At 40.0% G+C, this 72,089-nt stretch overlaps 2 protein-coding genes across 2 annotated transcripts; one reads left to right on the top strand and one right to left on the bottom strand.

The window, feature by feature from the left end:
- Positions 1–910: 910 nt before the first annotated feature.
- On the bottom strand, positions 911–8,889 carry PFDN4 (prefoldin subunit 4). Its single transcript, XM_060772083.2, has 4 exons — positions 8,790–8,889; positions 4,853–4,960; positions 1,275–1,415; positions 911–1,059 (listed from the first exon to the last, which is right to left on the bottom strand). The coding sequence occupies exons 1-4, from the start codon at positions 8,811–8,813 to the stop codon at positions 928–930; spliced, it is 405 nt and encodes a 134-aa protein (XP_060628066.1). The 5' UTR covers positions 8,814–8,889; the 3' UTR covers positions 911–927.
- A 22,440-nt stretch (positions 8,890–31,329) lies between these two features.
- On the top strand, positions 31,330–52,150 carry CYP24A1 (cytochrome P450 family 24 subfamily A member 1). Its single transcript, XM_060772085.2, has 12 exons — positions 31,330–31,865; positions 33,396–33,586; positions 35,135–35,228; positions 38,258–38,354; positions 39,648–39,739; positions 40,857–40,968; positions 41,642–41,787; positions 43,881–44,047; positions 45,079–45,157; positions 46,572–46,763; positions 48,372–48,483; positions 49,776–52,150. The coding sequence occupies exons 1-11, from the start codon at positions 31,569–31,571 to the stop codon at positions 48,480–48,482; spliced, it is 1,578 nt and encodes a 525-aa protein (XP_060628068.2). The 5' UTR covers positions 31,330–31,568; the 3' UTR covers position 48,483; positions 49,776–52,150.
- The last annotated feature ends 19,939 nt before the right edge of the window (positions 52,151–72,089 follow it).

Genomic DNA, 72,089 nt, shown 5'->3' with positions numbered 1-72,089 from the left:
GTCCATCCCCTGTTTGGTTATCAGCCAGCACACCAATGCCTTAAATCAAGAAATAGTTTTCTAAAATATACAGATATTTGCAGGAACACCTCAGCAAGCGAGAGTCCAAAAGTGGCAGGCTAAAACCTCAAGCCATAGCTGATACTAAATGAGAGACGCCCTCCTGGGCACACAAAAGACTGAGTAACTTGGAAGGTGCTGAACAGACTTTGCTCTGGCATGAGATGCAGAGCCAACATTAAGAAATGGGGCCACAAAATGGAGTCCACAACGTGCAAGTGTGGAGAAGAGTAAACCACAGATCACCTATTACAATGCAGTCTGATTCCTGCCACATGCACAATGGAGGAACTTCTTACAACCACACCAGAGGCACTCCAAGTGGCCAGCTACTGGTCAAAGGGCATTTAATAAAATGCCAAGTATTTAAACTCTGAGGTTGTTGTTTTTTTTTTAAAAAAAATTACAACTGTACATTCACTTTGGATATGATAAATAAATAAATTGCTAAATTGATTCACTGTGACATTAAAAATGTTTCTTTCAGCTAATGTAAAATTACTCTTATTTTTATTTTTTTCCATACCTGAAAAGCACTTTTGAGTGACATTTTTACTGTGTAAAATGATGTCTAGCTTGTGTTCTTTCATTTTTTATTTTACAGAACTGTCTTGGTACTCATATCAGAACAATACTAGAAAAAACACAGTATGTTTGTTTGATTTTTACTATTATTTCTGCAAACCTTTATACACTCCCCATTTGATTATGCACCAGATGAATGTGAATCTTCTTACTTAAAACATATAAATAATCACAGGTGTGCAAAATAATTATTTTGTTAAATACATGAAGCAGAGAAATGAATGTATAAAAAATACATCAGGGTTAAGAAGAGAGAAAACCAAAATGCTATTTCTATGGAATTTAATTGTCATCTGCCTCGAGATTTATATTGTTGCCAAACTTTGCATAAAGCTGGACTTTAAGGTCTGATAATACTCTCTGGATCGATTCTACTCGAGACTCCAAAGCTCCAATTTCTTCCTGCAAATTTTGCTGCAAAAGAAAAAGAAAGTTTATGACCAGAAGAAAAGGCATTGTTCTAAAACTTTCAAATAGTGTTATCAGAAGAATCAATGGGTTTAATAGATTCAAGGATAGTAAATGAACTCAATTAGAGTTTCATTTATTGACTGGTCCCCAACCCCACTGCCATTGTGTTGTTTTTTTTAAAAAAGCCGGGGAGGGGAAAAAGAGACATAATTCCTCACTTTTGCTTCCTCCAACATCTCTTGCGTCTCATCTTGGGAGTGGCTAATGAAGACGTCTCCAATTTGATAAGGTATGAATAGCGAGTCGTCATCAAGCATCATGATGTCATCACATGCATCTTGCAAGTTCTGAAGCTGTTTCTGTGATCAAGAAATCAATCAGTCCCCATGCAACATGATACAAACCGGCAGATAACACTGTAGCTTCTGACATATTCTTCTGACCTATAGAATGTTTATGGCCATATAGGAAAGACAATTTGAGGTCACAGTTCAATGTTCTATGGAAGCATTAAATCTCAAGAGTTGCAGTACTAAAAAGGGAGAAAATGCAAATTGTCTGCAAGGAGCTTTTTGGAAAGGCACTGAAAATGTTCTTACAATTTTCTCATCATTGTGTATAACTGAATATTAGGATTCCACAGATTTAAAAGACAGCAGCTAAGAAGTAAATGAGCAACGATGGTGAACCATCTCAGGATAAGGCGGTCACACTGGAGCTCTATCCAACTCACAAGGGGATTTTTTAAAAAATGTTATGCCCCCAAATCATAGTAGCAAAAAAGCTTCAATCTTCTTTAAACAACAAAAAGCTTACTGCCTCCTGTTTTTTAAATTTTTAAAAACCAAAAGGGGTGTTGTTGTTGTGTTTGTTGCTATATTTGCTACCACAATTTTGATAGAATTCATAAAAAGATATGGGTAATTATTTAGCGCATTGATACATACAATGTTCTGACTAATTAAATTTCAGTTTTCCTTTTAGATTATGGCTATTAGATTATGGATACTACTATGCATTAGTATCTATTAAATTTATACTTGTGCTGTATCTACTTATTGCTGACATTGACTATTATTGCATTCATTTTCTGTGCCAATAAAATTTATTTCTTTATTTAATGCATTTATATACCGCTTTCTTCACCCCTGGGGGGACTCAAATCAATTCACATCAAATAAATGGCAAAAATTCAATGCCTCACATAAAATAAAAAACAGTGTATCACACATCTAAAACAGTAACATATAACCATAAATTAAACCATTAAAAACTATAAACCATCAAACATAAACATGAAACATTTTGATATTGAACTGATACCAACGTTATCATCTATATGCTACATTATTGTTGTCACTCACCGAACGCTTGTTTACATAACCAAGTTTTTAGTTGTTTTCTAAACACCAGGAAGAAGGGGACCAATCTAATCTCGCTAGGGAGGGAGTTCCACAGCTGAGGAGCCACCACTGAGAATGCCCTGTCTCTCGTCCCCACCAATCGCACCTGCGATGGCGGCAAGACCTCCCCAGCTGCTCTTAATGTTCTAACTGGATCATAAATGGAAATTTATGGAACAATGCTTTTTTAAAACATTGCAGAAAAATACAGTACTGATAAATTTTACCATGACTCTGGTCCCTCCTTGATATGCAACTGCAAAAGGTGATGTGTAGAGATGTATGTACTACACTGTGGCTATAAGCCGCAGTGTTTCTTGGGGTGGTGTTTTGTCCTCTATGCTATGTAACATACGTGCATAACTCACTTATCAAAGTTTCCAACAAAGTTCTTTTTTATAAAATATTTTGATGCTCATCCAGTTTATTCTGTCTAGCTGAAAATTACCTAATAATATTGTTATAGGAAAGATAGTGAAGAGGGAATGGAGAAACAGACTTTCAGTGATATGTGGCAATAGTATGTCATCAATACAGCTGAAAAAGAATGGTATACTACTCTAACTTATCCTACAGCAGTCATGTGTGCCTACCTACAAAGAGGAAAGCAGATAAACCTGATTCACCAGTTATCCCTAGAACTTTAAAAACAGATTTATAAATTTAGTCGCCAAGTTATAGTTATTATGGACATTGTTAGAAAGGTGGTAGCTGGTGAAATAAAAGTTTAACCTTAGATGCACTGCAGAACAAGTCATCAAGTGGTCGCTATTAGGTTTTAAATGCTTTTGTTTAATTATGTAAGGCTTACCTTGTTGTCTCACTTCACATGCACATACTTGTTAGTTTTTAATAAAAAGTCAGCTGAAACATGCTGAACAACCTCTGTTCTATTACGGAAACAATCCCCTGGTAAACACCTTTTTCATTAACCGGGGCATACAATTTGAGGTTCTGATGCTACCAGTAAGCTGTGTACACAACACTTTCTTTTCCTTCAAACTGAATCAAAGAAGGCTGTTCTAGTCCTAAATCAGCATCCTATATTGGTAGTGGGATGGACAGAGGCAAACAAGAATTATTTCTGACAACACAGGTCCTCTGGATTCATTTAAAGGCAAATTAAATAAGAGGCATTCAACTTATGTTGGCTAAAATGGCCCAAGTGGGCTAAGGGAAGTTTCACAATTTGAAAATGTACTTGAATTCTCCCAAAATGTAAACACCAAGTTTCCAGCATTATCTACCAGTGTTTCCAAAAACAATTTTATTCAGTAGTGTGACATTCAAAAGTATTTTTGATGTTTTAAATTTTGTTTTCAACTGACAAATATGTATGTTTTAACTATTCTGTTTTATCTGTACTTAATAATAATAAAAGTACCAGATTCCATCTGATCTTGGAAGCTAAGCGGGTCAATTCTGGTTAGTATTTGGATGGCATGCTGTCAACTAAGAACAATTCAAGGTGCAGGTGATTACCTACAAAGCCCTAAACGGTTCAGGACCTGCCTATCTTCGCGACTGTATCTTCCCCTATAAACCAACATGAGCCCTAAGATCATCCGGGGAGGCCCTCCTCTCGCTTCCGCCTCCATCTCGGTGCGGTTGGTGGAGGCGAGGGTGAGGGCCTTCTCGGTGGTCCCACGGCTCTGGAACTCTTTTCCTAGGAAGATCAGACTGTCACCTATCCTGTCCTCCTTCTGCAAGAACCTAAAAATATGGATGCTCAGCTGTGTCTTTGATTGGGCGGTTCCAAAGAATTGGCCTTTTAATACCTAAGTTCCAGAACTTTAGCATGGCCCTCCAATCTACAATCCTGACATTATAAAACCCAAGGACATCTCCCATCCCTGCCACTGAATTTTGAACTTTTCCTTAGCTCTATATAGGAATTTTGCACAAACTTGGAGCCCTCTGAACTCAGTATTTTTATTGCTCCCATGGCATTGTTTTCATGATGTTATGTTTTATTGTGATATGTTTCTATTTGGTTTTGTTTTGTTTAAATTTTATTGCATTACGTTTTAACTCTGTGCTCTCTGGGCTTGTCCCTTTGTAAGCTGCCCTAAGTCCCTTCGGGGAGTTGGAGGCAGGATATAAAAATAAAATAATAATTATTATTATAAGCGCCATAAACTATATTTCAAGAGGAAGGCAATGGCAAAACCATTTGAGTATCCTTTGTGTAAGAAAGCCCTGTGAAATTCATGGAGTTGCCATAAGCTATCAAGCAATTTGAAAGTACATAAAAACACTATTACTGTTTTGTATTATTGCTATTTTAGATAGAAAGAAGGGATGGAAATACTAAATAAATAAATGGGAGCATAATTTCCACACAAGTGAATAGAACAATTATGAACAAGTTAGACACATTATGTTGGGGATACCTTTTTATCCTCTATTTCTTCTTTCAATTCTGTTATTCTACTGGTGTTTCTTGCAAACTTGTTGATTTTCTGTTGATCTTCAAAGGTAACATTGACATCTTCAGCTGCCTACACAAAACCAACACAAAAAGAGAAAGCTCATACATGTACTTCAAGAAACAATAATCTGCTCTTTCAATGAACCTAGGATATACTATCTCACCATTCAGTTCAAGCTGAAATCAATTTATCAACATTTCATCAGTGTGGTTTCTCAAAAGATTCCAAAGCAGAGAGTTGTCATAAACTCCGTAAAGACAAGGGAACAAAGTGAAGATCAAGATAACCAAGTCGCATGAGGATAGATCCAGGAAAAAAATCCATAAAGTATCTGCATACCCAAGATACCCAAGAGTTACCATAGAGAATTCTGAGATCACAAAGGACTCAATGTTTATTTTTTAAAAGGTGAGGTGGGGCTTTTTTTTTCTCCTTCAGGACCCTCAGAATAAGCATTAATACAGTGTGTCCTGTAAAACAAGAAGTGGTGCAGTTGCCTATCACAATGGAGTGAAAACAATGAGCAGTGTTTTCCAAACTTAAATGTGAGAGCAAGTCATTAGCAATTATGTTACTGCCTTAGCAAGATATTATTCAATGTTATAGTTCAACATATTTTCTGTTCTACTGTTTGACAGCTTCAGAAACTCTTAAACTTTCAAAGTGCCTAGGATACCCTAGCTTGGACATGAATTATAAAGAAACATATTTTAAAGTTACCTTTTACATGTCTCCAAATGGAACATATTATTGATAGAATAAATGTTATTGACAGATTTAAAAAAACCTTGTGATCTTAACACAGTCAAAGATATCAGCATGTAAGTTTCATACCACCTGATTCCAGAAGGTAAGTAGACCTGATTATTACCTGAATGGAAGTCCATGAAAAAAAAATCCTCAAAGATCTCCATAAAGAATAAGAAAATAATCATGCCATACCATTGCTGCCATTCAAGAGTTGATTATGTTGGCCTACATGGATCAAAACAGTTTCTTGTGTTTTCACATAAATTATATACCTTAGTACATTTTTCATCGACTTTAATAGGAGCCGTGGTGACGCAATAGGTTAAACCAGGGGTCCTCAAACTTTTTAAACAGAGGGCCACGTCACAGTCCCTCAAACTGTTGGAGGGCCGGATTATGATTTGGAAAAAAACATGAATGAATTCCTATGCTCACTGCACATATCTTATTTGTAGTGCAAAAAACTACTTAAAAACAATACAATAATTAAAATGAAGAACAATTTTAACAAATATAAATGTTGTTAATAAACTTTAGTATTTCAATGGGAAGTGTGGGCCTGCTTTTGGCTGATGAGATAGGATTGTTGTTGTTGTTGTATGCTTTCAAGACTTAGGTTGACCTGAAGCAAGGGCCGGGTAAAAGACCTTGGAGGACTGTATCTGGCCCTCGGGCCTTAGTTTGAGGACCCCTGGGTTAAACCCTTGTGCCGGCTGAAGTGCTGACCTGAAGTTTGGCAGCTCGAATTTGCAAGACGGGGTGAGCTACCGTCTGTCAGATTTCCTTGCGGGGACATGAGAGAAGCCTTCCACAGGATGGTAAAACATCCAGGCGTCCCTGCAGATGGCCAATTCTCTTACACCAAAAGCGATTTGAAGTTCTCAAATCGCTTCTGACACTTGAGATTTCTTTGAATGAGTTTTTTTCTGCTTTTTTGACAGGGGGTTGGACTGGATAACCCATGAGGTCTCTACAAACTCACTGATTCTATGACACAATACAGAAAACCCTACTTTAATCCAGAATTACAACTTGAGCAAAAGAGAGCATAAACAGAGCTTCCCACTTATCCCCCAACAGTCTATATGACAGTAGACTTTTAAAAAAATCAAGAAGACACCTGCTGAATCAAAGAACTGATCCTGCTATGCTAACTGCAGATAGATAAAATACTTCTTTTGCTCCTTTGGCCACACTAAAATACAGCATTAAAGTTTCTTGGTAATAAATTAGACTGAGAAGGAGGCCATGGTCCTGAGTTTGCAAGACATGAGCAGAGCCTCTTGATGTCTCTCATCCATAGATGTGCCATAAATTGAAGGCAACTTAATAGCAAACATTCAATGCCGTGAGACAAACAAAAAAAATCATATAAAGCACAATAACATCCAGAAATATGATATAAATAAAAATAAGCATTAAAAACATTTAAAATTAATTACAATTATTGTGGGGACTCATCAATTAAATATTGTATTTTGCTAAGCTCAGGGCAAATCAACCTTGTTGTCATTAGCAATTGAATTCAATCATCAAAAGCGGGCTTGAACAGGTAGGTCTTCAGCTGATTTTTGAAAGATAACAGGGAAGGGCCAGTTTTAATCTCAATGGGGAGGGAGTTCCAATATCATATATTATATTAGTATCATATATTGTACTATATTATATATTGATATATATCAGTGGTTCTCAACCTGTGGGTCCCCAGGTGTTTTGGCCTTCAACTCCCAGAAATCCTAACAGTTGGTAAACTGGATGGGGTTTCTGGGAGTTGAAGGCCAAAACATCTGGGGACCCACAGGTTGAGAAACACTGATATATATAGTATAAAAGGATGAACATTAAGCACAGGCATGTCCAACTCTGGGGGTTGGTGCTCATCTCCATTTCTAAGCCAAAGAGCTGGCGTTGTCTGTAGACACCTCCAAGGTCATGTGGCCAGCATGGCTGCATGGAGTGTCATTACCTTCCCGCAGAAGCGGTACCTATTGATCTACTTACATTTGCATGTTTTCAAACTGCTAGGTTGGCAGAAGCTGGGCCTAACAGCAGGTGCTCACCCCACTCCTGGGATTTGAACTGCCAACCTTTCAGTCAGAAAGTTCAGCAGCTCAGCGGTTTAACCCACTGCCCATATAATACCCTACCAGTATATTAGTAAAAATAATTATTATTATTTATATTCTGCTTTTCTCCCAGTTTAATCCGCTGTGCCGCCTGAGGGCCCATATATATAGTGTGTGTGTGTGTATATATATAGGTATAGGTTGTCCCCTGACATTAAGTCCAGTCATGTCTGATTCTGGGGTGTGGTGCTCATCTCCATTTCTAAGCCGAAGAGCCAGCGTTGTACATAGACACCTCCAAGGTCATGTGGCCAGCGTGACCGCATGGAGCGCCATTACCTTCCCGCCGGAGCGGTACCTATTGATCTACTCACATTTGCATGTTTTCGAACTGCTAGGTTGGTAGAAGCTAGGGCTGACAGCGGAAGCTCAGGCCACTCCCTGGAATCAAACCTGCGACCTTTTGGTCAACAAGCTCAGCAGCTCAGTGCTTTAACCTACTGCGCCACCGGGGGGCCCGTGTGTGTATATTATATATTGTATAGACTACAACTTTTATATATATGGTGTATATGTATGTGTGTGTATATATACCCTATATATACCATATATATATATATATAATATATATATATATATACCATATATACCATATATACCATATATACCATATATATATATATATATATATATATATATATATCAGTTGTAGTCTATACAATATATAATATATTATATTACAACATTATTAATATTGCTTATTTTATTTACTTATTTATGCGGAGCACAACATATAGACGGCACTGCTGGGACATAAATAGACTACACACATACATAAACATTAAAATCTTTTACCTCGACATTAAAAACCACTGTAAAAAAATTACATAAAATACAGTAGCACTAATACATTGCAATGCTATTATTCCTATATATTATTATACATAAATATTAGGGGAAGGCATCCCTCGCCACCCCCACTTCCTCCCCGTCCTCTCAAATACAAGAAGATCCACCAAGCCGAGAGAGAGAAGCCTGGGCCCTGGGCAAGCCACTCTCCCGCCTTTGCTGAGACCACTCACCGCTTTCTTCATGGTGGCCGCCATCTTGGGGACTGAACTATTTCCCCTCCTCGGCGGGGAGGTTTCTTCCCCACCTTCTTGTCTTTCCCACCGACTTCGCCTTTTCTTTGTGTCTTTCTTAGAGGCATTTTAAAAACACACTGCAATTTAATTATTTTAAATTTATTTTTGGCGGAACTATCACTCTGCCGTCTACTCTGGTAATTTTAGCCTCCCCACAGCGGGAGTTGGTACGGTCCTCAGTCTAGCATTGAAAGGGACAAGGAAGGCTCATCGCCAGCCTGAAAGAACGAGGCGGGGAGGCAGAGCTGCAATACGAGCTGATCAACACAAGGTGGCGCAGTGGGCCTTCTGATGCAGCGGAAGCAAAGAATGAATGAGAGGCAAGTTTAGGGTTTTATTTCTTTATTTATGTTTATATCCCACTTTATGTCTCCATACGGAGACTCAAAGCAGCTCACCATTACAACTTCAAATATACAAATATAAAATAATAAAATAGTTTAGCATTACATATTATATATTATGAGTTGTATTATGTGTAATATATTATATTACAGTATTGTATATTATTATATTGTGTTGGTATATTGTATTAGAATCACACAATATTAAAATTAAATATGTTGTACTATACTGCAATGTTATTAGTAATATTGCATGTAATATATAATATACAATTGTTGTTGTTGTTGTTCATTCGTTCAGTCGTCTCCGACTCTTCGTGACCTCATGGACCAGCCCACGCCAGAGCTCCCTGTCGGCCGTCACCACCCCCAGCTCCTTCAAGGTCAGTCCAGTCACTTCAAGATTGCCATCCATCCATCTTGCCCTTGGTCGGCCCCTCTTCCTTTTACCTTCCACTTTCCCCAGCATAATTGTCTTCTCTAGGCTTTGCTGTCTCTTCATGATGTGGCCAAAGTACTTCAACTTTGTCTCTAGTATCTTTCCCTCCAGTGAGCAGTCAGGCTTTATTTCCTGGAGGATGGACTGGTTGGATCTTCTCGCAGTCCAAGGCACTCTCAGCACTTTCCTCCAACACCACAGCTCAAAAGCATCGATCTTCCTTCGCTCAGCCTTCCCTAAGGTCCAGCTCTCACATCCGTTGGTGACTACAGGAAATACCATGGCTTTGACTAGGCGGATCTTTGTTGCCACTGTGATGTCTCTACTCTTTACTATTTTATCGAGACTGGACATTGCTCTCCTCCCAAGAAGTAAGCGTCTTCTGATTTCCTGGCCACAGTCTGCATCTGCAGTAATCTTTGCACCTAGAAATACAAAGTCTGTCACGGCCTCCACATTTTCTCCCTCTATTTTCCAGTTGTCAATCATTCTTGTTGCCATGATCTTGGTTTTTTTTATGTTTAGCTGCGACCCAGCTTTTGTGCTTTCTTCTTTCACCTTGATTAGAAGGCTCCTCAGCTCCTCCTCGCTTTCGGCCATCAGAGTGGTGTCATCTGCATATCTGAGGTTGTTAATGTTTCTTCCAGCAATTTTCACCCCAGCTTTGCATTCATCCAGCCCCGCACATCCTCGCATGATGTGTTCTGCATACAAGTTAAAAAGGTTGGGTGAGAGTATGCAGCCTTGCCGTATGCCTTTCCCAATCTTGAACCATTCTGTTGTTCCGTGGTCAGACTCTAACAAATTGATATAATTATATAGTTAACATCTTAAATGTGGAAATAACAAATTGTAAATTGAACAATATAGATAAAATAGAAAACGTTGTAGTAATTCAGAGTATGGGGGATCCAATTAGAAATTGGAGGGCCCTTCCACACAGCCCAATATACCAGAATACCAAGGCAGAAAATCCCACAATATCTGCTTTGAACTGGGTTATCTGAATCCACACTCAGATAATGTGGGATTTTCTGCCATGATATTCTGGAATATAGGGCTGTGTGGAAGGGCCCTTAGAGAATATATTAAGTGGAAAAATTGATATTAAGAAGACTGATATTTCAAATGTAATTTCTGTAGCTTAATGTGGAAAGAGTATATCCAAGGGGGAAGGGTGGAGGGTGGAAGTGGGGTAAAACCACACAATAAATAATAATTAGTTAAAATCTATTATCCAAAATGCTTGGGATGAGAAATGTTTAGGATTCCCTTTTTCCACTTATATTTTGGAATATTTGCATTTAAATAATAAGATATCTTGAAGATGCTACCCAAGTCTAAATACAGCATCATTCATAAATCCCTTATACACGTAACCTAGTGGTAATTTTTATACATTTTTTTTAATTTGTGCATATTTTGACCCATTAGAAAGCAACATGTGGCACCAACAAGTCTCAACAGATGGGATTGCATTGTGAGGTTTAGCTGTACACAATGAATTTTGTGGTGTGTTCTAAATAGAAACTGAGAACAACCTGGTGACCTCCGTACCACAAAATCCATTGTCTGTAGCTAAGCTCCGTGAAACACCCATATTTATTCTGACTCATGGGGCAGAACCTCACAACCTACCGACCAGATGTTTCTTGTAATCTGAGAAACTGAGGTTTAGGTCCATAAAGCCAGGATATTATCTCAGCCGGGACATACTCTGACCTCTTCCACACAGGTGAATACGATCCCACATTATCTGCTTTGAACTGGAATATATGGCAGTGTGGACTCTGGTAACCCAGTTCAAAGCAGATATTGTGGTATTTTCCGCCTTGATATTCTGGGTTATATGGCTGTGTGGAAGGGCCCATAGAGAATATATATAAAAAACCAAAGTATGTATGTATGTATGTATGGTATTGGTTTGTTCCACAAATGCTCCTTGATGGAGCTGGACCATAATTGGCACACATACCCTTCATCGTCCAACATAAAATAATGGAGGGATTCAAACTTTTTTAAAAAAAAAAACCTTTCAAGCTTAGAGCAGAAGGAAAAATAAGGACAATGCTGATTGCTAGGTGAAGTGGCCCTCTGTGATGTCACTAAGAAAGAAATGGAGTAAAGCAGCTTGGCTGCTGCTATGTGATATCTATTGAGAGGGAGGGAGGAAAGGATAGTGGGGAAAGGATAGGGGGGAAAGGGAGGGAGAAAGAAGTGAGAGAAGGGAGAAGAAAGAAAAAAGGGAATAGAAAGGAAGAGAAAGGAAAGAAAGGGGGAAGATGTATTAGAGAAAGCAAGGGAGGGAGGAAGGAAGGAAAGGATGGGGGGAAGGAAGGGAGAAGGAAGGGAGGAAAGGGAGAAGAAAGAAAAAAGGAATAGAAAGGAAGGAAGAGAAAGGAAAGAAAGGGGGAAGGTGTATGAGAGAAAGCAAGGGAGGGACAGAGGGAGGGAGGGAGGGAGGGAGGGAGGGAGGAAGGAAGGAAGGAAGGAAGGAAGGAAGGAAGGAAGGAAGGAAGGAAGGAAAAGAGAGATGGAGGGGGTATATAGGGGAACAGAGGAGGAAACGAAAGAGCCACAAAGAGAGCTTGCCCACCTTTGCCAGAGCTGTCATAGAAACATGATAAGGCAGGCCTTCTCAAACCTGGAGCTTTATCAGACTAGCACTTTCTTGGCATTTTCTGACTTCTGCAGAATTCTAGGAAATGTAGTTTAGAGCACAACCTTTAGAATTCTCAGATAGAGAGGTCCTCACCTTTCCAAACTACATTTTCCAGAGTTTTGCAGGAAAACAGGGATGTTCACTTGTTTGATAAAGCCCCTGGAGAAGGGAGAAAGCAGGCAGGCAGTGGCCCTTCCGACACCTGGGCAACACCAGGTATGTAGACGAGTAGGAATAAATAGCACTACGTCTTTTCACAGATAGCTGTCACTTGAAATCCTTCCAATGTGTCATTAATCCATTATGATCCATCCTAGACAATTGTATGCTCTTCTCAATGGTGTTAAACATCAGGCCTGAACTTGATACAGATAACTTCCCAGCCTTAAACAACTACTTGCCAGCAAAAAATAGGCCACACCAACCCCCCCCAAAAAAACCCCCACCAAAAAACAAAAAACCAACGTAAACACAGAAATCAGAACCTGTTAGCAATCCTATCTCCTTACTCATAGAATCATAGAATCAAAGAGTTGGAAGAGACCTCATGGGCCATCCAGTCCAACCCCCTGCCAAGAAGCAGGAATATTGCATACTCCAATATCACTGTTACTTTAGCTATTAATCTCATCACAACACCAGGGTTGCATTTCATTGAAATATCATGCCCCAAACCAGAGACCAAACTGCAAATATTTGTGATGTCATAGAGTTGGGTCCTTGTGACGTCACAGAAGCAGGGCACACTAAGAGTTAAGAAGCAGATTCAAATTACTTAGGCATCAACTGTTTGTGGAGGTGGGCATAATGTCAACCTACACTGATGGGCAAAAAAATGGAATAAAACATAACTAGGTACAGAAAACCCAAAAGAGGGGAGACTGGAAGCATTTGGAAGACTCTTGTCTGCTCGAGCTAGGTGTGAATGTTTCAACTGACCGTTTCATTCACATTTAGCTCCAGCAGACAAGAGTCCTTTGTCTCACCCTGGTCATTCCACAGATATATAAATCCTTTTTCCTAGATCCAACAGACCTCATTACCTCTAAGGATGCTTGCCATAGATGCAGGCGAAACATCAGGAGAGAATGCCTCTAGACCATGGCCATATAGCCCAAAAAAACCCTACAACAACCTATAATATATTGTATTTTTACATTTTACTTGTAAGCCGTTCTGAGTCCCCTTCGAGGTGAGAAGGGCCGCACATAAATGTCATAAATAAATAAAATAAATATATAGAATCTTGCTCTTTCCAGTAGGGTCAGATGAAAGCAAACTGCTGCCTCTTCACTAAGTGGATGTGGTCTTATTAATATCTTTTTTCCATCTTGACGACTCTCCGATTTTGGTTTGCCTGTGAAATGTGGAGTGGGCTGTGCAAGCTGAACAGTCACTGGTCGTAATTCTAGCACTCCGCTCCTTGCTTGCTTCCATATGGCATGATAGGCCCCACAGCAAATTTGGAAGGAGCAGGGTTGGCTTTCTGGGTTGCACCACAATGTTATTTATTTCTCCAGTGGTTTTCTGTAAAAGCGGTTTTAATTAAACAAATGTGTATGCATTGTTTTTAAATAGCCTTGTTGTTCCTTGATGGGATAATCTCTCCCTCTGGTCTAGTCTCAAAGTGAGTTCTATGTAAGAGATTGCCAAAAAAAGAGAGAGAGAAAGTCAAAAAGAACAGGTAGCATTTCACAATGGCAGCTACAGGCACATTTTATCACTGACAAATATTTTCCTTCTATTGACGGAGGGGGGATATCATGCCAAGCCTGGGGGCTAAGATTGAATAGGGAGTGGTTCTGGGTGCACCAAATGAGCTCATGGCTTTGGCAAGGTCTTTGGAGCAATTGGGAAGATGAAAGCATACCCTAGAAGCCATAAACATTTTGCAAGTTGGATGGAGTTTGAATGGCATCCTTTTAGCTTTGGGCATGTTTGCATGCTTCCATTTTCATATCCAAGAGAATTCTATCCCTCGGTGCAGAAACTAACTCCTTCCATCCCACACATTTTTGAATGGATTTGAAAGGGGAAAATGCACAGTTGGCCCTCTATATCCGAGGATTCTAACTCCACATATTCCACCAACTTCAAAATATTTTTGGAAAATCCAAAAAAGCAAATCATGATTTTGATATTTTATACAAGGCATGTTATTTTACTGTGCCATTGTATATAATGAGATTTGAGCATCCATGGCTGTTGGTATTCACATAAGGTCCTGGAACACAACCCCACTGAACTGCTTTTCCTTAGTATTCTTGAAACTTCCAACTTTAGGTTAATTTAATGCTTTATTGCAGTAGTGCAATTGATTAAACCCTTGTGCTGGCAGGACTGCTGACCAAAAGGTTGGAGATTTGAATCTGGGAAGCAGGGTGAGCTCCCATCTGTCAGCTCTAGCTTCTCATGTGGGGGCACGAGAGAAGCCTCTGACACGATGGTAAAACATCCGGGCATCCCCTGGCCAGCCTCCTTGCAGACGGCCAATTTTCTCACACCAGAAACAACTTGCATTTTTTCAACTCGCTCCTGAAACAAATAAAATTGATTTATGGACTTGACAGAAAATCAGGCCTTCACAAAAATCCCATCACTAGGAATACACAAACCCTAATATTTAGTTTTATTGCTCAAATTAATTCCATTTCTAAACGTGATCTAGCTCAGTGTTAATTCTGTCCACATACTGACCCATAAAAGGTTTATCCACTAAGAAATTTAATGTTCTTCTGTCCATCAGGGGTGTATCACATCAACAATGTAATCTTATTACTGCTCAGATGTAAACCTACAGAGTTCAACTCTATTATTCTTCTATGGCAGCCTCCATGTCCTTTACTTCTTTGTTGTCAGAACTCTCACACAGAGAAAAGGATTGTGATGAGACTGTGAAAGTAGCCTGTGAAAAATCGTGGATCCAAAAGATCCACAGAAATCTTGAACTCTCAGAAATGTCCATGAATACACTGGAAATCTACGGCAGCTCTGGAAGTAGCACAGATTGAATTCACTCCCAGTTTCAGTAAAAGCAGACTGATTAAACTGGAACAGATCACTGGATGTCTTAGAACCTATGATAATCAAATTGTTTTAGACTGCAATTCCCACAAGCCCCAACCACCACAGCCAGTGATTGGGATGTAATAGAAGCCCTGACATTTTTGCAGGTCACTAGGTTGACTACCCCGGTAAGCTGTCCTGAAATTTCAGGTGAAAGCAATTGATATAAGCATAAGAAATATACAATTATAGTAAAGCAGCATTACTGCACTAATAACAGTTTTTCTCTGGTATACATGATAGGAACGTTGGGGCTGACGCCATGCCAAGCAGCTGCCTTTGCTGGCCCTGTGTCAAAGATGCAACTGACTTCCCAAACATCTAGGAACATCTGGCCCAGCATTCCCCACTGAGTTGCTGTAATATCCTGAAGGAACCAGAGTCTCTCTGATCTTGGAAGATAGGTAGGGTCAGTTCTGGTTAACTCTTGGATAAGAGACAGCCAATGAATGCTAGGTGTGGTAAACTAGATTTCAGAGGAACTAATTGGCAAAAACTGCCTCTGAATATGCTTTGCCTAAGAAAACCCTGTAAAATCCATGGGGATGCCATAAGTCAACAGGCATTTTGTGGGCGCACACACACGTGCACCAGACATTTCAGAAAGCTCAACAGGAGTTGGTGGGCTTCCGAAATGTTTCACAGTAGGGGCTCATTAGAGCCAATAGAATTGCCTGGGGACAGTAGGAAAGAGGTGGCTGAGCCCATTTGCATTAAGAGTCAATTGATGACTTTTTGCCATACATGCCATAGTACCATCAGTGCTGCAAACAAATAACAAACATCTGTGCAGGAAGAGCCTGCATCATGCAATGGTTTGAGGATTCTGAGGACCCTTTCACACAACCCTTTATCCCAGAACATCAAGGCAAAAAATTCTACATTATCTGAGTGTGGACTCATATCAGTTCAAAGCTGATATTGTAGGATTTTCTGCCTTGATATTCTGGGATATAGGGCTGTGTGGAAGGACCCAGAGAATGGGTTCAAATCCATTCTCTGTCACGGAAATCTACTGGGCTATACTCTTCCAGCTTGAGGCAGCAATGAACCACCTCTGAATGCAGCTTGCCAGGAAAGCCCTAGGATAGGGTCACCATTATTGAGTGGAATGGAAAGCATGCAACAAGAACAATCTGTGCAGAATCAGTCAAGCCATTAATGAACATTGTACTCATCCTTTCCTGGAGGAGGACATCCCCTTGTCTAGCATTATTTATTATTTACTAGGCCATGTGTTGCTGTAGCCCAGTCTAACTCCTTCCAGCCCAGTCTAACTCCTGTGTGTGTATATATTTGTGTATATATTTGTGTATGTGTGTATATATGTGTTTGAGTATATACAGTATAAGTGGTTTTGCCCATGTGTTTGAGTATATACAGTATAAGTGGTTTTGCCCATGTGTCATAATGCATTTTTATTTTTTGGCCTTTTAAGACCCTTCCGTGTGTTTTTCTGTGTTTTTATGAGTGATGGTCACTTGTTGGTTTGATACGTGTACTGTGTCCAAATTTGGTGTCAATTCATCCAGTGGTTTTTGAGTTGTGTTATTCCCATAAATGAACATGACATTTTTATTTATATAGATTTTATTTACTTCACTTGTATATTGCTTTCCTTACCCAGGGGCGGGGCGCGGGGGGGGCAGGGACTTAAAGGGGTTTCCAACATATTTCTGGCAAAATTTAATGCCTCACACACATATGAAACCTAACATAAAACAATAATAACATATAACTATCAATTAGATCATAGACCTAATTATCCAGATGTGTTGGACAACTGCACCAATTATTCAAAGGCTGTCTTAAAATGATGGGACTTGTGGTGCATACTTAGTGTAACTCAACCTAGAAAATTGATGGCCAAACTTGACAAGAGTTTCATTGCAGAAATACAGTTAATATCAGTATAATACGGTATGGTTTAATAGTTTGAGTGTTGAACTAAAGGTCCAAAGGTTTTGGGTTTGAGTCCCTGCTGGAAACCAACAGTATGACCTTGGGCAAGACATGCACTCACACTTTCAGAAGAAGGCAATAGCAAATCTGCTCTGCTCACAACCTCATCAGACTTGTTACCGGAATGCCACACATTGTGCCCATCAGGGAACATGGGGACCCCGTCACCCCACACTCTGCATCACCCAACTCACCCATTGCCCCATCCCACAGAAGGAAGCATCGGCTGCCCAGCTTCTCCTCATTCATCAGCATAGTACCATGGGAAGCCTCCCATCTTGCTGCCATAGTGACATATGCAATGGAGTCCTGGCAGAAGTGGTTCTACATTGTAGGATGGGAGCCAGCAGGCTCCATTGCGAAAGGGAAGGTCAACAGCTGTATGCTGCCGAAAAGCACCCCGTCTGATGCGGTCGTCAGTTTCATAAGAAGGCAATAGCAAATTTGCTCTGAACAAATCCTGACAAGAAACCCCCATGATTGGGTTGCCATAAATTAAATACAATTTGAAAGCACACAACAAATTACAGTAGCAATTTGTAGCTATATTAATAGCTTTATATTAATAGTTATGTAATAACCACAAGGATGTCTGAGCAGCTCCCATTGGCACCACCACAGCTTCCTTTGAAATATATGTAGGATATTTCTGAGTTCATGTTTTTTATATAACAAGTTCAGCTCTTTTAGAAGATGCTTGTCAGGAAGATCTGTCTTTATACCCCACATGAAAAACAATTGCAAAAAATGATTGAGTACCTTCCTTTTTTTCGGAAGGGTTTTACCCAAAATGGGTTCTCCTTGCCAGAAAGCCAGAGATTTCCATGGATGAATAATCCATGTTATGTCTGAGTCAATTTCACTTTCTTTCCAAATAGAAAAAAACTTGGGGGAGAAGGGAGAAACAAGTTCAGAGAGTTGGCTAGAAGGTTTGCCCAGACTTGACCTGGGTACATATGGCTGAGATGGTAAGATGGATCATGTTTTCGTACTTGCCTTTTTTTTAAAAAAAGTGAAAGCAGTGCCCTCTTTGGAATCACATAAACTCCCTGAACTCACTGACCTTTACTACAAGGAAGTGGCTTGTTACCTGAGGCTATGTGGAATGCCTTCCTGGAGATTCTCTCTCTCTCTCTCTCTCTCTCTCTCTCTCTCTCTCTCTCCCCCCCCCCCCCCCATACACACACAAACACATTCTTTCTGCCAGCATGAATAATGTCACCCTTGCTAACAATAGAATCATTCTAATGGAATCCCACAAAATTCTGGATAACCACCAACTTTCATAGGACAGCAAATGATTCCTATCTGTGGCCCCATTTACACTGCCATTATAATCGATAGAAGTGCATTATATGGTTAGTGCCGACTCATAGAATGCAGTTAAACTGCATTAAACTTAATTATATCATCATATAATCCAGTTCAATCTACATTATAATGGCAGAGTAGATGGTTCAGTATATCTATATTTTCATATCTTTTATTGGTGTGGTTTCACATAAACATAGAATTATGGAGTTGGAAGACATCACACGGGCCACCTAGTCCAACCCCCTGCCATGCAGGAAAAGCACAATCAAAGCACTCCTGACTGTTGGCCATCCCGTTTCTGTTTAAAAGCCTCCAAGAAAGGAGCTTCCACCAGGCAGAAAGTTCCACTGTTGTACAGCTGTCACAATCGGGAAGTTATTCATAATGTCAGGTGGAAGAATTTCTTGACTGTATGAGCTGTTCAACAGTAAGGTTTATTAGGTAGTAGGTTAGTATTCTTGTTTTATGTATTGTACTGTGTTTGTGAATTGCTCTCTAGACTCATGTATAAGTCTAGAAATTTTTGTCAACCCCCAAGAAAATTTATCATCATGTCAATGTAAGTGGAAGTACCTTTACTGTTATCAAAATAAGAAACCATCTGTGAGTAGAGTGGTGAAAGGCAAGAGCTTAATCTGTCGTAGGATAACCTAAAAGAAAAAATAACCCCTTCATTTTTTTCTACCTTGGCAAACGTTTTAGAAGCTCAGGAGAAGTCAATGACAAGCTCCCGAAAAATAAATAAAAAAACAAACACTATGGGATTTCCCTTGGGATTCCGTAAAGCATAAATTACTTGGAAGGCACACAGCAGCAGCAATAATACATCTGAGTAATTACAACTAATGATCATTGTTAGTAATATCAATGGCAGTAATATGCTCCCATTTATGTGGGACCAGTATCACCTACAGCTGAAAAAATACATTAATTCTAGGCATTTTATAGATCTTCCTGAATGATTCTGTGGTATGCTTCTGCTTGAAATTGACCATAAGAGTCATGCTGGAGGACCTAGAAAAATTAGAGAGGTGTTCTCTTTAGTATGTTCTAGATCAGTGTTTCTCAATTTGTGGGTCCCCAGATGTTTTGGCCTTCAACTTCCAGAAATCCTAACAGTTGGTAAACTGGCTGGAATTTCTGGGAGTTGTAGACCAAAACACCTGGGGACCTACAGATTGAGAACTATTGTTCTAGATCTCCCAGCATGATTCTATTATATGCTTCCACCAGAATTTGTTCATTTCAATAAGGTTCACCATCTTACACAGTTTTGCATTTCCATGCTCAGTCCAGAAACACATCCTCTGTGGATATGGGGGTTGTACTGTCATTATTATAAGAGTTCTTTATAGTAAAAAAAAAAAAAAAAAAAGGTTGCAAGAATTATAACAAATAGATAGGTAGCCATTGTTATAACAAATCACGTGTAATTCAGCAATTAGGATTCTAAAACTAATTGTCCACTTGTGCTAATAAGATGTAAAAAAAACCTTTTGACCTCTGTCATGAAGCTGACATGGAACTCCTGTGCTCCCTATTACTAAGTTGGCTTTACTACAAGTTTGTCTCTCAGTGAAGCTTTCTTCCATACTACCACTGGGGAAGGTAGAGAGAGAAATTGTGATTAGTTTTGATGTACTCCAGCTGGAGGTCACCCATGCATCCTTAAGGCTTAAATGGTTCAATTCTTGCCACCCCTAGCAGTATGTACCTTTTATGATCTGAAACCATTCCTAGGGAGTGGAAATTACAACCAGGCAATGGGATAGAGTGGAGCACCTGACCCAAGGTAAAGAGTTTGTCCAAATTCCAAAAGGCCTCTCTGGCAACCTTAGGTCTAACCTTTAACATCGGTGTGCAAGAATGGAAAAGCATGTTCTGGTGCTTAGAGAGCATGGAGTTCAAAACCTATATGGCCCAAGAGTTCATTGACCCTGCAAAAAGATGAAGTGATAATTTTGTTAGCTTTCTTTCATCTGTGTGTGTGACTTTGTGTGCCATACTTTTACCGTACACCAATTCACGTATCAGTACACACTGATTACACATGCACATACTTAAATTCAAAAAATGCATTTCATACTTCCAGAATATGTTTTAAATGATCTTATAACAGGTTTTATGCAAAAATATATGATATTAGACTTTTAGGCATGGAGTCACATACTTTGTACAACAAAAAGTGTGCAACAACCAAGGATTAAAAGAATTCATAAACATTGCACATATCTAGTAAGCAATTAAACATTGCTAACAAGCAGCATAGCTTGTTTTTAACTATTCCTTAACAATGAGAACAGGATTCAATTGCTCAATAAACCCTGATCAGCATAAAGACTGGCCATTTAAAATTTTTCCAAACTCTTAAGAAGGGGACAGTGGCCGTCACCAAAGATGTTTTTACAATCAGTTGTAGCCTACATGCTAAATGAGTTATCGTAAGACCAGCCATGCCAAAGCGGATTTTCTTTCAATTTTGCATATTCATGTTAAAATATTGGGAGTCACAGAACTACAACCGGCCCTCCATATTGGTGGATTTAACTTTTGTAAATCTGATTATTTGCAAATTTGATTAATATGGCATCTCTATGAACTCTAGATCAGGGGTTCCCAAACTAAGGTCCATAGGCTGGATGCAGCCCTCCAAAGTAATTTACCACCCTAAACTTTAGACTTGGGGTGACCCCAAGTATGAAACGACTTGAAGGCACACAATAACAACAATCCTAATTAACTTGACTCTCTCATCAGCCAAAAGCAGGCTTACACTTCTCATTGAAATACTGGTAAGTTTATGTTGGTTAAGCCCCCCCCCCCCATGGCACAGCAGATTAAACTGCTAAACTTGCTGACCAAAAGGTCAGTGGTTCGAATCCAGGGAGCAGGATGAGCTCCCACTGTTAGTCCCAGCTTCTGCCAACCTAGCAGTCTGAAAACATGCAAATGTGATTAGATCAATAGGTACTTCTCCGGCGAGAAGATAATGCTGCACCATGGAGTCATGTCAGCCAAATGATCTTGGAGGCATCTACATACAATGCTGGCTCTTCAGCTTAGAAAAGGAGATGAAAAGGACTCCTGCTCTAGATCTTCCATTGCAGCTCTATGGTCAACTTCAGCATAAATTAAGTCCAGATCTCTGGGTTTAGCGGTGTTTCAAAGGCAAAGTGTTTGATTGCTTATCACCTGCCTTATCACCAGTGTATCTTTCTCAATAGGTCCAATTACCCACGTAGAATGGCGGTCTCAACCTGTTATGCTTGTATAACGTAGTAGTTCAACAAAGCAGTCTCTGTGTTTCATTTCGAACAGTCCTAGGGAACATCTAGTATTCCATCATGAAACATTCTCCGTTCCACTTTTCACAAAGTGCAGATCACTGAATGCATGGCAGCTTGAAGAGACAGAGGTGAAATGCCTTTTTTGTTCCTTACATTCATTCTTTGGAAACTTTCAGACTGCAAGCAGGCTTTGGTGTGGCTTGTGCCCATAAAACACTTGCACGTCAATGATCTTACATACCTGTCTTATCAAGGGTCTATCCAAACAAATCTGACAGAAATCACCAGAGGCTCGGTTCACAACCTCTATCCATCATATGGCTTGGCATTGTTTCTAACTTTTGTGTAATCATCTTTCAACAGGTTCATTCAGAAAAAGCAAACAGTGGCTACAGTGCAAAGTTAGAGATAAGAACCCAGCCAAAGAGTTCAAGCTGCTGAGTTCATCCAGGAGAGTCTCTCTTTCCAGGATAAAAATGGAATACTGATTGGATGATGATGATGATGATGATGATAATTATTATTATTGCTGGTGTCTGCTGAACAATTCATTGCCCAGCAGGCCAAACTCAGCCAAATAGCCACATGTGGCTGATTTCATTTACTTTTGAATGTTTATGTGATTGCTTCAATAAAATCTTACTAAGCATAACTGCAACTCCCATTGCACTGCAACTCCCATCATTCTCTATGCTGGCTAGGGCTGTTCTTAGTCCAAAAAACACCTGAAAGGGTCACAGATTGTATACCCAATCATAAAACCACACTAAGGAACCAGAGTATCTTATCCAGTACACCACCCAGCATTTCCAGGGTGAAGAGTCAGCATGGTATAATATCTGAGTGATGAACTAGGATTGCAGGAAACAAGGTTTTGACTTCCCTGCTTAGCCATGAAAATTCACAAGGTGACCTTAGGCAAATAGCACTCTCTCAGCTTCAGAAGATGGTGATGTCAATAAATCTGATTACAAAAACCCCATGCTGTGATCAACTTTAAAACAAGCAGATTTCTCCCTCTCTTTCCATCCCTTTCAAAAGAAAATGTAGAAGAAAAACTTTGGGCAAGAATGCTGTATGGAAAATTAATATTTCAAGTTCTATGCATGATGTGCCCGCACATCATGCATAGTACTTGAAATCAATGCACATTTTGTTTGCAACCCTATCAGTCATAGGGAGCAGAATAAACTTCAAATAGGTCAAAGCACCTACAATAGGCTTCAAGGAAGGTGTTAAAGATCACATTCCTGGATAATACTTGGGTAAAGGTGATTGAAATGTTGACAGTTTTTTTCCTCTCTGAAAGGATCCAAAGGTTGTGGAGTTATGTAAATGGCTTTATAAAGAGCCTAGATCTATTTTTGCACAACGTAAATCTATTTCAGTTACGCTCCATATATGCTAGATATCGTGACCTTTCCTGTTTGCTTTACTGATAAAAGAAAGACTCTTCAAGGACTCCCCTGTTGCAACCTTTATGGCTGAGTTCAGCTTCTGACTAAGCCCTTGCTGAGTGCATCGGGGGCTTGAAACCTTTCTACACTTTTCAGTTTTTCCTGCTGTAACCTGCTTGTTTTGTCATGACAGCATGCTGGTTCTTGAGTCAAATGTCTTTTATAACAAGAGAACACAATTACACTTTCTTTTGAAAGCAAACAAACAGTGGCATCCAACTTTCCACTGACAAACTCAGCATGATAGTATTATTCCCTGTCCTATCTCCATTGTTCTCCTTACAACGGTATTGTGTAGTAGGCTAGTGGGTGGGTTGAAGTAACCCAATAAGTTTCAAGGCTGAATGGAGATCTGAGCTTAGGTCTTGGCTTACCAGTCCTGAGCTGCCACTGCAGCTGTGTCTCAATGGCTTAGTGGTTTCTAGAATTAATCCTGGGTTTGTCATTTGCAATGGAGGTTTGGAGAACCACATAATGCTCAGACTCAAAGGAGCACAGTAAAATGTAAAAAAAAAAGTTGAGTGGGTCCTTTAGTGAAACACAGTGGGCCCTTGGTATCTGCTGGTGTTTGGTTCCAGGACCACCACCACCACCATCCATGGACCTCAAAATCAATGGATGCTCAAGCTCCATTATATGCAATGGTGGAACTCATATAAAATGGGAAAAATTCAGGCAACTGCCATAAAGAGCGCTAAGATGTGTAAAATAGTTGGAGCAGGATATTCCTATACCTCATTGTAGTGATTGTAATGTGACAAAATCAAAATTTATACTTAAAAAAAATAATTTGAACATTTTATGCTGTTTTGGTTTAATAATAATAATAATAATAATAATAATAATAATAATAATAATATACTTTGTACTATCAAAGGCTTTCATGGCCAGAATCACTGGGTTGTTGTAAGTTTTGGGGCTATATGGCCATGTTGCAGAAGCATTCTCTCCTGACATTTTGCCTGCATCTATGGCAGGCATCCTCAGGGATTGTCTGCCGTAGATGCAGGTGAAATGTCAGGAGAGAATACTTCTGGAATATGGCCATTCAACCCGAAAAACTTACACCATCCGAATAATAATACTTTATTTATAGACCACCCTCTCTCCCCGAAGGGTGGTTCACAAGAAATTACAAAAATGGCAAACATTCAGTGCCAGCAAACAAATAAGCAGCACTCAAGGCAAAACATATAATAAATAACTTATAAACAACTAGAACCCATGAATATGGAAAGCCAACGATATTGCAATGTCAGGGTTCCAACCCCCCATGACCTTTTCAAGGCTGCTCCAATTTATGCCTCCTGTTTGGCCCTCCTCCCCACTCCACCAGTTAGTCAACATACCATCAGGTATTATCAGGATCTTAGAAATGCCCTGAATGGTGGTTGTGGTAGATTTCTTTGGACTGTCACTCACAACATCCTTCACCACTGCTAATTTTGGTGAGAGATGTTGGGATCTGGGATCTGTTGGGATCTGTAGTCAACAATATTGAGAGGCCACACGATTCACACATCTCATCTAAAAGTTACACTGTATTAGCAAATATAGATTCAAGCAGTTCTGAATTGAGCACAGTGCAATATCTGAACCTGCTTTTCAATGCAAGGCTTTCTGTTTACCATAATGCTTGTAGGCATAACTATAGTTGGCAAGTATGATAATCCTGTTCGGTAGCATTTTATAAATTGAAATTGCCCCATCATATTATGAGGCTAATTTTACTTATGTATCATTGCATCAGGGATGATCTTTTATGTGAAAAGAAAAAAGTGTGCCTCTCAAAACAAATAATAAACAATTTTGTTTGCTTAATGAAAGCATTTCCCCTTTTTTCCATGGCCACCAAAACCATGTCCAAATGATGCAAATGGAGGATCAACATCTGGAGGATCAACATTTCTTCCTGACTTGAGAGAGATCCAAATACATTCTCAAATGAACCAGTCATCTATTATATTATTTTTTTCATATTTTCTCCCTGCAGATTCAAGGTGGCAATGTTTGCATTATCATGCTGTGAAAGAGTCAAAGCAGACATGATGTAGTTCTTGCAGTATGATCCCTTCTATTTTATTGCTGCAGGTAGAGGAAGGACCAAATTTGTTTAGATGTTCAAGACTAGAGATTTATGTAATCCTTCTGCCTGATGTTTTCCCCCATCTAAGTCACATACCCATACAAAGGAGCTACTATTAACTCAGCAGCAATGGGGAAAAGTTAGGTATGCCATTATCCTGTGTCTGGAACTGTTCTGCTTAGAAAAAGGGAGACACGATTTGTTGCCATGTGGATGTGGAATTCACCACCATAGTATGCAATGATGACTGCCAACTTGTCTGGAGATTTTATTTTGCAGAGATGGAAACTGGCTCAGTAGTGTTGTGCAATAACTATAGCATTCTGGAATACCTATTACTGGTCCACCACTTCCCCACAATGAAGCCATTAGGTGCAATTGAGGGCCACAACCCATCCATTCCCTGATCATGTCATGGTCCTGGGACTTGTTTCATGCAATGAGTTCTGAGCCTGTGATACAGCATCCTCCTCTTCCCTCAGCAGGGAAAATGTTTTGTGTATTTCACAGTGTTAAAAAAAAGGAAAAAGAAACGATGACCCTTTAAGAAATGGAGAAAGGGGAGGTGGGAACAAGATACGGACATGATGGAAGGGTAGAGATAGGTCACAACCTGAAAGTGTGGGCTTGCACTTCCAAGTCATTGCAATTGTATGAAGCCACCAACTGTGCAACATCCATCACAATAACAATAAGTTATGCTGTTCTGGCATCACAGCTCACCTGTGGTAATGTCCTGAGTTCCAGTGGGGAAGAAAAAGATTCATGAAAATTATAGCAATCAATAGTTACGAATCACAAAAGGCTATATGTGACCTTTAGTAGCAGAAACAGTGTGCCTCTTTCTGTGCGTTGCTTGGGACCATGTACTTATAATTTGTTTGTGGGATTCTAGCAGGCAGATAGTAGGCTACTGTGTGAATAATAATAATAATAATAATAATAGAAGATGATGATACTGTATTATTATTATTATTATTATTATTATTATTATTATTATTATTATAGTACACTGTACTAGCTAAGCATTTTGTCTGATTTAGCATGCCATGTGTTTATGCCTATGTTTTTCTCTCTCAGTACACTTAACTTCAGGGAAGTGGTTTAGATTTAGATTGGGGCAGCAACATGAAGGGAAAGGGTTAAATATTGCCTCCACTGTTTCAATTTAAAGTGGAGAGACATCCAGTTCGCTGTGGTTGTTGCGTGCCTTCAAGTTGTTTCCAATCTATGGTGAACCTGCCACGGAGTTTTCCTGGTGAGATTTGTTCTGAAGAGGTCATCCAGTGTATTTCATGGCTCTGCAGGGATTCAAACCCTGGTTTCAACACTCAAACCCTCTGTGCTTTTTGCCTTTAGGCAAATAAGGCTGGGCTGTCTCTCCTTATTGGGTCAATTCAAAATGTTTATTGTATGACACATCTAATGTAAAGCTCAGTTTACAGATAAGTTGGCTGAACTCACATTTACCTGTTCTGTTCAGCAGTAGCAATCTTAAACAGCACTTCCGGCTGTGGATAATTAATGATCATAACAACACTTTGATATCAATGCTTTCGTGCAATGCACTTTGAATTGAATCAAAGAATCTTCCAGGCAGCAGTGAAGTGGATTTAGATGTAGTGTAAATGACTGCTTGCTACATAACTTTTAAATAGACAATGAAAACACCAAGTTAGTCAAAGATTTCGTGTTTTTTTAATAAAACTATCGAATAAAATTGTATACAGAATATAAATGAAATGAAACCTAGAAGAGAAAACTATGTAAAAAAATTCCCCGTTCGAAAAATACAGTCAGACCTGCATATTTGCAGACATTTTCAGATTTGATTATCTGTATATTTGATTAATATGTTTTCTCTAGGAATCTCTATGTCAGTGGTTCTCAACCTGGGACCCCCAATGTTTTTAGCCTACATCTCCCAGAAATCCCAGCCAGTTTACGAGCTGTTATGATTTCTGGGAGTTGAAGGCTAAAAACATCTGGGGACCCCAGGTTGAGAACCACTGCTCTATGTTATTCAGTGTAACCCTATGGTATACTTTCACCAGATGTCATGTTGGAGGACCTAGGGATTCCTAAAGTGAACACTTTTCTAAGCATTTGTACATCCTCCAGTAGGATTCTGTGATCAACCTCAGATGGAAGTTAATCATAGAGTTACACTTTAGGGGTTAGAGATTCCCAGAAAAGTATACTCTTACGTTTTGTTTTTTTAAACTAACAAACAAACAAACAAACATGTTTTCTCCACTTTGAGGGCCCTACAAGGGTAACCCCAGTGAATGTGGAGAGTTGGCTTTATACCAGGCAAGGACAAACTTCAGCCCTCCAGATGTTTTGGACTTCAACTCCCACAATTCCTAACAGCCTCAGGCCCCTTCCTATCCCCCCTCAGTGGCTGAGGGGGGGGGGGGAGAGAAAGGGGCCTAAGGCTGTTGGGAATTGAAGTCCAAAACACCTGGAGGGCTGAAGTTTGCCCATGCCTGCTCTATATCCATCACTCACACTGAAACTACTTTCATTTATAACAAGCACTATACCTAACAAGATGGGGGAGGGGGAAAATAGATATTTTTCAACTAACTTTTACTACCAGTTATACTTTATCTATCGGCCCTTCCACGCAGCTGAATAAAATCCCACATTTTATGCTTTGAACTAGAATATATGGCAGTGTAGACTCATAACCCAGTTCAAAGCAGATATTGTGGGATTTTCTGCCTTGATATTCTGGGATATAGGGCTATGTAGAAGGGCCCTCTGCCTTTAATTCATACCACTTAACAAAACCCACAAACAATAAACCACCATCCTTCTGTTTAAAAAAAAAAGTCCATGAGAGATTGCTATTGTCTCAAAAGGTTCGTTGATTATTTTTATTACTCAGAGTAAGTAAAGTGTCCATTTAAGCTAAATTGCTCTCTCTCTCTCTTTCTCTCTATCACCAGCCCTCTTTAATTTACTTTTTAAACCTTGTAGTACACATGCACTTCAGGCAGAGCTGTCACAATTACCCAACTGTAATGATGTGTTTTCTAACCACACGGTTTCATCTGCACGCACTACAAGCTTACCCTGTTGTTTTCATTGCTACTGGGGTTTTTTTACTAGTTGCCAATTTTGGTAGGTTATGGGATATTTTACTTACAACATTGTGGTGTGGTCTGTACAGGAAGAAGCATATGGCGAGATATCATGAGATGCCACACTGGGTGACCCTGGGTCATAACCTCTCACAGTGGCCAAACTGTCTGGGGATTCTGCTGAGCATTGTGGCCTGGAAATATTTTTTTCAAGATTGGAAGCAAGTGCAGGATTTTAATTGCAAAAAGCATGGGGAAGTAAAGAGGTTGGGTTGCTGTGAGTTTTCCAGGCTATAGAGTTACAGAAGCATTCTCTCCAGACATTTCACCCATATCTATGGCAGGCATCCTCAGAGGTTGTGAGGTCTGTTGGAAACTAGGCAAGTGAGGTTTACATATCTGTAGAATATCCAGGGTGGGAGGGAAAAAACAACCTCTTCTCTGCTTGGTGCAAGTGTGAATGTTGCAATTGACCACCTTGATTAGCATTGAATGGCCTTGCAGCTTGAAAGCATGGCTGCTTTATTTATTATTTATTTATTTATGGTACTTCTACCCCGCTCTTCTCAACCCCCTAAGGGGGACTCAGGGCGGCTTCCAACCGGCATACGTTGATGCCTACAATTCACACAATAAAATACATAATAACCGTAATTATAACAATTAAAACATTACATTAATACAATAAAAATACAATAAAAAAGCCAGCCTGGTAGCCATCGTTTTGCCAAGTCCGTAATTAATAAATTCGTTCCGCTTAACATAGTCCGTTTCCGAAGCTTTAGTCGTCATTGTCCATCTGCCAGATTACCCAAAGGCCTGGTCCCATATCCATGTTTTAAATTTCTTTCTAAAAGAGAGGAGGGATGATGATGATCTAATTTCCCCAGGGAGTGAATTCCATAAGCGGGGGGCCACCACCGAGAAAGCCCTGTCCCTCGTCCCCGTCCATCTCGTTTGTGACAAGGGCGAGGCCGAGAGCAGGGCCCCTCCAGAAGATCTTAAATTCCTAGGCTGGACGTAGAAGGAGATACTTTCTGCCTGGGAGATCCTTTGTTGGTTGGTGTTAGCTGGCTCTGATTGATTCTTGTCTGACATTCTCTTGCTTTTTGGGTATTGCTCATTATTTACTGACCTGATTCTAGAGCTTTTTAGTAGCCAGATTTCATTTTCATGGTTTCCTCCTTTCTGTTGAAATTAGCCACATTCTTGTGGACTTCAATGGCTTCAACAACACATTTCCTGGCACCATTCATTCCCACAACTCCATAAGTCTCAATGGACCCTGCCCCCTCCTGGTCCTGACCTGCCATTGCAGCTGTATCGCAATGGTTCAGTGGCTTCTAGAATTAATGCATGGTGCTCCTATCTACGCATCTACCTGAATTTTCCCATTTTCAGTGGTCCATCCTCTGTTCAGATATCAGCCAGCATGCTAACGACTTAATCATAAAATCACAGAATTGGAAGAGATCTCGTGGGCTATCCAGTTCAACCCCCTGCCAAGAAGCAGGAAAATCACATTCAAAGCATCCCTGACAGATGGCCATCCACCCCCAAAGAAGGAGCCTCCACCACACTCCAGGGCAGAGAGTTCCACTGCTGAACAGCTCTCACAGTCAGGAAGTTCTTCATGTTCAGGTGGAATCTCTTTTCCTGTCATTTGAGACCATTGTTCTGCATCTTAGTCTCCCGAGCAGCAGAAAACTAGCTTGCTTCCTCCTCCCTTTGACTTCCCCTTGCATGACCCTCATCATGTCTCATCTCAGCCTTCTCTTCTGCAGGCTAAACATGCCCAGTTTTTTAGGCCGCTCCTCATGGGGCTTGTTTTCCAGACCCTTTATCATTTTAGTAGCCCTCCTCTCGACACATTCCAGCTTGTCAACATCTCCCAACAATGTGATGTGGCAGCACAAAAAAAAACCAATGGGATTTTGGCCTGCATCAGTAGGAGTATAGTGTCTAGATCCAGGGAAGTCATGCTACCCCTCTATTCTGCCTTGGTTAGACCACATCTGGAATACTGTGCACCACAATTAAAGGGAGATGTTGACAAGATGGAATGTGTCCAGAAGAGGGCGACTAAAATGATCAAGGGTCTGGAGAACAAGCCCTATGAGGAGCGGCTTAAAGAGCTGTGCATGCTTAGCCTGAAGAAGAGAAGGCTGAGAGGAGACATGATAGCCATGTATAAGTATGTGAGAGGAAGCCACAGGGAGGAGGGAGCAGAGCAAACTTGTTTTCTGCTGCCCTGGAGACTAGGATGCGGAGCCATTGCTTCAAACTACAAGAAAGGAGATTCCATCTGAACATTAGGAAGAACTTCCTGACTGTGAGAGCTGTTCAGCAGTGGAACTCTCTGTCCTGGAGTGTGGTGGAGGCTCCTTCTTTGGAGGCTTTGAAACAGAGGCTGGATGGCCATCAGTCGGGGGTGCTTTGAATGCGATTTCCCTGCTTCCTGGCAGGGGGTAGGACTGGATGGCCCACGAGGTCTCCTCCAACTCTGTGATTCTATGGGTGTTTTTCACGAGGAGAATTATCAGACCAAAGAGCTGTGTCAGGGGGTGAGACACTTCTGAGTGAAAGGGAAGGCGGACCTGGCAACCCGCTCATCCCCGGAGGGCCACCGCACCCCCGCCCCGGGCCACCCCGCCCTCCTCTCCTCCTCGCCTCTCCCCTCCCCTCTCCTCCCGTCTAATTGGCCCCCGAGGAAAGTCCAGCGCGCTCATCCTCTCCCTATATATACCTCCTTCCCCGCCGTCGATGGGAGCTGAAGCCGAGCAAGGTGGCTTCTTCGCTCCTCTCCTCTCCTTTCCTCTTCCCCTCTTGCCTCCTGGTTTAAGAGGTAATCCCCCATCCCAACGCTAAGCTTTCCCCTTCCTGCCTTCAGGTCTGCTTGAAGAGGCATCTTTCTTGGATTTCTTTCGGGCAACCGGTCTCTCCGGTGGGATCCTCCACTACGAGAAAGATAAGGAGAGAACACAAAGAGATAGCGAGGAACCCGCCTGCCATGAGCTGCCCCTTGAAGCGCGTGCCCTTCATGGGCTGCTTTCGTCCCACCCGCCGCCCGCCTCTCCAGCAGCAGGAGCAAGTTCTTCCCTCCGCCTCCTCTTCTTCTTCCTCGGCTTGCGCCCTGGAGCCCAAAGCGGCCCCACTGCCGGGCCCGGTGTGCCCTGGTCCGCCCTGCTCCCCCTCGGCGCCGCCCCACGCCCTGGCCGCCCTGCCCGGACCCACCAAGTGGCCGCTCATGGGCAGCCTCCTCGACATCCTCTGGAAAGGGGGGCTCAAGAGGCAGCACGAGACCCTGGTAAGTCGCAACTGGGGAAAGGGAAACAGAGAGCCCGGTGGGTCGCAGCTCCCACAATCCCCTGTAGCCAGAGTTCTGGGAGCTGCGATCCAAAGCAGAGCGGTTTTCTTCCTTTCCCCAGCTCTCCAAGGGGGCGTTTACACACTGGGAAGAATGCAGGGTAGGGAACTCTCACGTGCGTGTCTACACCTGCAGGAGGCAGAAACCGGATTTTAAATAGATTGTTTTCCCCCTCTAGTGTGATGAAATTAATTTTACCCTTGAGCTATCTATCTATCTATCTATCTATCTATCTATCTATCTATCTATCTATCTAGAGCTCTGTGATTCCATTTAGTTCCCACTTTGCAAGAGGTTTGGCTATTCAGAGGGATGGAGTCCCTGAGATTTTGACTACTGGTTCCTACTAAGTTTTCTGAAAAGAAAATCAAAGTGTAGTCAGTCAATGGGCATAACCAGGGTGTTAAACTGGCACATTAGTGGGGGGGGGGGGGGGATAGCAGTTTCCCCCATAAGACAGCCTGAGAAATACTAAATGAGATAGGATAACCTCATGGGCCATCCAGTCCAACCCCCTGCCAAGAAGCAGGAATGTTGCATTCAAATCACTCCTGACAGATGGACATCCAGCCTCTGTTTAAAAGCTTCCAAAGAAGGAGCCTTCACCACACTCCAGGGCAGAGAGTTCCACTGCTGAACGGCTCTCACAGTCAGGAAGTTCTTCCTCATGTTCAGATGGAATCTCCTTTCTTGTAGTTTGAAGCCATTGTTCCGCGTCCTAGTCTCCAAGGAAGCAGAAAACAAGCTTGCTCCCTCCTCCCTGTGGCTTCCTCTCACATATTTATACATGGCTATCATGTCTCCTCTCAGCCTTCTCTTCTTCAGGCTAAACATGCCCAGCTCCTTAAGCCGCTCCTCATAGGGCTTGTTCTCCAGACCCTTTATCATTTTAGTCGCCCTCCTCGGGACACATTCCAGCTTGTCAATATCTCTCTTGAATTGTGGTGCCCAGAATTGGACACAATATTCCAGGTGTGGTCTAACCAAAGCGGAATAGAAGGGTAGCATGACTTCCCTAGATCTGGATAGTGCTATTGATTTTGGTCCCCTTTCATACTCTGTAACTTGTTTGTTTGGATCTTGCCCTTTAGAATAGATTCTATCCAATGTATTTATACTTTGTTTGCTTGGGATCATTTCCACACATCTGAGGGGATGCTGAATTGCAAGTGTATATAGCAGGCATGGACAAACTTCGGCCCTCCAGTGTTTTGAACTTGAACTCCTACAATTCCTAACAGCCGGGTAGGAATTGTCGGAGTTGAAGTTCAAAACATCCGGAGGGCTGAAGTTTGCTCATGCCTGCTATATAGACTAGGTGGTGTTTTAATATTCCTTAACACTGCAAGGGCAAACAAATCTGCTTGAACAGGCAAAGCAACTCTGATTGTGACCAAAAGCAAAATTCTGGCAATGCAGGACTATAGGTGTTATTCCTTAACCTCCTTTTTCTTCACTCTTATGCTGCAGGCAGATTACCATCGCAAGTTTGGCAAGATCTTCCGCATGAAGCTAGGTGCTTTCGACTCAGTGCACATTGGTGCACCCTGCTTGCTTGAGGCTCTTTACAGGAAAGAGAGTGCCTACCCACAGCGGCTAGAGATCAAGCCCTGGAAAGCTTACCGGGATTACCGTAAAGAGGGCTACGGGCTCCTTATTTTGTGAGTAAAGAGAGGTGCAATGGCATAGCAGGTGATGGGGCTTTTGAACATTGGAAGGAAGGGTGAACCATTACTTCTTTGTGCTACTATTCAGTGGCACCCCCAAACTATCTCTGTCGAGGCTGACCTGCTTAGGAAAGTTATTTCTGGACTATAAGTCTCAGAATCTATCCCAATGGCTGGAGATTCTGGGACCCATAGTTCACAACATAACTTTTTCAGGTGGTGCTAAGACTGAATATCCTAGACTTGTAAAACTAATAGGAGGAGTAACTTCACCCAGACTAAATTAAATGCTCTTTTTGCAGTAACACATTGTCTCTTGTGCTATTTGTGCCATATGTGAATGTTGTTAAATCAAGGTTTGATCCTGGAAGAGAAATCATATATTCCTTCTGATCAAGGGAAGTTTTACATTCACACTCTCAGCAAAAACCTCTTTAGGCAGCAAATCATTTAAAACATATTGGGGGTACAAGGCTAAGTATCTTTGCCACCAAACTTTATTATGGTGGGAGTCTAAAGTTTCCCCTCCCCCCCTTAAATTAATTAATAGGGATTTACAAATAAGATTACAGCAAAAACACTGGCACTGTGGAGTAGATATTTTATTCTTTTTGTTAGTGCCATTTTCTGGAATTTAATTTAACTACACACAGTGATGCTTGGAAGGTACCTGTTGTGTTGTGTTGTGTTTTACATCATCAAACCTACTTTTGACACTTTCTACTCTTCTTGGGTATATTTTATCATTTTTAGTAAACTACAAAAACCAGTCTTTAGCCCAATGGTTTCCAACCTTTTTTTGACCAGGGACCACTTTGACCAGGGACCACTATCCAACGTTAGTACCAAAAGGGTTACAAATCAGTTTTTGGTCAACTTTAGATTCAGTTTGGTTACTTGGGGTGATAATTGCTGATTCAGAGATTTGCATTGGATAGACCACATCAGCTCTAGTTTCTGATACAGAACATATGCTACTCAGTAATTGCCATCTGCTTGCCCACAGAAAACCATATTCAATAATCTAGAGCTGATGTGGTCTATCCAATGCAATTTTCTGAGTCAGCACCTCAAATAACCCCAGGAACAAAGGCACCAAGGCACCCCCACTTCCAGGTGCCACATGGAATGGCTTCACTCAGGGGGGAGGAAGGAGGAGAAGAAGCAGCAGTCAGGAGGCTTGTTGTCACACCTTTTGTGGGTAGTCAGCCTCTCCCCTCCCGACATTCCCATTACCTTGGCACTATGAGAGGGTTTCACGAGACCAGTCACTCTCATTGCAACTATGTAGTAACTGTGAAACATATTTTAGTCCTTGAGGACCACAGGTTGGGGACCACTGCTTTAGCCTAAGAACACTCACTGTATTTCCAGAGATTTTTAAAATATCCGAATGTCTTTCCCCCCATCCTGTTTCAATTTAATCTGAAAAAAAAATCAAGATTTGCAATTTCTCTGGAACAGATATACAGTATATGTATTTACAATTGTTTAACGCCATAAAGGTTCTCCTTTAATCCTTTCCACCTTTATTTCATACAGGGAAGGAAAAGACTGGCAGAGAGTAAGAAGTGCATTTCAGAAGAAATTAATGAAGCCCACAGAAATTGTCAAGCTTGATACCAAAATTAACGAGGTACTCTATAAGACCTTATAGTTAAAGTTGTCTAAATCATTGGGTAGTGGTTTGGACCAGAGTTGGAATCTCAGCTTTGCCATGAATCCCAGGGCAACCTTAGGCAAACTACAATTTCTCAGCCGCTGTTGAAGGTAATGGCAAACCTCTTTGGAACAAATCTTGCCAAGCAAACCCCTAGACAAGTTCACTTTGGGGTCACCATATGTCAGAAATGACTAGAAGGCACACAACAACAACAGCTAAAACTGTAAAGTATCACAAAATTTTATAATAGTCTGAGAGAGACATGAATGCTTTGCCAAAGTAGAATATAGACCACTTCAAAGAGTTATGAGTTGAGCAATGATCCCTCGAGTCTCTAGAATGGCAACATTCAGAAAACCTAGACAGCATAATCAATGATGAGGAAATCAAGAGGTTGCAATCTAAGAACTTCTGGCTAGTTGCATAATTTCCTCCTCTGGGTTCAGGGCTCCTTGTAATTAAAAGTTTTGGGCCTAAGAGAAAACTATCATTCTACAGTTTTCCATTTTGTTTGATTTTTATTAAAAGTAGCTTAAATGGGGACTGGCATGGATGGGAATCCTATTGGTTAATCCCAGCAATTGAATCAATTGCTGAATGGTGAGTTGTTTTATAGATAATCCAGTTAATTAAAGTGCCCTGTGCTAGTTAGAGCTAACAATAAGATGTTGACTATTGTGTGTGTGTGAAGGGGTATTGACTCCCAGTGGTCCTAATTGAAATTACCTTCCTCTGCTGTTCAGACCAGAATAAATTGTTTTTGTAGTAGTTGTTGTTATTATTATTATTATTATTATTATTATTATTATTATTATTATTATATAGAGTGAAGAGAGAGGGAGCCAGGGAACAGTTCCACCTTGTTTCCTGTGCTATGCTAATAATAATATAATATAATATACATAAAATATTTATAATTGTATAATGTAATACAATATAATACTAATACTAATAATATGATATAATTATATATTTATATTACATGTAATATTACTAATAATATTACAATATAATGGTATAGTACAATACAGTAATATATAATATTGATATTGTACTATACTAATAAAACAATGTATTGTGTGTGTGTATGTATATATATGTGTGTGTGTATGTGTGTGTGTGATGTGAGATATATATATATATATATCTGAGTCCCCTTCAGGGTAAGAAGGGCGGCATATAAATGTCGCAAATAAATAAATAAATAAATAAATAAAATGTATCCCACCACCATTTCCCAGAAGGAACTCGGGGTGGCTTACAGACAGCACAAAGTGCCTAGAAATGAAACATAAGAATGAGCACAATATAAAATACAATAAAATAAAACGCATGCCCATATAAAAACATCAACTCAGGCTCAATCAAACTGCAATCCTCTAACCGTGGTGGTAAATTGCTGCAAACATGGCCAAGCTGTAAACATTAGGAATAAAATAAGTACCAGCTGCAGTAATGGAGAGAGAGTATGGGATAAAGTGCAGGATGTGCGACTACTATGCAGGACTATGCTAGGGATTAAATATTCTCAAAGGCATGATTGAAGAGCTTTGTCTTCAGAAGATTTATAGGTGCCAAAGGCAGCTTTTTGCATAGTGACATCTCATTTCTTCCTAAATGTATTATAGGTGGAGCTAGTGAGTTAGCTATAAAAGGGAAAATCAGAATGATATGAGAATCTTTGACTGGCAGCCAAACCATTAACGCTAACAAATTGGATTTTTGTGTAAATCCTAGCCATTATATATTTTAAGGGTTAGAGTTAGAGCACATTAAAGTGAACATTGATTTTGTCAATTTCTCTTCACAACGTGGCCAAACAAGTACTTATAGGAAGTCCACAAGCAGAACATGAATGCAGTAAGATCCTCTGGTCCATAACAATAGATGGACATCATAGAACCCTATTTCCCATGCATTTTTGTAATCTCATTCTAGAGGCATGCAAATTAACAGCCAAAAACTATGTTGTGGTAGCAGATAGCTACATACTCTGTGGTGACATTAAAGGCTGACCTTTCCTGAGTCTACAGAGTTTTATTCTGAGATAGGAAATTTTTTACACAATATTGTGAATGTCAAATTTGTGCTAAAAAACTGTGATATGCTTTTATTTATTTATTTACTACATTTATATACCGCCCCTCTCAGCCCAAGGGCAACTCGGAACGGTTAACAATAGGCAACAATTCAATACCAGAACAGTTACAACACAATAAAACAATCATTAATAATTTAAAATGCTAACAGAACTATAAAAACATAAAAATCATACACAGCATTTAAAACATTATCAAAGTGTCTTCTTCTCAAATCATTGTCCAGTTGCGTCGTCAGTTGTCAATAATATATATCTGTGTCATATTTGGGAAGGCCTGTTCGAAAAGCCAGGTTTTCACCATTCTTCAGAAGTACAGGAAGGAGGGGGCCGATCTTATCTTTCTAGGCAGGGCGTTCCACAGTTGAGGGGCCACTGCTGAGAAGGCTCTGTCTCTCATCCCCACCAGACACATCTGTGAGGAAGGCAGGAGTGAGAGCAGGGCCTCCCCAGAAGATCTTAGCGTTCTAGATGGATCGTAAGGAGAGATACGTTCAGATAGATAAGTTGGACCGAAACCGTTTAGGGCTTTGTAGGCTAAAGCCAGCACTTTGAATTGTGCCCGGAAGCAGATTGGCAGCCAGTGGAGCTGGCGCAACAAAGGAGTTGTATGCTCCCTGAATGCCGCTCCTGTTAGCTACCTGGCTGCCGCCCATTGGACCATTTGAAGCTTCCGAGCAGTCTTCAAAGGCAACCCCACGTAGAGAGCGTTGCAGTAATCTACATGGGATGTAACCAGAGCATGGACTACTGTGGCCAAGTCAGACTTTCTATTTCATTTCCCAAGGATTGTAGTCCTGTGTTATAGTACATATAACAGGATATCTCTGTATCTATTTATGTGAGCAGTGCACATTTATTTTATTTTATTTTTACTAATATTTGATATCAATCCCTTTTGCAGGTCCTTGTAGATTTCATGCAACAAATTGACATCCTTTGTAATGAGAATGGACAAATAGAAGATTTGTATTCTGAACTTAACAAATGGTCATTTGAAAGTAAGTTCTGCTCATAAGTCATGACTTGGTGCGATTTTGTCTTTGCTTCCCACTGCAAGCAGAGCTTATTGAGGCAATGTGGCTGGTGGATACAATCCTGCCTCATCTTCATGTGTTTGAATTTCTCCTGGGGTACATTACACCACAAAGAGGCAGGAGGTGAGAAAATCCAAGGGGTTCACCATGCTTTGGAATTATGTATGAGACAAAACTGTTACGTAAGACAAAGTAAAGCAACTGCCTCTTGCATCAGATACTTGAAGAGGACAGTCCTGTAACCATGTATTGTCAGAGGCTTTCATGGCTGGAATCACTGGGTTGTTGTAGGTTTTTCGGGCTGTATGGCCATGTTCTAGAATCATTCTCTCCTGACATTTTGTCTGTATTTGAAACATTCACACCAACCTCCAATAGACTAGAGTTCTTTCTCCCACTCTGAACATTCCACAGATATATAAACACAATTTTCCTAGTTTCCACAGACCTCACAGCCTCTGAGGATGCCTGCCATAGATGTAGGCAAAATGTCAGGAGAGAATGCTTCTGGAACATGGCTATATAGCCCAAAAAACCTACAACAACCCAGTCCTGTAACCATTTTTCCTGTGCTCCTTTCTTCTCTATTACTAGATGTCAAAGCTGTGTATGGCACTTGGCCTGTCCTGTTCTCAGAGGCACTGTAGAGCACTGTTGAACTCCCGGCATTGAAGCAGAAACTCACTTTTAAAATTAGAATGGGCCGCGGAAGGGGGGGGGTGCACTATCCTGTCCTTTGCCTTAGATAGAAAATATCTTAGGCCAGGACTGCCATTGTGCCAAGTATGGCTTACCTTTTATTATTTATTATTTATTTATTTATTATTTGCGCTTGTTAACCGCCGCTCTCAGCCCTAGGGCAACTCGCGGCGGTGTACAAAACATAGAAAAAACAACAATTTACAAAGAGTCAAGACCACAACACAACATCTTACTAATACAAACAACTAATTAAGCTAAAAATCCGCTTCGTCTTATTTTGGGGTCATAATCAATCTCATAGTCGTAGTCCATTCCGGTCTTTTAGCTAGCCGGGCATGAAAAAACAATCTCTGTCATATACATGTCGCTGGCTTTACTCTTATTCTCACTTGTCACTCTTGGCCCTTCATTTGCATCTCCTCCCTTGGTAAGGTATAAGGCTATACATTTATTGGAACAAGGATTGAAGGAGGAGTGAAGAGATTTTTTTTAAATTGCTGTTATGAAGTCTCATGTACCCTGAAGGCACCAGAATGATTCTCTTTTTTATTATAGGTATTTGTCTGGTGCTATATGGGAAAAGATTTGGACTCTTGCAACAAGATGTAGGAGATGAAGGCTTAAATTTCATCAAGGCTGTGAAAACGGTATGAATGAATATTTAATTCTGTGATCATATTTGCCATTTGATCTTGTAGAATAAGATAAGGAGTTGTCTTGTCTTGAATCAGGCCAGCATTATCCCTAACTACAGGGTTAGTCAAAATGCATAGGCCAATAAGCCATTCAATTGAATGGCTTATTGGCCTATGCATTTTGACTAACCCTGTATATTTTTTCCTATACTGACTCTATAGTAGCTTTATAGGGTTTTAAGATGAGAGACTTTCTCAATCCTACTAATGATTTTGCCTGACAATTAAGTGATCTGCCACTGAGCTATTTAGAAACAATGATCTGGATAATGGGCACAATCCCTTGGTTTGTGTATATATTGTATGACACAAACGTACCTTTCTTGGGAATGCTGTAAAAACATGTCCATTTGATAGAATTGAGTGTTGTAAACACATGTCCATTGGTCAACTGGAGCATAATAGTTAGGCATTGTTTGGATCATTGATTTTGCCATTATGGGATATCAAGCGTACAATAAAATCCTTGTATCCCCAGGGGATGCACTCCTGATTGGACTGTAGTTATGTAAAACCATAGTATGCTGGAAGGGCAATGACTTACTTTACTTTCAGTCCTGACATATGTGTTGGAGGATTGTAGAGGTGGTTGATTCCTCCTAGCAAATTCCTAGAGAGACCATAAGTTAAGTAACAGATATAGAGGTTCCATTGTTATGGGTGCCTTACTGTAGTGCCTTCCACTGATTATGTGTTTAGGTAGAATAACTTTCCTCCCTCCTCTTATTTTAACAGAGGAAGTTTCAGCTTCCTTCTGTATTCTGGGTGTGCATTTACTGTTGATATTGACTTAGTAAACTGAAGATTTACCTACGCTTTATGGGAATAGTGACGACGACTTGATCCTGACCTACTTAATTATGTGTTTGTATCTATTCTTTTATTCTGTTGATTTGTTATATTGTTTTATTATCCATAGTGAGATCGGTAGATAGAATGGAATATAAATATTTTAATAGGCAAATAAAAAATAAGGAATAGTTTTCTGTTACTGTGAAAATGTTTTATTTCTTCTATGCATCATGTTTGATTTTAACAATGGAGTTTATTTTTCCAATATCAATTACAGATGATGAGTACTTTTGGGAAAATGATGGTCACTCCTGTTGAGCTCCATAAAAGTCTGAATACTAAAGTCTGGCAGGCTCATACAAAGGCATGGGACAATATCTTTAAGACAGGTAACTGGACACATCTGATGTAGTAACTATCTCAAGAGTGACAAGATATGTATTGTTTGCATTTGACAATTGCACAGGATGGCTTTTCTTTGGCCTCACACCCATCCTGTGCAGTAGGCTAAAAGATACCGACTTGCCCAAATGACCAACTAGTGACCTTAATAATTCAATGGGATTTCAACCTGGCCTTTCTAGATCTAACATTTACCCCCCAGACCTACTTTTCACAAATGGAACAGTAAATCAATTTCTAGACCGTTGAACTTCAAACTAGACTGTGCTGGCCACATATATTTGAATCTTTCATACAGAGAGAAAAACAACCACACAGTTGTGTACATAAAAAGTAGCAAATCAGAAAAAGTTAAGTTTAGTCCATTCTCTGTGACATATGATTTTCTATGACCTGATTATTTTATTTATGGAAGTAGATACAATTTGGAAAGGCTTAAGTCCCTTTAATGAACTAGATCATGTCTGATTTTTGAATCTAAGCAAAGCCAGGCTTGCTTTAGTATCTGGATGGGAGATTTCCAACAAATATCAGGTGCTCTAAGTACATTTCAAAGGAAGGAGCTTGCAAAACTACTTCTGGTTATTCTTTGCCTAAGAAAACCCTATGAAATTCATGGTGTTTTTGGTTGCTTATCACTTTCTTCTTTTCCTTCCTTAGTCAAAAGTTCTATTGACATCAGATTGAAGAAGTACTCGGCCAACCCCTCTGAAGATTTCCTCTGTGACATTTACTTTGGGAGTCAGCTTTCCAAAAAGGAGCTGTATGCCGCTATCACAGAGCTCCAGATTGCTGGCGTTGAAACGGTAAATATGAAGTCCTTTCAACCCTTTGTATTCAGAGAGAGTATTTCTCTGGCCAACAACACACTATCCACAATTTTTGTCTTTCTCTTTGTATTGATTCCAAATCTGTTTTATTGATCATTGCCAATGAATATAGATTATTTATTTATTGCATTTACATACTGCTTTTCTCACCCCTGGGGGGGCATCAAATAAATCAAATAAATGGCAAAGATTCAGTGCCTCACATATAATAAAACAATATATCACACATCTACAACAATACCATATAACTATAAATTAAACCATATAGAACTAGAAACCATTGACATAATCGTAAAACATTTTGATATTGCACTGATCCTGAGGTTGTCATCCATCTGCTACATTATTGTTGTCACTCACCGAATGCTTGTTTACATACCCAAGTTTTTACTTGTTAGCAGATTCCAACCTTTCTACAAAACTGCTCTGCACACTGCATTTGGAGAATATAATCTTCTTCGCAATATATATGTCAATTTGTATTTGGGTGACAAAAGAGACATTGGTGCTCCAAATGTTTTTAAGCACATTAAGGACATGTCCTTATCCTTTACCAAACTGGTGGAATTGATTAGAATTATTACGCAAAACATCTCATGAGCCAAAGGTTACCCCAGGCCAGATTAATTTGGAATGTAGTGCTGCTTCTCATTACTTAGAAGAATCCTGATCATGTTTTCCCTCATTGGCAGCTTCCATCAAACTATGCAGGCAAAGGGTAGGAAACTAACATGGATGCTGATACTCCCCCCCACACACACACATTTCCACCCCACCCACCCCCAAAGCATCCAAATTTGCATCCAAGGCTGCTGGCATGAAGGCATCTTAGAGAGCATTTATACTGTAAAATGAATGTAGTTTGACTGCATGTGGCTCAGTACCATTGAATCATGGGATTTGTAGTTTGATGAGGAACCAGTACTGTCTAGCAGAGGTAGCTTTGTAAAATGATGACTTCAATGATTCCATAGCATTGAACCATGACAGTTAAATGGCGTCGAACTGTATTTATTGTATAGTGTAGATGCACCCTAAGTATTGGTTGAGGGTTCTATGGGAAAATGCTATTGCTACAGTCTATCCAGCAGTGAGAGCTGGTGTGTTATGGTGGTTTGAGTGTTGGGTCATGACTCTGGAGACCAGGGTTTGAATCTCCACTCAGCAATGGAAAACAGCTAGATAACCTTGGGCAAGTCATATTCTCTCAGCCTCAGAAAAAGGCAAAGACAAACCTCCTTTGAAGAAATCCTGTCAAGAAAACCCCATTTTAGTTTCTACACTGTCATACAAAATCCATCTTATCTGCTTTGAACTGGATTATATGGCAGCGTAGACTCATACAAACCAGTTCAAAGTGATAATGTGGATTATTTGCCTTGATAATCTGGATTATATGGCAGTCTAGAATGGGGCGTAGTCATAGGTCAATAACAAACCCTGTAATGAGGCATTTGGCAGAGCAGATATCCACTGCAATATTCCCTGTCACCAAGAAGAACCCCAAAACTATATCCAAAACGTAGATATTTTGATCCAGAATTAAAAAGCCAATTTAAGGAGTTCCCATTTGGAGATGGATGGTTTTATATAAAACTAAGGGGTCATAATTGCATATTTAAGACCAAACCACTCCTGAATACCTTGCCTTACAATAGGAATATGAGGTTGGGAAAGCCCATTCCCTTCCCACATTCCACTCTCTGGGGATGAAAGTTTCCATTACCTGAAGCCAACTTGTACAAGTTGCCTTCCAACACATCTGGAGGACCCCAGCTTGAAGACAGCTGGCTTTCTGCATCTGTTGGGTCTCCTGTTGGCACATTTGTAAAATAACAACTTTTTATCCCAGTGCTGAAACTTGGTTGCTGCCAAGCATCTTCTGTTCTTCTGTGATTCATCATGCATTCCTAGGCTAAGGCGAAGCTTTGTTTCATAATCCATTACAGGCAGCTATGAATATATATCATAGACTATTTTCCTTTTTTGAAACACTTTTGGCTCCTTTGTCAGATTAATATAGTAAGTGAGCCCAGAGTGATCACAATAATTTCCTGCTACTGTTCTAGACTGCCAACAGTTTGCTTTGGGCCCTTTACAACATCTCATGCAATCCAGACGTCCAGGGAAAACTGCTTGAAGAAATACAGAGTGTCGTCTCAGATGGTGAGGATCCAAATGCTGAACATCTAAAAAAAATGCCCTACTTAAAGGCATGCCTGAAGGAATCTATGAGGTAAGATTGCATCACATGTTGGAGCATAAGTAGTTTATAACAGGCTATAAGTTTTTTCAGATAGATTTTGATTATTCAAAAGAAGTTTTAATTCTGAAGAGTGACATAAGTGTAAGGTGGTTCAGTCCATCTCTTTTATGGTCAGAGCCTGTTTGAAGGGGGAGGGTTGAAAGTTTTTCTGATGTTGGGAACAGGAAAGCTTGGAATGCTCCTCTAAAAAAAGTAATTTATATAGTTATTTTATCACCCAGACCAAGTAATTATTTAGAATTTTTTCCCCCAAAGAAATACCTTTTTGTCTCTGGAAAGTACAGATGAGGTAAGATCCGCTCCCTCCCTCCTGGCTTTTAGAAAAAAAAATTAAAATCATGGTTTTGGGACCAGGCCTTCGGGCAGTAGAAGTAAATGTATGTGGCATTTCGAAAAGACAGTGACTGGAACGGCGATTTGATGGACGAGACTGTTTTATTGTTTTAATTATTGTTTTATTGCTCATTGATGTATTTTTTAATTTAATTTATGTCTAATTGTAGTGTATAATTGTAATTGTTTGTACTGGCATTGAATTTTTGCCATTACTTATGTGTAAACCGCTTTGAGCCCCCCTCAGGGTGAGAAAAGCGGTATACAAATACAATCAATCAATCAATCAATCAATCAATAAAATACAGTCAGCACTCCACATTTCCAGGATTAATTTTTGTGAATGTCATTATTTGTAGATTTGATTCATATGTTATCGCTAGGAATTTTTAGGTCCTCCAGCATATCTCTAGAGATTCCGAGAAAAATACTGCTATATTCATTTGTAGGTGTGATTATGTGGTGTGTAGGTGTGTAGGTGTGATTATGTGGTCAACTTCAGGCAAAGTTGACAACGTGACCACAACTGAGGCCACATCCCGATAACTACAAAAGTAACTTAAACTTACTATTACATTATGAAAGGAGTAAAATTATGCTAGGGACATAACTATAATAGTTTTCACAAGTAGTAAAAAAGATTTTGGCTTTGTCCTGTTTTGATATAGGTTAACACCATCTGTGCCATTTACTACTCGGACGCTTGACAAGGAAACCGTTCTTGGAAACTATGCTCTTCCTAAAGGGGTGAGTGTATTATTCACCACAGAAATAAATTATTGATTGTGCTTTCTCACTGGAATATCAAAAATTCTAAGGAAAGAAAATGTGGGTTCACACATTCTGAGTAGCTGGGCTGTCATTCCATTGCTTCATACTTGGTTGACTTTAAGCAGACCTATCATGAGAATTCAGATATATAGAATTCCTACTGTGCAACTGCTTCCAAAAATTCCAGTCTCTGAACATCTTCTCATGACAATACCATGGGAATGGACTCCGAGATGGACCCTTAGCAAAATGCTATCAGCAAGCATTTGAAGCAAGCATAATATCTGTGGTATATGAGCACCACCAGCTGCTTCTAGCAAGCAAGCACAGCTACAACTTCTATGCATGTGAGCATACTGCATGTGAAATATTGAGGAACCTGTCTTGAGAGAAAAATATGTTATGCAATTTATGAAATTACTCTTTAGGAGATATCCAAAGGGATGCCAGGCCCATTGCACTGTTTAATATCAGCAAAATACAGATTTTCCAGTCTCAGAAGTGGGTGTCTTGAGGTTTTTGTTAGCTTCTTTGGATCTTTTGGCTTTACAGTCTGGATCAAAAGGAAAGGTGCCTGAGCTATATTTAATGAGGAAAATATCAATTTTTGTCTTTGCTTTCCTTTTTCATGGCTCCTTTAATGTTAACAGGCAGAAATTCAACCAGTGCAGCTTTGTCCCGTAAGGGAATGCAGTGAAGAGGAAAATATTTCCAGCTAAATTTCTGGTTGCTGTGCTATTGTTAAGGACACAAGTGCATTACAAGAGATTAGATCAGATCAGATCGGCATTCATGAAGTTCTGTCATTAATTTTTAATTGTATAGAACTAATTGATGGGAGGAAGGGATGTTGCATATAGATATAGGTACTGATTTCTCACATGCTAAAAATGTGAATGCTGTCATTGAAAATGGGCACGGGCTAAGGTTCATTGTTGTGCCAGAAAATCAAATTAAACCCCATTTGACATACATTGCACCTTGTTTATTAGAAAGCTTTCTTGGCCCTTCAAAACATGTGTAAGAAAGAAAATATTCGGGCTTTTCCTTCTCCCAAATGATTCCTGAAAGCAATTTTACTGGCAAGATCAAGCCTGCACCTGCTTTCCCCATTCTCCCCCCTTCCGCTGAAATAAAACCCAACTCAAAACTTGTTTGGGAAGTCTCTGAAAAATGGAATTCTTCTTGGCTCTTACTCATTGCTCTATTCTCTCGTCTCTGAAGCATGACAGGCTTTGTTGCAACATCACAGTTCCTTCAGAAAAAAACAGCTTCTCCTTGATCTGAATCCCTTTCTTTCATTAAGCAAAGTACAACCTGCTATTCCTTCTTTATAAATTGCACCTAGTTGACCTTTCTCCTCTCCCTGTGCAATTTTTTATGTTTATAGACAGTGTTGATGATCAACAGCCATGCTCTGGGATGCAATGAAGAATATTTCAGCAACTGGACTCAATTTAAGCCAGAGCGTTGGCTTCAAAAAACCATCAATCCCTTTGCTCATGTTCCATTTGGCATTGGGAAAAGGATGTGTGTTGGACGCCGCTTGGCAGAGCTGCAGCTTCAATTAGCTCTCTGTTGGGTAAGATTGCAGGGACACTTCCTCGGGTTTTGTTTATTAAATGATCATAATCCGTGGTTGGAAAAGGAAACAGATTCCCTATGTGTGTCTGTGTACATGTCTCCAATTTGCCTTTCGATTTCAGGCAACCTCATGGTATTCATGAAGCTATATTCCAATATCATTTGGCACTGCATTTCTCTGAAATGTGATCTGATATTCAAGTATTAATTAGGTCTGACCTTGCTGAGTTTTTAAAATCAGACAGGATCTGGTATCTTCAGGGTAGCCAAACCCTTTTTTAATTGTTTTAAAATGCCACTGAGCAATTGTTTGTGTGCCCAGCTGTGTCTGAAGTTTTGTTTCCTTAGCCTGAGTCAGTTTGGTATAAAAAATAATAATCACCACAAGTTGGGTTTCCATTTGAGGAAATGCAAAATAAAAATTTCACCCTAGAAATCTATACGTCCCCCAGCATGACTAGATAAAGTTGACCATGAATAATCAAATCTGCAAACGTAAAAAATAAATTGTGCAGAAAAAATTGTATATCATTGGAAACTGGTATTTTGCTTCCGGTGTACCTTAATCAGAGTTCTGACATTTGAAGGTCTGAATCTAATAAAATGTTGTTAATTTTAATTCTGGTTTTCAGAAGCAAGCCAGCTTCAAACCATGGTCTATAAAACTGCCTTGGTTCCACTAATCATAGTTAGAATTAACCACAGATTATGGAAATGGCACAAAACTGTGGGAAGCTCTTTGCAATCCCACATTGCTACATTCCTCCATGTGTGTTTATTATTTATTTATTTATTTATTTGCTATACTTGTATACTGCCGTTTCTCAGCCTAGCCGGCGACTCAACGCGGTTTACAACAACTTATAACAAACAACAGTATACAGTTTAAAAGCATAAAAACACAATCCACAATACATATATCAATAAACAATCCAATTCATCTCTTGACTAAAATCGCGATCCAGTTTCGTCGTCCAAATTGCCAGTCCTTCAATCATTACACTTATTGCACTAAGTTAACCAAACGCCTGCTCGAACATCCAGGTTTTTAGTCTTTTCCGGAAAACCATCAATGAGGGGGCTGATCTTACCTCCATGGGGAGGGCATTCCATAGCCGCGGAAAAAAATATTATTTTTATTATTTTTATTATTTGAAGAAAGAGGATTTTCACCCTGCTGTGCTTTTGCCTGATTGGACTCTCCAGTCATTTGTAAGTGAACATTAGGAAGAAATTCCTGACCATATGAGCTGTTCAGCAGTGGAACTCTCTGCCTCAGAGTGTGGTGGAAGCTCCTTTCTTGAAAGCTTTTAAACAGAGGCTGGATGGCCACCTGTCAGGGATATTTTGATTTTCCTGTATGGAAGGGGGTTGGACTAGATGGCTCATGCAGTCTCTTCCAACTCTATGATTCTAAGTAGCCAGGCTCACCCTTTGCCCTGAAACTGATTTTGATGCCCAATCCAATGATTCCAAAGATTGTCCTTGGCTCAAACTAAGCCATCCATGATTGTTAGTTAAGGCAGTTCAGATGAACTTCTCAGGGAGGCTTATTATGGCAAAATTGTGAGACCCTGTTTTTTAATTTTTAACCTTTGTTTTACAGCTTGTGCGGAAATATCAGATAGTAGCAACAGATGATAAACCAGTAGAAACGCTGCACTTGGGAATTCTTATCCCCAACAGAGAACTTCCTATCGCATTCAGAAAACGTTAAGGTAAAAAGAAGCAAGCTTGTGTGACTACATTGGCTCTTACTCAGCAGTTTGCAACCTATGATATCCAGATATTCTTGCACTAAGGCTTCCAGTTTAATGCTGGAAGAATATAAAGACTCATCAGCTTACTTATGTAGATGGTCCAGGAGAGTGAAGGCAGCTGCCAGCTTGGTGTGCTTCTGTACTGTAGAATTGATTCAGTTTGACACCACATTACCATGATTCCTTGGCATTGCCAACCTCAATGCCATGAAATCAAGGTAGTTTTGTAAAGATCTTTCACCTCCTCTGCCAAAGTGTGCTGGTGCCTCACCAAACTTCAGAGTAATGGGAGCAGAACAAGGGAGCTCTCCAAGAATTCCCTAGTTAATCAACAGCCATTTTAGTTGAGGTGGACTCAGGCACCTTTGTGCAGCCTGGGAAAACCACTTTTCAAGGAGATACTAGATAATACCACCAGAAATACTAATTAAGTTAGTATTATTCACAAATTGGATTAGAGCTGGATTTCGGTTTTGGGTTTTGAGCAATGTAATGATATGTTGTAACTTGCCAAGTTATCATGAGCACTTAGCTGTGGGGAATGCTGTTAATTTGGGTTTGAAGTAAAGTAGATTTGGGTGGGCTACTATCATGGTACTTTTTAGATTGACTGAGTGTTTGAGGGCTGCACATTTTGGTGTGGTATCTTATGAGTTGAGTAAAATGGATGACTTGGATGAACCATTTTTATGTTGGTATTTTTGGAATTTACAGAAAAGTTGTAACTTTAGCCCTTGTTCATTTAAAAGAGGACTATTCCTCTGTATATTTAAATGGTGGCAGCCCACTCGAGTCTTACCGTCTGTAGGGGAAGGCTTTCTGTTGTATTTTAATCTTTGTTTTAATATGTGTATTTCATAGAAATATGTTTCAAAATATGCATTTTATTGAATTGGTTTTTTTTATGATGATATATTTTAACTGTGCTGTACCCCCTCTCAAGCCATGAGGAGAGTTGGGTACTACTACAACTACAACTACTACTACTACTACTACTACTAATAATAATAATAATAATAAAAACCAGCATAAGTCACCAAAGAATTGCAGCCTTCTGCTGCATTAGTGTAATGCCAGTGGTGAGGAAACTCTCATGAACATATGCAAACACACATCTGCATTTTTTGCATCACCTTTCTGTCAGAAAAAGGTTCATTAAAATACTTTAATCAATAAATCTATTGTATACATAGTCACTGCAGTGTTTTCAGAACTGTAGAATGAATAAATGCTCTCTTTTTCCCTTCCAGATACTTTGGAAGAAAACAGTAGACTGCTGACTGCTGCTTTTTCTACAGACAATATTCTTGATGTCTGGAATCCTAACTATCAATGACCAGGCAGCATGTGTGCTGATGCCAAGGAGAAAACAATGGCCATCCAAAGCTAGCTTTGACCTTGCTTAAGGAGCAAATCTATCAAACTGTGGTTAGCACACTCTAAAAGCTATAATGAAAGCAAAAACAGACCCTGCCTTTGTTATAGAGGCCAGGGGTGGAAGGGTGACAGAGCCGAACAGATTGGCAGAGGGCAATAGATCTTTTCATGCAGCTTTGGCAAAAATCCATTGCTTCTTACCTGCCAATATGTGAAATCAACACCCATCTTGTTAATGTTTCTGGGATCTGCTGGTCAGGAATGGGTGGGACTTGCAGGTTCAGCATTACAATGCAGGGCAAAGAAAGTTGCTTCAACTCTTCCCAAATGCTCAAGTTTTCAAAGGAGCATTTCATGCAGCTGCAAGGCTAGTTTGGGATGAGGAAAAGAAAATCATGGAGCCAAGAAACATTCCAAGAGAGTACCAAATTTATGTTTCCACAAGGGGAAACAGCAAGAAGTGTGATGAATATACTTATAGCTGCAATAACATCAACACTTTTACCACTTTATAATGCTGTTCAAAATGCAAAAGGTTATCTTATCTGCCTTGATGTTGCAAACATGGAGTGGATGATCCCATCTTACCATGTTGGTATTTTCCCCCAGCTATGTGTGTGTGCAGGCTGTCATTGCAAGTGTTACTGCTTGGAAAAGTTGGATTTTGATGTACAGACCTAGAATTCTCCAGTCAGCATGGCCAATAGTTGGGAAATCTTGCTTTCATCCAAAAAGTAACTTTTCCAAGCTTCATAACTACTTATGCTTCCAGTGGCATTATCTAGCTCTTTCTGTCTAATTCTCTGGATAAGTGGTTAGAAAAATGTTGTTGTGTGCAGCCTTATGGAATAATTCTGTGTTTTAAATGCCCAAACCAGCTTGGGTGTTTGTGTGGATTGTTCAGAAAGAATTTTTAATACAACACCATCAAGTTTGCACACTCAAATTAAGCCATGTATGTGTAGAAGCCTCATAAGGCTTGTGTTTTTGCTAGAGGTGTGGCAATATCCCCACCCACAAACAAAAAGAAAGAAAGAAATTGTGTTATAAAACACCCAAATAAATAGCAGCTGTTGGAGATGGGATGGAGGCATGTACTTCAGAAGGAAATCGAAATGTGTGCAAGCTTGTTTTCTAGATCTGTGTAGCTGATAAGATATTACAAAAAGCAGGCTGGGTGGCTAGGGGAGGAAAGCAGTCTGTTATTGAAATCATGAAGTTTGCATGACATCCTGAGATTGAACAGAGAAAGAAGAATTTGCAAACATTCAGTTAAGGGTCTCTGTTATATAATCTGAGTTTTTGCCTGAAATACACCAGAAACAAAAACAGAAAAGATTTATCCTTTTAGTTGTTCAAAAAGTAGGGACACAGGGAATTTTCTCTAACACTTTCTGTTTATTTCCTTCCTGGAATTTAACATTTCAAAATGGCTGCATGTACTTTTTGTGTATAATTATTTTGTGAACTGTGGTACCTGAGTAGTCTCAGAGATGTAGTCCAAAAAGTAGCCTTTTCCAAGATCTGAAGCAGGCAGCCCAAGTTTCACTTATGGATTTCACTGCATCAAGAGAGGGCAATAGTCTCAAACTTTTACTGCTTTCAACAAGGATTGGGGGTGAAAACATTGTTATGACTATGCAATGATCAGGTTCAAAATGAGTTTACCTCTGAATAATCCATTCTTGTGAGCCAAAAAGAGAGGGGGGGGGGATGTTTCATGTCCAGCTTAGCCATTCTGAAGACAATGAATGGCATATTAAACATCTGTTGGTCTGATCCAGTTCACCTCCTCTTATGTTCATGCCTTCAACTTGATGGATCATAGTTGCAGAGGTCACACTTTAACATCATGGTATGCAGAAAAAAAAGGGCTTAGGACCCCCATGTGTTACTAGACTTCAGCTGTAAGAGGGCCCGTCCAGTACAACCAATTGGATAAAATTATGGTCATTGAAGTCCAAAACATTGAAGGTTGAAAGTTTCCTTATCATGAGCTGAAATATGAGTAATATAGTTCATCAGTATTTTCTCCCATTCATTTTTAGTTTCTTTTGCAGTTTTGTATTCCTTTTTGTACCTGTAAATAATAGTTTTAAATATTTTTAATATATTTAGAGAACTGTTAACATTTTATGATCCTCTATGTAGGACTGCATATTTTTAAAAGAAACATGTTTGATTTTTAAATTGTTGATAATAAAATGCGCCAATGAGAGTTTTGTAATAAAAAAAGCAATTTCTAATATTATGGCTCAACTGTTTATTCAATACATCTGTGTCTAATATCGGCATTTTAAATTACCCTACTTCTTTTTAAAAAAAGATTCTAAATGAGCTGCTCATTAAATTTGAAACCAAAGTAGTAAGGAAGAGGAGGAAAGCCATTTCCCATGTTTAATCCACCTCTCTTTTTTCAGTTGCACTCCACAAAGATATGTGTTTTACAACCCCCCTCGGGCGTTGAGAAGGGCGGGGTAGAAGTGCGAGAAATAAATAAATAAAAGCAAGGTTATTGTTTGTTTTCAGCTTGCTTGAGAGGCTAGTCTGCTTATGAATGTAGCTGTATGAAACTCCAAGCAAAAAAGAGTGAAGAGAAATGTGCAGAATCACTGAATGGAGTTTGGAAATAGATTACAATGAGCTATGGACTCCTTCCACATAGAGGTTGATTTATGCAGTAGCTGTTGTCTCCTATGATTCAATCATCAAAATGTTTTTCTGGCCACATTGGTCTAATGTTTTTGTTGTGTGCCATTAAGTTGTTTCTGACTGATAGTGAACCTAAGGTGAACCCATCACAGAGTTTTCTTGGAAAGGATTGTTGGCTTTTGCTTTTCTCTGAAGTTGACAGAATGTGATTTGCCCATGATCATTCAATGGATTTCATGGATGAGCAGGGATTTGAACCCTAGCCTTGAGTCATAGTCCAATGTTCACACCCCTATACCATACTGGTTCTCTGGTTCAACACATTATGAACTATACCATTCAATGATATATGGTGCATGGATTGAGAAAGTTCTTTTATAAATTTTTATAACTCCCAGAATCTCTCTTAACAAGGCTACAACCAAGCCTTTATCACACATATGCACTATTCCACTGGAGCTGCATGATCATTAGTAGTGTATACATACCACATTGATATTGCAACTGTCTTCCTTAGTGCATTTATGCTGATTCACCAGATCATGGTCCCACAATCCTCACAACCTTGTCTTCCTGGACTACCATTGCGCCTCTTTTTTCCATTTTTAGTGCAATTGTGCAATTCCAACATTTAAAGAAAATGTTGATATAGTATTAAACAAAAGGCAATCAACCAGTTTGGGAATAGCAAATGGGGAAAGGGGGAGAAGAGGGGAATCGTGCTCAGTGTCGGTTTACTGCCAGCATGCCAGCACAGAAGGAGACCAATGCACTAAGATAGGTGACAGGAACATCACAGGATTGGGAGGTATTGACATGTTTTACCTGTAAATAGGTAGGAATGGGGAATCATGGGGGTGAGGAAAACGAGCCGTCGGATGCAAATGTCTTTGTAAGGAAGTGACAGTCCAGCTGGAATGTGATATTGCCTGCCTCTTGCAATGAAGTCTTAAGGCATGTTATCCACTCTTAGAATTCCTGAAATACATATTCTAGTACTCAGGTATATGCATGCCTTATCTTCTGAGACTAATAACTGTCATTAATTATAAAAGTGTGGTAGGTTTGTTTGGCACAAAAGCCAAGTTGGTGATGTAAAAGGCAACTAAACGCTTGTAAAAACAATGTCTACATTTAAATACTGTCTGCTCTCCAATGTTGCCCTCAGATGAGATGTTGAAAAATTCACAGTGACTCTATGAAATCTGCGAATGTGGTTTGGTTTCTTAATTCGTGGGGGGGGGGGGGGGGGGGGGGGGGGATACTTCTAGATGTACTTTAAGTTTTTTTTAAAGTTTCTTAATAATATTTGTATTTTCTTCAAATGATCCTCCCTTGTTTACTTTCAACTGAAATGTGGTCAATAACAGAATACTTAGAATATTTTCACAGAAATCTGAAACAGAATATACCACAAGGGCCATCAAATCTAACCTGCAGCCATACAGGAATATACAAGTAAAGGACTCATCATCTTTCATCTAATCTTACTTTTTCAACAGACCATGGCAAGATGGGGAAAGGGATTAGCTTGGGTATAGCTAAAAGGGTTTTCCCCTGACATTAAGTCCAGTTGTGTCCAACTCTGGGGGTTGGTGCTCATCTTCATTTCTAAGCCGAAGAGCCGGCATTGTCCATAGATCACCTCCTAGGTCATGTGGCCAATATGACTGCATGGAGCGCCGTTACCTTCCTGCTGGAGTGGTACTTATTGATCTACTCACATTTGCATGTTTTTGAACTGCTAGTTTGGCAGAAGCTGAGCCTAACAGCAGGAGCTCACACCGCTTCCCAGATTTGAATCAGCAACCTTTCGATCAACAAGTTCAGCAGCTCAGTGCTTTAACCCACTGTGCCACCAGGGCTCCTCATAGGAAATCTTTAACTCCTAAACCTAAAAGTAGCATGGTATTTTTTTAACTAGAAAGAGAAGGGATAAGGAAAGTGTTGTCAATGAAGCATTTAAAAGCTTTGATTGCTGTGAGGGAAGAGTGGTCTGTGTTAGAGAGAGGAAGGGCAGCCACACAACAGAATTACAGTACAGTTAATTCCATTGCCAGGCATGTAGCCGGGGGGGGGGGGGGGGGGGCTCGGGGGGCTTCAGCCCCCCCCCCCCCGAAATTCTCATGGTGGTTCGCGAAAAGGCCTTACTGGTACATTATTTAAACTGTTATGTTTATTCATATCGTGATCTGATCACTATACTCAATATATCCCATATGCATGGGGGTATTGGGGGTAATGATACAAAAGGTTTGCTAGGCTAGACCCTCTTTCACTCAAACTCAGCCCCCCCGAAACTCAGCCCCCCCGAAACCCCCCCTGAAAAAAATTTACACCCCCCCCCCCCCCCGGAAACGAAATCCTGGCTACGGGCCTGTCCACTGCCATGGTTCTATCCTGTGGAATCCTGGAATTGGCCGTTTATGGAAGGGTATTTAAAATGTTCAGCTAAAGATCATATGTATATATGAATTATCCCTACTGAATTCCACAGAACCTCTGAATAAGAATGTATAAAAATTGCAATCCTATGTACTGTAGATTGGGAACATGTGGCTCTCTGCAGTTGGTTGGATTCCAATTCACATCAACCCGTTGGGATGCCAGGAGGTGGACAACTTCCCTACATATATGCATATATGCTTGGTGATGAATTTAGAGGTTCCTCTAAAAAAATTGGAGGATTTCTCAGAAAATCATCTTGCTAATGCTGGAATATTGAACCAAAAACTGACCATTGTTATTGTTTAATAGTTATCCTTTTTTCTCCCCAGGGGTGTCATTGAGTTTCCGTGTTCTTAACCAATGATATGTAGTACTGTAGTTACTAATAAAAACAATCAGTAACTAGGATGTCAACTTTCTGAATCCACCCTTCCCTCTAGTCATGTCTGCACCGTTTGTTTTTAATTTTCCAGATTAATATCAGATGAATCCCCAAAATGAAATGTGCAACGTGTTGAAAACAGGCAACAGTTGTTTTTCTTTTATGTTAATTTCCTCTGAGGTTTTGCTAGGGCTTGACATCCTGTATCCAAAAGCAGGACTGAGGAACCTGGTGTCCTCCAGATTTTCCAATTTGTATTTCCCTCAAGGCTAATTTTTATATGGGCAGAAATTGTGAACTGTAGTTCAGTACATTATGAGGGCATCAGGTTGCTTTCCCATTCCTTTGGCCTATGCCCTGGTATGAATTCATAAACAGTGCTGGGAACTACAATGCTTTCCCAAGCTTGTTGATACTTCACTCTTATATACATCACTCCTATATGCATTTCATATGTGGCAAGCAACATCAAAGTGTGGTCAAGTTATCAAAAGATTAACGAGGAAAGACATGTATTAGGAGAGGCTGCTGCAGTTTGCTAAGGGGAAACTGGGAGAAGGAGTAAGAAACTGGGACATATCCTAAAGTGGCAGAAAAATATGGGACAGCAGAGGATTAATTGGGACTCTCCTGACCAAATCAGTACAGTGGGAAGGAATGCTTTTGCTCCTCAATAGTTCTCTTTGAGTAATCATTATCTCTTGGGGCCAACTTAGTCTGGGATTGGAAAAGGAGTGACATCCCAGAGTAGCTTTCCTAGAAGTTTGAGTAAGCACAAGATGCTCTAGAGCAGGGGTTCTCAAGCTTTTTCAGCTGTGAAGCCCTTTTAGAATCTAAACTTTTATGCATATATATTAGACCTGTGAGATCAATGAAAAAAATACATCAATACATCAGTACTCATTAATAAATTAGGGGGTGGTGGTGAATCATTTCTAAAGTGTTTCTAAAATATCATAAGAGGTCCATATTGTAACTATAACGATATAATGAAATTTTCATTACTTTTCATCATGTAATTGCACAAATTGAAAGTTTCCAGGGCTCCTTCCTTCATCATTTTTAGAGCTATCAGGATGAACAAAATCTGGCTACCAGTATTAAAAAACTCTAAAATTACTATAGCAAAACAGCAGAGAGGAAACAACCAGGCACATCTTAACACCTCTCAACAGAACATTTTCCCAGGCTCAGCCAAGCCTTCAAATGCTAATGAAGGTGGTCAGCTGAAACATTCACACCTAGCTTCAGCAGAGAGCTCTTTGCCCCACCCCAGTCATTCCACAGATATATAAACCCATTTTCCTATTTCCAACAGACCTCACTACCTCTGAGGATGCTTGCCATAGATGCAGGCGAAACGTCAGGAGAAATGCCTCTAGAACATGGCCCTATAGCCCGAAAAAACCTACAAGAACCTACCCCTATTGATTGCTACCCATACTTCATAATAATAATAATCATAATAGCAGAAACCCCAATTCCCTTCTGCCATACAGGGGGAAGGGAATGTTCTTTGCCCCAGGAGGATGCTGCTGTTGCTATTTTTGCAGCTCCAAACTTTAATTTCTCTGCATTTATCAGAAAGAGGAGGAGGAGGAAAAAGGATGAGGCAGGAAGCAGCATGGTGTTATGGGGCTCCTCGCTATCACTGATGGAGCCCTAAGGGTTCTCTAGAGCACAGTTTGAGAACCCCTGCTCCAGAGTTTTCATGTCTTCATGTAACCTTTCCACAGCATATATGAATTTTTCTCGAATTATATAGGCCTACACATGTGCATACTACTACAGAGACCTCCACCTATGACCAATGTAGGTTGTCATTTCAGTGTAGCCAATTTTCCCTTCTTAGCCTATGGTCAGTTGGTGATACCTTGCTTGTAGAGTTTAGATTGGGTAGATTGAAAGAACCAGAGGAAGGAACACATCCCTGCCATTCTTCCAACCGCAAGCAGCATATTTGGGGTCTGGAGTCATTAAAAGGCAGTAAATTGTTATGATTGTACTTTGCTGCCAGGGCTGGGAAAAGCACTTTGAGGTTTCACTTTCAAAATTCGTTAGTATTCTGGGCTTTGACTTGAGTGAGTCAAGGGTAAATAGTAGGTTGTTTCCTGTTCCATCTCATAAAACAAATGTCTCAGCCAATCCTAGGAAAGAGAGCCATCTTTGGCCATATCAATATCACTTAAACAAAACTGTAGATCCGATGTCAACCAGAATTAGCTCTGCATTCTCCATCATCTCAAATGTTTTCCCTCCCACTTTCTCTAGTTCTGCAGACACATACTCTCCAAATGACCCACTTTTTCACTGCTTTTAAAATGTATTAGCTTCTTTCTCTCCCTTTCACTTCCCACCTTTGTCCTTGGATAACTTCTTTCAGCTAGTCCTGATTACAAGTATCTGAGTCAAGGCTGAAGGCTAATTCATGCGTGCCCATCCACCCTATTTGCCGTCAGTCTCTGCCCTTCAAAGAAATTAAACCAAATGATGCAGCATTTGTCACAATGGATTTTCACTGTTATCAGGAAGAAACCAATCTTAAAAGATTAGCTTACCATAGAAACATGTGCCAGAGCGTGGGTGGTGTACTGTAAACCAAAATGTTATGGACAAATGAATTCCAGACACAAGGCTTGGCTTTTTTTCTCAGAGTGTGTTATGAAACTGAACTCAAAATCCTCTGGTCTAATTTTTGCACTGACATTGTTTTAAGGAGTGCTAAGCCATGAGAAAAGCACAGAGGAAATTAAATGTTCTCAAAGCCATATGCATGAATTGGGGGCTCTTCCAGACAGGGTCCATATCCCGGGCCCTGTTGGACTTCTACTGCCCTGAGTCTTTTATCCATCCTGAGGCCCTTCAGGGAAGATAGGGTAGAATATAAATATTATTATTATTATTATTATTATTATTATTATTATTATTTCTATTATTATTATTATTATTATTATCTGAGGCATCAAAAAAAAAAACCAAAGTAATTTTTAAAGAAAGCAGGTAGATGCTGCTTTGTCCTGAATTACTTTGATACTCCATTAGATTTGGGCCTTCCTGAAAGGCCTGGGTCTAATGGAGTATGGGCGCTGTGGGGACAGACTACTGGGACTGTTTCTGCAGTTGCAGTACTCTGTCCCCACAGCCCAATTCACTTCTTTGGGCTCCATGAGCCTGGAGAAGCAGAAAGGGCAACCCCTCCCACCCCACCCCCCAAAGCCTTCAAAATAAAGAAAAACATAGTGGGGTGCCATTAGACCTCTGTGCAGGCTTTCTGAAATGTACCAATGATGTATCAGGAGGCATCCGGGGTGGGGGGTGGGGTGGGGATCACTCTAATCTGTTTTCGCCTGCAATAAATTGTTGTCTGGAAGTGCCACAAAGTTCCACAAGGTTATCATGGGAGCATCAAGTGTACACAGCTGGGGTTCATGGGTTCTTTCATTCAAAACTTCTGGGAAAGTGTTTTATATTTATTTATTTATTTATTTATTTATTTACTGTATTTGTATACCGCCTTTCTCAGCCAATCGGTAACTCGAGGCGGTTTTTTTACCTCTATCTCAAGCTATATGATAATTGCAGTTTAGAACAGCATCCTTCTACACAATAAAGAACACATTTTTACCTATAACTACATTGTGAAAGAATACGAGGGAAATGCAATAACATCTTAGCACTTCGTAATAACCTTAATTACAGCTAGATGAAGATGAGGGTGTGGGTGCAAGAGAGAGAGAGAGAGAGAGAGAGAGAGAGAGAGAGAGAGAGATCCAAGGAACAGTCTCAAAACATTAGGAAAGAGGAATGCAGTTCATTATCTTTGAAAACCACACTTCTTGGGCATGTTCCTGGCTGACAAGTTAAAACAACTTGGCACAACATAATTGTTAAACATGCTCATTGAACTCCATGTGGATGGAAAAGAAACATGTCACATGCCATTGAACCAAATGTCTACTTCAGGATTTTGGGTACAGAACATTAGCAGAATCTTATGTTTTAAAAGTAGATTTGAAGTTGGCAGAAGTCCTGTTGCACCAGATTTACTAACATTTTTGGTTAATATTGACTGAACAAGGGCCAAGAAATCTATCTATTTCTGTTGGCATATGGCAACCTCATGAATGTCATGCTTTCCTTAAGCCGGGAATACTCAGAAGTGATTTGCAATTTCTTTTCTCTATAATACAGCTTTGCTGCCTGGTTTGTCTTGGCAGACCTCCATCCAAGTATTAACCAGGCCGGATCTTGCTTAGTTTCCAGTATCATGCAGAATCTGGTGCCTTCGGGCCATTTAAGTAAGAAAGCATACATGTGGTGCCAGTGCTATGCTTGTTCAAATTAATGGGAGATGCATTATATCTTAAACAGGCAATACATTTGGTGAAGTATCCTGATGTTTTCAAAAGCAAATGAGCCCCAGCTCTGGGGGGGAGGGGGGGAGGGAGGATAAACCTTGGTATCAATAGTTCTCCCTTTCTTTGGATCTTTTGCCTCTCTGTGTTTGTTGTTTTGCAAGCACATCAACAGCAGGAAAAAAAATACAGCCATGCCTATATGTCAAGGAAAGCATTTACTCTTCAAAAGGACATTCCAGAAAGCCAAAGGCTGAGCATGAGTGATCTTGCATTTCATTAGAAATATATATATTATTACACGCACACACACACATATGCTACTTTTTTTCTCCATACTAATTGGGGACCTTAAACCTATTATTAAACTCTCATTGGCAGATGCAAGAGCAGCCTTGCAAGAGCAGCCTTGCCCCTCATGATCTTAAAAGCAGTTGGCATAGCTCAAAGTGGCACCTTTAATCATTAAAGACGAAACCAAAAAGCATACTGGATGTTCCAGCCCATTAATGCTGTATTGCAAAATCACTGAACAACTTCAAAGAATTCAAAACAACTACATCTGATTTTTTTTAAAAAAAACCCACAGAGAATAAGTATACTTATTCTCTGATCTATTTTCTAAATATATAGGCCAACTGTATTATGTTTTAGCCACAATAAATACAGCAACAGGTGATATAATTATCTTTAAATATCTGGAGAGAGGTCATGTAGACGAAGAGTCAAGCTTTTGTATTGGTCCACAGATTAAAACTTATTGAGTTATGGAGATAGAAAGGACTTCATGGGCCATATAATCCAAATGCTGCTTAATACAGGACCTCCAGCTAAAGCATCCCCATTAGTAAACCAATTGGGTTCTTTTTGAAGACCTCAAGAGAAGGATACCCCACTAACCCCGCTAAGCAATTGATTTCATTGCTGAATTGCTCTTACTTTCAAGAACTTCCCTTTCTTGTTCAATCAAAACATGCTCTCCTGTCATTTCAAACAATTCAACCTGATTCCACCCTCTGGGGCAGCAAAGACCAGGAATGCCCCCTCTTCTCTGTCACAACTCTTAAAGTAAAGATAACAGTCAAGACGTCCCTCAGTCTTCTTTTCATCTAGCTCCTTACACTATTTTTATTCTTTATACCTCTCCAGAACATTTGTTCTCATCTCCATTGCTCTTCTCTGAATCTGCTCAAAGAAATAATAATAATAATAATAATAATAATAATAATAATAATAACAACAACAATAATAATATCCTGCTTCAAAAAAAGCCACCCAGAACTGAAACCCATATTTTGAAGCTGCGTGGAAGCTTCATGGATTTGCCCTAAGATGTGATATTAATAAAAAAATTCCCCGAAGCCAGCTTCATGATTTAACTGTCTTTACAAAATTACCTGAAATAGAAACACTTTGTAAAACAAGTCTCATCTTTTAGGTCCACGTGTGAATTTGATCAAAGAATGAATTGCCCTGGATGTATTTGTTTTAATTGCAACATGCATCTGGCTAATTGTATGTTACTATGGGCAGGTCTGTTCATGCATATGCATCAAGAATAAGCTCACTTCAGTCTTGTAGATGTGTTTTCTGCAGATATTGTTAGACTGAAAATACCTGACTATGCTACCCAGGTTTGAAGGGATTTGCAGTCTATTAAGAGATTAAAAGCCTTCTTCCCTCACACCCCAAGTACCATTTCTATGACACACTGCTTATCTTACACCTTACGAAACAATTCTGTGTCCTCAGTATCTCTTCAGACATAATTAACATATTGTCAGTAATTATGTACATGCTCCCAAGAAGAAACTTTACCATTTTAAATTCAAAAACATTAACGATACAAGGTGAAGCAGCCAAAAGTTGAGGTCATAAAGCCCTTGTGCAGATTGAGTATCCCTTATTTGAAATACTTAGGACCAGAAGAGTTTTGGATTTTGAAATACTTGTATTTGCATGTACATATGTACAGAAATATCTTGGATATGAGAGCCAAGTCTAAACATGAAATCATATCTGTTTTATATACACATTCTACTTGTAGCCTGAAGATAACTTTATATAATAGTAATCATCATCATCATCATCATCATAATCATCTTTATTTTTAGACTGCCCTCTGTCCCCAGAAGGACTCAAGTCAAACATTCAAAAGTCAAACATTCAATGCCTTCAAATGGGTACAAACACAAAATAATACATAATAATAGATAGTAACAGCAGATATCTCACAACAAAGGAATCAAGCATCAAAATAAATAAAAACAGGAACAATCCATGGAGACATAAAAACTAAAACATAAACATTACAATGTACACTCTAAAAGCAAATTAAGAGACATTATATTAAAATGGCTGACATTATATTAAAATGCTTCATTTAAGATGTATCATAACAGCCATATAATACACATGGGTTAGCCAGCATTTAAAGTGTCCTAATCCTCCTCCTCTCCATATACTAAAGTCCATATGTAGGTTTTTTAGAAGTTTCTTAAAGGAGAAAAGTGTGGGGCTATTTTTATTTCTTTAGGGAGGGAGTTAAGAGATGAAAAGTGATCACAGAGGAGGCTCCCTCTCTCGTTCCCACCAAACAAGCTTGTAACGGGGGTGGGAATGAGAGGAGGGCTCCTCTGTAGACCACAGTGCACATGATGGTCTATACAGAGAGATGTGATTAGAGAAATAGCCTGGACCCCAACAGTTTTATTTTAGACAGAATAATGTAAATAATGTTATACATGAAACATTTGCAATCTCTGAAATTTCAGAAAGCAAAGGTGTCACTAGTTCTGTCACTTACGGGGGTATTTTATGGATTTCAGAGCAATTTGGATTTTTGAATTCAGAATACAGAATGCTGAATCAGATTACTAACAAGCGAATTACAGGGAGCAGTCAACCCCCCTGTTCAAGGAGCTTCATTGGCTGCCTTTCATTTTCTGGTCCCAATTCAAGGTTCGGGTTCTTATCTACAAAGCCCTGAATAGTTTGGGACCCGCCTACATGCATGACCACATTTCTGTTTATGACCCTACACAATCTCTTCGATCTTCTGGAGAGGCCCTTCTCTTGCTCCCGCCCCCATTGCAAATGCGACTTGCGGGGACGAGGGAGAGGGCCTTCTCTGTGGTGGCCCCTCGACTCTGGAGCTCGCTTCCCAGAGATATTAGACAAGCCCCCATCCTGGCAATCTTCAGGAAGAGCTTGAAAACCTGGCTGTTCCAGTGTGCCTTCAATGGATGAATGAGCAATAATACCCTGACATGACCTACCTATGTAAAATGGCCCTCGGTAGCACTTTATTCTCCTGTTAGTGCAATTGCACCCTACTCTGCCTCTTGGATCCCCTCTCTAGACACATTACATTGCAGTTCCACCAGTGTTTTTAAATTGTTTAGTTCATTCAAATCGGCCTGCCCAATGTGATCAATTTCTTTGTGTGATTTTAAATGTGTGATTTCATATTGTTGATGCGTCTAAAATGGGTTTGTATTTTATTTTATTTTGCTGTTTTCTGTTGTATATTGTTTACTGTATTACAGGGCTTGGCTCCATGTAAGCCGCCCCAAGTCCCCTTGGGGAGATGGTGGTGGGGTATAAATAAAGATTATTATTATTATTATTATTATTATTATTATTACCAACTAAGAGACATTATTTCATTTTTCTAGCATATCATAATGGTAAATTCTGAGTACCATTATCATAATTACTGTTGTTTGTGTGTATGTGCCTTCAAGCTGCCTGTTGATTTATGGTGACCCTGTGCATTTTTCATTGTTTTCTTAGACAAAGAATACTCAGAGGCATTTTTGCCAGTTCCTACCTTTGTAATATAGCCTACAGCATTTTGGTATTTGATAGTGGTCTCCCATCCAAGTACTAACATGAGGACTGACCCTAATTAAGATCTAAGAGCAAATGGGATTTGGTGCCTCTATTTAGAAAATATTCCACCAGCGTTATTTGTGCAGGGAAGAATATGCTTCTGTAAATCCCTTGGGTGTTTTTGCTATGAAAAGACTTGACTGCTTTTTTCCATCTTCTACTAATTTCAATATCCCTAAATTCTAATAAGAGTTTTTCCAGCCACTTTAATAAAGCTTGGCTGAAAAAGAGTGAGGTAGGAAGGGTGTGGAAATGTCATCAAAACAATTGATCAGAGGATTAGGTTTTCCAGTCATTGGATTCATGCTGGAAAAAAGGGAAAATAAAATTCTTTTACTTGCATCTCAGTAATGTGATTAACTCTTGAGTCAGAAAAAAAGGAGATTTAGTCTGAGATATTGACTGTATGAGTGTTTTTTTTCTGGTGTACAAAATGCAAGAATGTGTGACATTTGGACACAAAAACATAAGGAACCGCAATAGGAAAAAAAGTGCTGTGTGTGAAATAAACCAGGTTCCTGAAGGGGCTGGGCTGCTAATGGGCAAATTCTAAACTCATGTAGCCTGGAAAAAAGTCACAAACCAACCAAGCTCTATTGACCTTAAGAGGACGGACATACTCCAGCATGCCGAGTTCAATGGGCTCAAAAGAGAGTCCTGCTGATTTCTACAGGGCTAAATTCTAGATAAATATCCATTATCCCTTCATTATATTCAGATATGTGTGTCGGAGGGATGACCAACATTATCCAGTTATTTGTACAGTGTACTCAGTGCATATGATGCTCTATATGAATAATCTGAAATTGGAGCTTAGACTGTAAGCTGTACCCTCCAGTTTACAGTCTAAGGACCTCATGACATTGAGGTTCTTAAGCTGGGGAACAGTGGGGGCATTAACTGGGCACCAGAGCAAATCCAGGTGGCAGTGGGGAACCCGTTGCCTCGAATCACCCACATCACTCCTTTCACCATCCAAGGAGGGAAGCATTGCTGCTCGGCTTCTCCCCATGCTTTTCCTGTTGTCGGGGATCTGTTGTAGGACACTTTCAACAAAGAGCCAGGATGGAGCCCCGCCGGAGGTAGCCCTGCGTCATATGATGAACTCCATCTGGCTCCATCCTGACTGTGTTGAAAGTGTCCTATGACGAAGCCCAGACCTAGTGTGGTGAGGTCCTAAGTAAGACAAACAAAGGGGAAAGGGTATGGCAGGGAGAAAAATAACTTCTTGGTTGTAAGAGCTGTTTGCCAATGGAATAAACTTTTTCAGAAGATGGTGGACTCCCTTTCTCTGGAAGTTTTTAAAGAGATGATTCGATGGCTATCTATCAGGAGTTCTTAAGTTGTGCAGAAGATCAAGCAAGACAGTAGAAGCTCACAAGTAAATAAAATTTGAGAAGATAAATAAAATTCCTGTGTGGCAGTGAGGTGGACCAGATGATGCTTGGATTCACCAAAGGAGAATCCACCATCTTCCAAGATAACTAATCCCACTGTTGAAGAACTCTGGTTCCCAATGTTTAGTTGGGATCTCCTTTCTTTTAATTTAAACTCTTTGTGCCCTGCTCTCTGGAACTATAGAAAATGAGTGTTGCAACATGACATTCCTTCAGATATTTAAAGATGACATATCATCTTTCCAATACTTTATGATCCTCACAGAAAACCAAACACAAAACCATACTCACACAGCTGGCCCAAGCCATATTGCTGCCTGAAACGAAGAACTAGACAGAGTCCCCTTTGATTTGATGGGCAATAGCTACTAGAGTGACAGTAGAATAGTTCTTTAACATTAAAAGCTATGGGGTAGCATTCTCTACTGCACCTGAAGGCATCAAGCTACTTTAGGTGGAACAGGAGATATATGACATGGTGTTCTCTCTTCCTCGTTGTCATATTCTGTCATTTTTCACTTGAGGCAGCTGCTTAGCTCTATTAAATGTTAAGGCCAGCCTGTTACATATTTTTGTACAAGAAATTGCTAAAAATTATGCTGTGGTTTCCTGTCTAAGGGACTGAGGTCACCATCTATGTTGCTTGTGCATCTTTTTTCCCTACTGTTCAAAGTACACAAGTGTAATTTTCCAGAAGACTTAGTACCACTATTACTTATTGCTGCTTAACTGGATATATATTCAAATTATTCATACTTACCAGCTGCTGGATGATGCAGAAACACTTAAAAATCAGGAAAGCACTGATTTCTCTCTAATATTTTGAAGGAATTAACGAATGCTCCTGGTTCACCCAGATGTTATTGGCATCCCCAGCAGGAAACATTGTGTAACTGGAAATAGCTCCTGGGAATAGGCTGAAATAATTACAAGGGGAGACAAATGGGAATTAAGTGGAAATGGAAGAGAACAAACCTCAGTTGGCTAAGGGGAAAGTATTCACTTGGCAAGACATGTCCTTACAGAGAACCAGGGATTTTTAATTGCACCAAGCAGATGACACTGCATGATATGCAGTGAATTAAGAAGGACGAAGTGACCCAATCAACAGCCGAAGGAATGCTTTTAGCAAAAGACAATCAGGGCCAAAAGAATTTGATTGTTGTAATACTACAAGAGAAGCAGAGGTGGGGGAGGGCAAAGCCACTTGCTGATCTGATGTAAGGCTTCGTAAGATACATGTTTTTTCAGGTTGTTCTAGTGTTTGACACATCACTTAATATCCAGGTGTATTCATTTAATAATCCCTATCCTGCAGTACACTTCTCAGTCCTGTGCTGCTGCTTGTCTAACCACTTCTCTCTTGATCCTATTCTATATTTTACAAGCACTCCTTCCTATTGGTCATGATCTTATCATAGCAAGCAACGTGCTGTTTTTAGATCTCATTTCAATGGACAAAGGGCTGAACTCTGCAGTTGCCTTTAAAATTGCCTCTAAATTGTGGCAATCTTATGAATGAGAGATCTTAGAGATCATGACTAGAATCCTGGAAATACAAAATCAAAAACTTCACATTTGCAATGACTGTGTATTTATGATCCCTGCATAGCCCAAGGCTATGTAGGAACCAGGCAGACTCTGAAGCCCCATTACTAGTGAGCAGCTGCTATAATCAACAGGGATCTTTTCCCCTGTCGATCAGCTTCCTGATATTTACACCCACCACTTTGAGTGATCTCTAATGTAATTTGAGGATTTGTAACAGGGACTCTTTTTATTGTCTGTCATAGCAGAGAATGATCATTCTCAGGACCAGGTGAGCCTGTGGGGCAAAATGAAAACTGTGAGTCTCCATGTATCAGCAGAGATTTGGTAAGGAATCCAGGTTGCAAATCAAGATTGATAAGGTTTTCATTAATATAAATTTATTCAAATATGCAAGACTAAATAAACTGCATCCCAAAGTATTGAAGGAACATGCTGACATACTTGCTGAACCACTTGCCATCATTTCTGAGAAATTGTGAGACACCAGGGGACTGAGGGTGAGCAAGCATTGTTCACCTCTTCAAAAATGGCAAAAAAGAAAAGATGAAATATCCAGGAAACTAGATGCCCATCATCCTAAGCAAAATACCATTAAAAATATTAGGATGCACTATATGGGAGTTTTCCTGTAAGTATCTTGATAGCAATGTAGGAAAGGAGATTCCACCTAACATTATGAAGAACTTTCTGTGAGAGATGTTCAGCAGTGGAACTCTCTGCCCCCAAGTAGAGTGGAGGCTCCATCTTTGCAGGCTTTTACACAGAGTCTGGATGGCCATCTGTTTGGGATGCTTCGAGTGTGATTTTCCTGCTTCTTGGCAGGGCGTTGGACTAGATAGCCCTCAAGGTCTCCTCCAACTCAGTGGTTTTAGGGTTCTATAATTCTATGAATTAATAGGGGCTGGCATGAGTTTGTCAAAAATAAATCCTGCCAAAGTAAACCTTTATCTTTTTTTAAAAAAAATCAGGACATGACTTTAGTATATAGTAATGCTCTTGGAAGTCATTTTTTGGATTTCAGCATAGCATTTTATTAGATCCCATTGAGGAGCCTCCGGTGGCACAATGGGGTAAACCCCTGTGCCGGCAGGACTGAAGACCGACAGGTTGCAGGTTCGAATCTGGGGAGAGGCGGATGAGCTCCCTCTATCAGCAACAGCTCCTCATGCGGGGACATGAGATAAGCCTCCCACAAGGATGATAAAAACATCAAAAACCATCCAGGCATCCCCTGGGCAACGTCCTTGCAGATGGCCAATTCTCTCACACCAGAAGCGACTTGCAGTTTCTCAAGTCATTCCTGACACACACACACCAAAAAAATAGATCCCCTGTGATATTTTGATTAGCAAACTGACTAAATATGGAATAGATGAAAAACCAGCAGATGGACTCACAAATGATTGGCAAATCATGATCAAAGAGTTCTTATCAGTGGCTGTGCTTCAGACTGGAGGAGGTCTCAGGTGTCAATGGAATTTAAGCACTGTTATTACATGTCCACCGATTCTAGTTTGGATTAATAATTGGATTTAGGACACTGTGTTTTCTGAATAGCTTGGAAAAGTTATGTCGCTTGAAATCTTGCCCTATAGAGAAACATTCAGAGGTATTAATGTTACAACTTGATGATCATAGACTCACCTTTCCTTTTCCATGACTTTTTATTTTAATGAAATGAGAATCAGGTTTAAGAAGAACATGAGGCATTTATGTACTGCAGTTATGGATTTGCAGTCATGATCGTGGCATTGTTGCCACAAACATTAGTGCCTCCTCCACATCCAACTGTCAACAGCCACATCAAGCAAAGACGGTCTGTTCTGTTGGCAATTGGAGTGCAGGGGTATGGTGTTTCCAGCTCCCTCCTGCCAGCAAGTGGGACTGCCTCTCTCACCACTCCTCATTGCACTCTTGGGCTAGCTCTGCAGTGTAGAATTAATGCAGTTTGGCACCACTTTAAGTGCCATGGCTCAATGCTATGGAATCCTGGGAACTGAAGTTTGGTGTGACAACAGACCCCTTTGACAAAAAAAGGCTAAAGATCTTTTAAAACTAAACTTCCAGGATTATGTAGCATTGAGCCGTAGCAGTAAAGTGGTGTCAAACAGCATTATTGTACAAGTGAAATATACTCTTGTATTGTCGAAGGCTTTCATGGCTGGAATCACTAGGTTCTTGTGGGTTTTTTTCGGGCTATAGAGCCATGTTCTAGAGGCATTTCTCCTGACATTTCGCCTGCATCTATGGCAAGCATCCTCAGAGGTAGTGAGGTTGCACTACCTCTGAGGATGTTTGCCATAGATGCAGGCGAAACGTCAGGAGAAATGCCTCTAGAACATGACTCTATAGCCCGAAAAAACCCACAAGAACCTAGAAATATACTCTTGCTTGCTGACAGGAGCAGGCTGGAAGTACCATCTTCTTGCACCCAAATCATCAGCTGAACAAAGCAGTCTTTCTTTCATGCAGCTGCTAGTAGTTAAGGTGAGTTTGGAGGTCAGGACCAGGACATGCTATTTAGGTACACAGTCATGACCATGGGCATTATTGCATGAGCCTTATAACCTACATTGGAGCCTCCCTATCCATGAATGAAAAAGGTTACATCACATGACACTATCCTGAACCAACTGCAAACCAATTTTCAGCTTTCATCATAGCAGTCATTTTTAGAAAATGAGAGAAACCCTTTTTAAGACTGCTGAATCCAGAGTCATCAAGTCTTCTTAAGTATTTTCAGACATGCTGTCATCTCAAACAACTTCTCCAGTGACATTTATTGTGGGTGTGTTGTGGATGTTCCTTCAATCCTCTGTAGTTACTAATCTGCTGCCATCTACACTTTCAGTAGGCAGATAGAGAAGACCACTGTCTGCAAAGCCATCACATCTCAATGTCTTCCTTTTCACTTCATTGCTAATATGAATTTCTCCTCTTAGGCCCCTTCTATACTGTCCTATATTCCAGGATCTGATCCCAGATGATCTTCTTTAAACTGGATTGTATGTGTCTCCACTGCCAGATAACCTGGGATAAGCATATAATCTGGGATCTGATTCTGTAATATAGGGCCTGAAATGTTTCCTTTCCTTGTAAGACCATTTTGCAAAATTTCCCACTCATGCATTGACTCTTATGCATTGCTAAACAAGGGGCCCTTCTACACAGGCCCTAAAACATGAAAGAAACCAGGATAAAAACAGGGTAGAGAGGTGACTAAATGATGTTTCACAAATATGTGCACAGATTCAGATTAAAAGTCTTAGAAAGTTGTGTTCAAAATCCAATTTTGGCTGAAAAATTCACATATTTCTATGACTGTGTATATCCCTGCAGCAGGGCCGTAGCCAGAAAAAATTTCGGGAGGGGTTGAAATTTTCGGGGGGGGGGGGGAGGTTGAAAATTTCACGGGGGGGGGGGGGGGTTGAAACCTGCCTCCTAGCTCACGCTGAAGCAAAGAGCATAGCAGGGGGGAGAGCAGCCTTCAATAGCCTGCAGCTCCCCCCCTGTCAACCTCTGCCAAGTCTGGCCTCCTTAATGAGAGCATTCAACATCCCCCCCCCCTCACCAAACTTGTTGCTTCACTACATCGGCTATTGCTGCAAGTAATGGCAGTGTGAATAAATTGTCAATATTTGCGTGAGATAGTGCTTGCAGTTCTGGAGGGACTCTTAATTTTTGTGTCTCATAGACTTAGCATGGGGATTTGGTTAACCAGTTAAAATTCATAAGTAAACCAGTTTTTTTTAACCTGAAAAATTTTGGGGTGGAGGGAGGGTTGAACCGCTAACACCCCCCCCCCCCCCAGCTACAGGCCTGCCCTGCAGTCAAGACAAATACATGATTTCATTTGTATACCCTAGTGTGGACTGCTCCAGCACATGAGCTTGATCTCAGCTGTAAACAAATAGAGCCGTGGACACACAGGTGGCTAAATGGAAACACAAATGAAAAGTAATTACAATGAGAAGTCTCTGTGACCATTCCTTTGTTCTGCTCTTGAAATCAGTCAGATCTTGAATTTAAAGTAGGCTGAGGAAAGATAATGAAAAATCTGCTTGTATGTACATTTAAATATCCACATAAGTGCATATGAGGTCCAGTGCATCTCGGAAAGTCATTTTTTTAAAAAAGTAAATTTTTGCCAGATGTCCCCCATCCATTTTGCAAATTTCTAAAATCTGCTACAAAGTTGTCAGAATGGTGGGGAACCATTTATCAGGACTGATAGGTCCGTGTTTGGACTTGCTGTCAGGTCCAGCGGTTTTTTGCCCCACTTATTTGTCCCGCATTTTGACACTGTCTGGGAGTGCCCACAGTCAGTTTCAATGCCCCTTGAAGATAATCTAGGATAAACAGGTAATCTGAAATCAGATCCTGGGATATAGAGGCAGTGTAGAAAGGGTCTTAGAGTTCGTAGGAAAGCTTGAGAGGAGAACTGAGTGCATATTCTCACACAACCGAGGAATTGCACTAACCTGAAATAGAGTCCTCCCACTTGTGTCATTTTCTAATCTTGATAATGCCTTAATAGGTGTCATATTCAGAAAGAAGCATTTGTCGCTGAGATGTGATATTAATATCCATTTCTCCCTAAGTCCAGTTCCATGATTTGATTCTACCTTTACAAAACTACCTGGAATAGAAAAACACTGTAAAACAAGTCTTGAGTTATAGGGCCAGATGCTGGTTTGATTAAAGAATGAAATGTCCCATATTTATTTTTTAATTGCATTATACTTCTGACTAATTGTTGTTACTTAGGGCAGGTTCACTCATGCATATACATCAAGAGCAAACCAACTTCATCCTCATAAAGCAGAAACCTTGTTTCCCTCCATATATTGCTAGATTGCAATGTTTTGTTTTATTCAGCATGGGCTGATCAATCTGCTCGGTGGTGACACATGAAAATTGTTCGCAAACTCAACAGCTTTGAAACAATGAGTCCTGAATTATGCTAGAAATAAAAACTAAAGATCCCTGACATTGATAATGATGTGCAAACTGATTCTGTAAAGTATATTGATGACAAGAAATGCAACTGGAGCAAAACAGCGTGAATACTGAGAGCAGAAAAATAAGTATCGTGCTGCAATTTTATTACAAGGTTTGGCTCATCCTTGAGTTTGCAAAACCAATAATTCTTTTGCTAGTTAAGCAAATCAGAAAGGAATCAGATTTTGAATTCTCTCTTTGCTATATATTTCTCTTGGCCTACTTGCCATTTTTAATTAAAAACTTCAAATAGAGACATGCAAAAAATGTGTTACCAATGAGTTCAACAGCCAAAAAAAAAAAGATTTAGAGAATATTAGTTTTGTAAGAAAACAACAAACATCTGATATAACATTTTCTCATACATGCCAGTCATCACTATGTTTAACCTACTTATTAGTGGATAAATAACTTGTTTTCATCCATTTCATGACTCATAATTGCAGGAGGCAGGAGAGATCTTTTACAGATGGTTAGTTACTCAACAACAACATTTTGGGTCTCTTG

Source organism: Anolis sagrei, chromosome 4 (assembly GCF_037176765.1).
Source record: "Anolis sagrei isolate rAnoSag1 chromosome 4, rAnoSag1.mat, whole genome shotgun sequence".
Classification (NCBI taxonomy): Eukaryota; Metazoa; Chordata; class Lepidosauria; order Squamata; family Dactyloidae; genus Anolis; species Anolis sagrei.
Note: the sequence above shows the minus strand (reverse complement) of the source record. Positions and strands in the feature narration are given on the sequence as shown.

Bases quoted from the DNA above. Each gene is read 5' to 3' on its own strand.
- PFDN4 (XM_060772083.2), bottom strand. From the start codon at position 8,813: ATGGCGGCCACCATGAAGAAAGCG. The intron at 4,961-8,789 runs GTGAGTGGTCTC...GGTTTTGTGTAG, and splicing joins CGGCCACCATGAAGAAAGCG to GCAGCTGAAGATGTCAATGT. The intron at 1,416-4,852 runs GTATCCCCAACA...TCTTGATCACAG, and splicing joins AAGAAATAGAGGATAAAAAG to AAACAGCTTCAGAACTTGCA.
- CYP24A1 (XM_060772085.2), top strand. From the start codon at position 31,569: ATGAGCTGCCCCTTGAAGCGCGTGCCCTTCATGGGCTGCTTTCGTCCC. The intron at 31,866-33,395 runs GTAAGTCGCAAC...CTTATGCTGCAG, and splicing joins AGAGGCAGCACGAGACCCTG to GCAGATTACCATCGCAAGTT. The intron at 44,048-45,078 runs GTAAGATTGCAT...GTTTTGATATAG, and splicing joins TGCCTGAAGGAATCTATGAG to GTTAACACCATCTGTGCCAT.